The following is a 72,089-nucleotide window of genomic DNA, read 5'->3' on the forward strand; positions in this document are numbered from 1 at the left end:
GATATTCATTCACAAGTGTTTTCAATCAATTAATAGCGAAAAGAACAAGTTGCAAACATTTAGTTAAGTAATTGTTTTCAGCAGTTAAGATGCTTTTAAACTATTATTATTATACAGAACATAACATTCACTTTCTTATAGTTTCCTAGGTTATAAAACCTTAGATTGTAAATGAAAGAAGTATTAAACGTATCATTTTAACACATGGAATTGTTTTTCAAAGATATCATAAGTGCTTCAATCAATTAATAGACCTTAGATTGTAAAAGAAGTATTAAACATATCAAAATACAATTTCAACACATGAAATGGTTTTTCAAAGGTATCATCATAAGTGTTTGATTGAATCAATCAGTATAGACCTTAGATTGTAAAAAACATGTTAAACACATGAAAACACAATTGAAATTGTTTTTCAAAGATATTCATTCATAAAAGTGTTTCAATCAATTAATAGACTAAGATTGTAAAAGAGATGATATTAAACATATCAAAACACAATTTTAACACATGAAATTGGTTTTCAAAGATATTCATTCACAAGTGTTTTCAATCAATTAATAGCGAAAAGAACAAGTTGCAAACATTTAGTTAAGTAATTGTTTTCAGCAGTTAAAATGCTTTTAAACTATTATTATTATACAGAACATAACATTCACTTTCTTATAGTTTCCTAGGTTATAAAACCTTAGATTGTAAATGAAAGAAGTATTAAACGTATCATTTTAACACATGGAATTGTTTTTCAAAGATATCATAAGTGCTTCAATCAATTAATAGACCTTAGATTGTAAAAGAAGTATTAAACATATCAAAATACAATTTCAACACATGAAATGGTTTTTCAAAGGTATCATCATAAGTGTTTGATTGAATCAATCAGTATAGACCTTAGATTGTAAAAAACATGTTAAACACATGAAAACACAATTGAAATTGTTTTTCAAAGATATTCATTCATAAAAGTGTTTCAATCAATTAATAGACTAAGATTGTAAAAGAGATGATATTAAACATATCAAAACACAATTTTAACACATGAAATTGGTTTTCAAAGATATTCATTCATAATAAGTGTTCTCAATCAATTAATAGCGAAAAGAACAAGTTGCAAACATTTAGTTAAGTAATTGTTTTCTGCAGTTAAGATGCTTTTAAACTATTATTATACAGAACATTCACTTTCTTATAGTTTCCTAGGCTATAAAACCTTAGATTGTAAATGAAAGAAGTATTAAACGTATCATTTTAACACATGAAATTGTTCTTCAAAGATATCATAAGTGCTTCAATCAATTAACAGACCTTAGATTGTAAAAGAAGTATTAAACATATCAAAATACAATTTGAGCACATGAAATGGTTTTTTAAAGGTATCATCATAAGTGTTTGATTGAATCAATCAGTATAGACCTTAGATTGTAAAAAACATGTTAAACACATGAAAACACAATTGAAATTGTTTTTCAAAGATATTCATTCATAAAAGTGTTTCAATCAATTAATAGACTAAGATTGTAAAAGAGATGATATTAAACATATCAAAACACAATTTTAACACATGAAATTGGTTTTCAAAGATATTCATTCACAAGTGTTTTCAATCAATTAATAGCGAAAAGAACAAGTTGCAAACATTTAGTTAAGTAATTGTTTTCAGCAGTTAAGATGCTTTTAAACTATTATTATTATACAGAACATAACATTCACTTTCTTATAGTTTCCTAGGTTATAAAACCTTAGATTGTAAATGAAAGAAGTATTAAACGTATCATTTTAACACATGGAATTGTTTTTCAAAGATATCATAAGTGCTTCAATCAATTAATAGACCTTAGATTGTAAAAGAAGTATTAAACATATCAAAATACAATTTCAACACATGAAATGGTTTTCCAAAGGTATCATCATAAGTGTTTGATTGAATCAATCAATATAGACCTTAGATTGTAAAAAACATGTTAAACATATGAAAACACAATTGAAATTGTTTTTCAAAGATATTCATTCATAAAAGTGTTTCAATCAATTAATAGACTAAGATTGTAAAAGAGATGATATTAAACATATCAAAACACAATTTTAACACATGAAATTGGTTTTCAAAGATATTCATTCACAAGTGTTTTCAATCAATTAATAGCGAAAAGAACAAGTTGCAAACATTTAGTTAAGTAATTGTTTTCAGCAGTTAAGATGCTTTTAAACTATTATTATTATACAGAAGAACATAACATTCACTTTCTTATAGTTTCCTAGGTTATAAAACCTTAGATTGTAAATGAAAGAAGTATTAAACGTATCATTTTAACACATGGAATTGTTTTTCAAAGATATCATAAGTGCTTCAATCAATTAATAGACCTTAGATTGTAAAAGAAGTATTAAACATATCAAAATACAATTTCAACACATGAAATGGTTTTCCAAAGGTATCATCATAAGTGTTTGATTGAATCAATCAATATAGACCTTAGATTGTAAAAAACATGTTCAACATATGAAAACACAATTGAAATTGTTTTTCAAAGATATTCATTCATAAAAGTGTTTCAATCAATTAATAGACTAAGATTGTAAAAGAGATGATATTAAACATATCAAAACACAATTTTAACACATGAAATTGGTTTTCAAAGATATTCATTCACAAGTGTTTTCAATCAATTAATAGCGAAAAGAACAAGTTGCAAACATTTAGTTAAGTAATTGTTTTCAGCAGTTAAGATGCTTTTAAACTATTATTATTATACAGAACATAACATTCACTTTCTTATAGTTTCCTAGGTTATAAAACCATTCACTTTCTTATAGTTTCCTAGGTTATAAAACCTTAGATTGTAAATGAAAGAAGTATTAAACGTATCATTTTAACACATGGAATTGTTTTTCAAAGATATCATAAGTGCTTCAATCAATTAATAGACCTTAGATTGTAAAAGAAGTATTAAACATATCAAAATACAATTTCAACACATGAAATGGTTTTCCAAAGGTATCATCATAAGTGTTTGATTGAATCAATCAATATAGACCTTAGATTGTAAAAAACATGTTAAACATATGAAAACACAATTGAAATTGTTTTTCAAAGATATTCATTCATAAAAGTGTTTCAATCAATTAATAGACTAAGATTGTAAAAGAGATGATATTAAACATATCAAAACACAATTTTAACACATGAAATTGGTTTTCAAAGATATTCATTCACAAGTGTTTTCAATCAATTAATAGCGAAAAGAACAAGTTGCAAACATTTAGTTAAGTAATTGTTTTCAGCAGTTAAGATGCTTTTAAACTATTATTATTATACAGAAGAACATAACATTCACTTTCTTATAGTTTCCTAGGTTATAAAACCTTAGATTGTAAATGAAAGAAGTATTAAACGTATCATTTTAACACATGGAATTGTTTTTCAAAGATATCATAAGTGCTTCAATCAATTAATAGACCTTAGATTGTAAAAGAAGTATTAAACATATCAAAATACAATTTCAACACATGAAATGGTTTTCCAAAGGTATCATCATAAGTGTTTGATTGAATCAATCAATATAGACCTTAGATTGTAAAAAACATGTTAAACATATGAAAACACAATTGAAATTGTTTTTCAAAGATATTCATTCATAAAAGTGTTTCAATCAATTAATAGACTAAGATTGTAAAAGAGATGATATTAAACATATCAAAACACAATTTTAACACATGAAATTGGTTTTCAAAGATATTCATTCACAAGTGTTTTCAATCAATTAATAGCGAAAAGAACAAGTTGCAAACATTTAGTTAAGTAATTGTTTTCAGCAGTTAAGATGCTTTTAAACTATTATTATTATACAGAACATAACATTCACTTTCTTATAGTTTCCTAGGTTATAAAACCTTAGATTGTAAATGAAAGAAGTATTAAACGTATCATTTTAACACATGGAATTGTTTTTCAAAGATATCATAAGTGCTTCAATCAATTAATAGACCTTAGATTGTAAAAGAAGTATTAAACATATCAAAATACAATTTCAACACATGAAATGGTTTTCCAAAGGTATCATCATAAGTGTTTGATTGAATCAATCACTATAGACCTTAGATTGTAAAAAACATGTTAAACATATGAAAACACAATTGAAATTGTTTTTCAAAGATATTCATTCATAAAAGTGTTTCAATCAATTAATAGACTAAGATTGTAAAAGAGATGATATTAAACATATCAAAACACAATTTTAACACATGAAATTGGTTTTCAAAGATATTCATTCACAAGTGTTTTCAATCAATTAATAGCGAAAAGAACAAGTTGCAAACATTTAGTTAAGTAATTGTTTTCAGCAGTTAAGATGCTTTTAAACTATTATTATTATACAGAAGAACATAACATTCACTTTCTTATAGTTTCCTAGGTTATAAAACCTTAGATTGTAAATGAAAGAAGTATTAAACGTATCATTTTAACACATGGAATTGTTTTTCAAAGATATCATAAGTGCTTCAATCAATTAATAGACCTTAGATTGTAAAAGAAGTATTAAACATATCAAAATACAATTTCAACACATGAAATGGTTTTCCAAAGGTATCATCATAAGTGTTTGATTGAATCAATCAATATAGACCTTAGATTGTAAAAAACATGTTAAACATATGAAAACACAATTGAAATTGTTTTTCAAAGATATTCATTCATAAAAGTGTTTCAATCAATTAATAATAGACTAAGATTGTAAAAGAGATGATATTAAACATATCAAAACACAATTTTTAACACATGAAATTGGTTTTCAAAGATATTCATTCACAAGTGTTTTCAATCAATTAATAGCGAAAAGAACAAGTTGCAAACATTTAGTTAAGTAATTGTTTTCAGCAGTTAAGATGCTTTTAAACTATTATTATTATACAGAAGAACATAACATTCACTTTCTTATAGTTTCCTAGGTTATAAAACCTTAGATTGTAAATGAAAGAAGTATTAAACGTATCATTTTAACACATGGAATTGTTTTTCAAAGATATCATAAGTGCTTCAATCAATTAATAGACCTTAGATTGTAAAAGAAGTATTAAACATATCAAAATACAATTTCAACACATGAAATGGTTTTCCAAAGGTATCATCATAAGTGTTTGATTGAATCAATCAATATAGACCTTAGATTGTAAAAAACATGTTAAACATATGAAAACACAATTGAAATTGTTTTTCAAAGATATTCATTCATAAAAGTGTTTCAATCAATTAATAGACTAAGATTGTAAAAGAGATGATATTAAACATATCAAAACACAATTTTAACACATGAAATTGGTTTTCAAAGATATTCATTCACAAGTGTTTTCAATCAATTAATAGCGAAAAGAACAAGTTGCAAACATTTAGTTAAGTAATTGTTTTCAGCAGTTAAGATGCTTTTAAACTATTATTATTATACAGAACATAACATTCACTTTCTTATAGTTTCCTAGGTTATAAAACCTTAGATTGTAAATGAAAGAAGTATTAAACGTATCATTTTAACACATGGAATTGTTTTTCAAAGATATCATAAGTGCTTCAATCAATTAATAGACCTTAGATTGTAAAAGAAGTATTAAACATATCAAAATACAATTTCAACACATGAAATGGTTTTCCAAAGGTATCATCATAAGTGTTTGATTGAATCAATCACTATAGACCTTAGATTGTAAAAAACATGTTAAACATATGAAAACACAATTGAAATTGTTTTTCAAAGATATTCATTCATAAAAGTGTTTCAATCAATTAATAGACTAAGATTGTAAAAGAGATGATATTAAACATATCAAAACACAATTTTAACACATGAAATTGGTTTTCAAAGATATTCATTCACAAGTGTTTTCAATCAATTAATAGCGAAAAGAACAAGTTGCAAACATTTAGTTAAGTAATTGTTTTCAGCAGTTAAGATGCTTTTAAACTATTATTATTATACAGAAGAACATAACATTCACTTTCTTATAGTTTCCTAGGTTATAAAACCTTAGATTGTAAATGAAAGAAGTATTAAACGTATCATTTTAACACATGGAATTGTTTTTCAAAGATATCATAAGTGCTTCAATCAATTAATAGACCTTAGATTGTAAAAGAAGTATTAAACATATCAAAATACAATTTCAACACATGAAATGGTTTTCCAAAGGTATCATCATAAGTGTTTGATTGAATCAATCAATATAGACCTTAGATTGTAAAAAACATGTTAAACATATGAAAACACAATTGAAATTGTTTTTCAAAGATATTCATTCATAAAAGTGTTTCAATCAATTAATAGACTAAGATTGTAAAAGAGATGATATTAAACATATCAAAACACAATTTTAACACATGAAATTGGTTTTCAAAGATATTCATTCACAAGTGTTTTCAATCAATTAATAGCGAAAAGAACAAGTTGCAAACATTTAGTTAAGTAATTGTTTTCAGCAGTTAAGATGCTTTTAAACTATTATTATTATACAGAAGAAGATAACATTCACTTTCTTATAGTTTCCTAGGTTATAAAACCTTAGATTGTAAATGAAAGAAGTATTAAACGTATCATTTTAACACATGGAATTGTTTTTCAAAGATATCATAAGTGCTTCAATCAATTAATAGACCTTAGATTGTAAAAGAAGTATTAAACATATCAAAATACAATTTCAACACATGAAATGGTTTTCCAAAGGTATCATCATAAGTGTTTGATTGAATCAATCAATATAGACCTTAGATTGTAAAAAACATGTTAAACATATGAAAACACAATTGAAATTGTTTTTCAAAGATATTCATTCATAAAAGTGTTTCAATCAATTAATAGACTAAGATTGTAAAAGAGATGATATTAAACATATCAAAACACAATTTTAACACATGAAATTGGTTTTCAAAGATATTCATTCACAAGTGTTTTCAATCAATTAATAGCGAAAAGAACAAGTTGCAAACATTTAGTTAAGTAATTGTTTTCAGCAGTTAAGATGCTTTTAAACTATTATTATTATACAGAAGAACATAACATTCACTTTCTTATAGTTTCCTAGGTTATAAAACCTTAGATTGTAAATGAAAGAAGTATTAAACGTATCATTTTAACACATGGAATTGTTTTTCAAAGATATCATAAGTGCTTCAATCAATTAATAGACCTTAGATTGTAAAAGAAGTATTAAACATATCAAAATACAATTTCAACACATGAAATGGTTTTCCAAAGGTATCATCATAAGTGTTTGATTGAATCAATCAATATAGACCTTAGATTGTAAAAAACATGTTAAACATATGAAAACACAATTGAAATTGTTTTTCAAAGATATTCATTCATAAAAGTGTTTCAATCAATTAATAATAGACTAAGATTGTAAAAGAGATGATATTAAACATATCAAAACACAATTTTTAACACATGAAATTGGTTTTCAAAGATATTCATTCACAAGTGTTTTCAATCAATTAATAGCGAAAAGAACAAGTTGCAAACATTTAGTTAAGTAATTGTTTTCAGCAGTTAAGATGCTTTTAAACTATTATTATTATACAGAAGAACATAACATTCACTTTCTTATAGTTTCCTAGGTTATAAAACCTTAGATTGTAAATGAAAGAAGTATTAAACGTATCATTTTAACACATGGAATTGTTTTTCAAAGATATCATAAGTGCTTCAATCAATTAATAGACCTTAGATTGTAAAAGAAGTATTAAACATATCAAAATACAATTTCAACACATGAAATGGTTTTCCAAAGGTATCATCATAAGTGTTTGATTGAATCAATCAATATAGACCTTAGATTGTAAAAAACATGTTAAACATATGAAAACACAATTGAAATTGTTTTTCAAAGATATTCATTCATAAAAGTGTTTCAATCAATTAATAGACTAAGATTGTAAAAGAGATGATATTAAACATATCAAAACACAATTTTAACACATGAAATTGGTTTTCAAAGATATTCATTCACAAGTGTTTTCAATCAATTAATAGCGAAAAGAACAAGTTGCAAACATTTAGTTAAGTAATTGTTTTCAGCAGTTAAGATGCTTTTAAACTATTATTATTATACAGAACATAACATTCACTTTCTTATAGTTTCCTAGGTTATAAAACCTTAGATTGTAAATGAAAGAAGTATTAAACGTATCATTTTAACACATGGAATTGTTTTTCAAAGATATCATAAGTGCTTCAATCAATTAATAGACCTTAGATTGTAAAAGAAGTATTAAACATATCAAAATACAATTTCAACACATGAAATGGTTTTCCAAAGGTATCATCATAAGTGTTTGATTGAATCAATCACTATAGACCTTAGATTGTAAAAAACATGTTAAACATATGAAAACACAATTGAAATTGTTTTTCAAAGATATTCATTCATAAAAGTGTTTCAATCAATTAATAGACTAAGATTGTAAAAGAGATGATATTAAACATATCAAAACACAATTTTAACACATGAAATTGGTTTTCAAAGATATTCATTCACAAGTGTTTTCAATCAATTAATAGCGAAAAGAACAAGTTGCAAACATTTAGTTAAGTAATTGTTTTCAGCAGTTAAGATGCTTTTAAACTATTATTATTATACAGAAGAACATAACATTCACTTTCTTATAGTTTCCTAGGTTATAAAACCTTAGATTGTAAATGAAAGAAGTATTAAACGTATCATTTTAACACATGGAATTGTTTTTCAAAGATATCATAAGTGCTTCAATCAATTAATAGACCTTAGATTGTAAAAGAAGTATTAAACATATCAAAATACAATTTCAACACATGAAATGGTTTTCCAAAGGTATCATCATAAGTGTTTGATTGAATCAATCAATATAGACCTTAGATTGTAAAAAACATGTTAAACATATGAAAACACAATTGAAATTGTTTTTCAAAGATATTCATTCATAAAAGTGTTTCAATCAATTAATAGACTAAGATTGTAAAAGAGATGATATTAAACATATCAAAACACAATTTTAACACATGAAATTGGTTTTCAAAGATATTCATTCACAAGTGTTTTCAATCAATTAATAGCGAAAAGAACAAGTTGCAAACATTTAGTTAAGTAATTGTTTTCAGCAGTTAAGATGCTTTTAAACTATTATTATTATACAGAACATAACATTCACTTTCTTATAGTTTCCTAGGTTATAAAACCTTAGATTGTAAATGAAAGAAGTATTAAACGTATCATTTTAACACATGGAATTGTTTTTCAAAGATATCATAAGTGCTTCAATCAATTAATAGACCTTAGATTGTAAAAGAAGTATTAAACATATCAAAATACAATTTCAACACATGAAATGGTTTTCCAAAGGTATCATCATAAGTGTTTGATTGAATCAATCACTATAGACCTTAGATTGTAAAAAACATGTTAAACATATGAAAACACAATTGAAATTGTTTTTCAAAGATATTCATTCATAAAAGTGTTTCAATCAATTAATAGACTAAGATTGTAAAAGAGATGATATTAAACATATCAAAACACAATTTTAACACATGAAATTGGTTTTCAAAGATATTCATTCACAAGTGTTTTCAATCAATTAATAGCGAAAAGAACAAGTTGCAAACATTTAGTTAAGTAATTGTTTTCAGCAGTTAAGATGCTTTTAAACTATTATTATTATACAGAAGAACATAACATTCACTTTCTTATAGTTTCCTAGGTTATAAAACCTTAGATTGTAAATGAAAGAAGTATTAAACGTATCATTTTAACACATGGAATTGTTTTTCAAAGATATCATAAGTGCTTCAATCAATTAATAGACCTTAGATTGTAAAAGAAGTATTAAACATATCAAAATACAATTTCAACACATGAAATGGTTTTCCAAAGGTATCATCATAAGTGTTTGATTGAATCAATCAATATAGACCTTAGATTGTAAAAAACATGTTAAACATATGAAAACACAATTGAAATTGTTTTTCAAAGATATTCATTCATAAAAGTGTTTCAATCAATTAATAGACTAAGATTGTAAAAGAGATGATATTAAACATATCAAAACACAATTTTAACACATGAAATTGGTTTTCAAAGATATTCATTCACAAGTGTTTTCAATCAATTAATAGCGAAAAGAACAAGTTGCAAACATTTAGTTAAGTAATTGTTTTCAGCAGTTAAGATGCTTTTAAACTATTATTATTATACAGAACATAACATTCACTTTCTTATAGTTTCCTAGGTTATAAAACCTTAGATTGTAAATGAAAGAAGTATTAAACGTATCATTTTAACACATGGAATTGTTTTTCAAAGATATCATAAGTGCTTCAATCAATTAATAGACCTTAGATTGTAAAAGAAGTATTAAACATATCAAAATACAATTTCAACACATGAAATGGTTTTCCAAAGGTATCATCATAAGTGTTTGATTGAATCAATCACTATAGACCTTAGATTGTAAAAAACATGTTAAACATATGAAAACACAATTGAAATTGTTTTTCAAAGATATTCATTCATAAAAGTGTTTCAATCAATTAATAGACTAAGATTGTAAAAGAGATGATATTAAACATATCAAAACACAATTTTAACACATGAAATTGGTTTTCAAAGATATTCATTCACAAGTGTTTTCAATCAATTAATAGCGAAAAGAACAAGTTGCAAACATTTAGTTAAGTAATTGTTTTCAGCAGTTAAGATGCTTTTAAACTATTATTATTATACAGAAGAACATAACATTCACTTTCTTATAGTTTCCTAGGTTATAAAACCTTAGATTGTAAATGAAAGAAGTATTAAACGTATCATTTTAACACATGGAATTGTTTTTCAAAGATATCATAAGTGCTTCAATCAATTAATAGACCTTAGATTGTAAAAGAAGTATTAAACATATCAAAATACAATTTCAACACATGAAATGGTTTTCCAAAGGTATCATCATAAGTGTTTGATTGAATCAATCAATATAGACCTTAGATTGTAAAAAACATGTTAAACATATGAAAACACAATTGAAATTGTTTTTCAAAGATATTCATTCATAAAAGTGTTTCAATCAATTAATAGACTAAGATTGTAAAAGAGATGATATTAAACATATCAAAACACAATTTTAACACATGAAATTGGTTTTCAAAGATATTCATTCACAAGTGTTTTCAATCAATTAATAGCGAAAAGAACAAGTTGCAAACATTTAGTTAAGTAATTGTTTTCAGCAGTTAAGATGCTTTTAAACTATTATTATTATACAGAAGAAGATAACATTCACTTTCTTATAGTTTCCTAGGTTATAAAACCTTAGATTGTAAATGAAAGAAGTATTAAACGTATCATTTTAACACATGGAATTGTTTTTCAAAGATATCATAAGTGCTTCAATCAATTAATAGACCTTAGATTGTAAAAGAAGTATTAAACATATCAAAATACAATTTCAACACATGAAATGGTTTTCCAAAGGTATCATCATAAGTGTTTGATTGAATCAATCAATATAGACCTTAGATTGTAAAAAACATGTTAAACATATGAAAACACAATTGAAATTGTTTTTCAAAGATATTCATTCATAAAAGTGTTTCAATCAATTAATAGACTAAGATTGTAAAAGAGATGATATTAAACATATCAAAACACAATTTTAACACATGAAATTGGTTTTCAAAGATATTCATTCACAAGTGTTTTCAATCAATTAATAGCGAAAAGAACAAGTTGCAAACATTTAGTTAAGTAATTGTTTTCAGCAGTTAAGATGCTTTTAAACTATTATTATTATACAGAAGAACATAACATTCACTTTCTTATAGTTTCCTAGGTTATAAAACCTTAGATTGTAAATGAAAGAAGTATTAAACGTATCATTTTAACACATGGAATTGTTTTTCAAAGATATCATAAGTGCTTCAATCAATTAATAGACCTTAGATTGTAAAAGAAGTATTAAACATATCAAAATACAATTTCAACACATGAAATGGTTTTCCAAAGGTATCATCATAAGTGTTTGATTGAATCAATCAATATAGACCTTAGATTGTAAAAAACATGTTAAACATATGAAAACACAATTGAAATTGTTTTTCAAAGATATTCATTCATAAAAGTGTTTCAATCAATTAATAATAGACTAAGATTGTAAAAGAGATGATATTAAACATATCAAAACACAATTTTTAACACATGAAATTGGTTTTCAAAGATATTCATTCACAAGTGTTTTCAATCAATTAATAGCGAAAAGAACAAGTTGCAAACATTTAGTTAAGTAATTGTTTTCAGCAGTTAAGATGCTTTTAAACTATTATTATTATACAGAAGAACATAACATTCACTTTCTTATAGTTTCCTAGGTTATAAAACCTTAGATTGTAAATGAAAGAAGTATTAAACGTATCATTTTAACACATGGAATTGTTTTTCAAAGATATCATAAGTGCTTCAATCAATTAATAGACCTTAGATTGTAAAAGAAGTATTAAACATATCAAAATACAATTTCAACACATGAAATGGTTTTCCAAAGGTATCATCATAAGTGTTTGATTGAATCAATCAATATAGACCTTAGATTGTAAAAAACATGTTAAACATATGAAAACACAATTGAAATTGTTTTTCAAAGATATTCATTCATAAAAGTGTTTCAATCAATTAATAGACTAAGATTGTAAAAGAGATGATATTAAACATATCAAAACACAATTTTAACACATGAAATTGGTTTTCAAAGATATTCATTCACAAGTGTTTTCAATCAATTAATAGCGAAAAGAACAAGTTGCAAACATTTAGTTAAGTAATTGTTTTCAGCAGTTAAGATGCTTTTAAACTATTATTATTATACAGAAGAAGATAACATTCACTTTCTTATAGTTTCCTAGGTTATAAAACCTTAGATTGTAAATGAAAGAAGTATTAAACGTATCATTTTAACACATGGAATTGTTTTTCAAAGATATCATAAGTGCTTCAATCAATTAATAGACCTTAGATTGTAAAAGAAGTATTAAACATATCAAAATACAATTTCAACACATGAAATGGTTTTCCAAAGGTATCATCATAAGTGTTTGATTGAATCAATCAATATAGACCTTAGATTGTAAAAAACATGTTAAACATATGAAAACACAATTGAAATTGTTTTTCAAAGATATTCATTCATAAAAGTGTTTCAATCAATTAATAGACTAAGATTGTAAAAGAGATGATATTAAACATATCAAAACACAATTTTAACACATGAAATTGGTTTTCAAAGATATTCATTCACAAGTGTTTTCAATCAATTAATAGCGAAAAGAACAAGTTGCAAACATTTAGTTAAGTAATTGTTTTCAGCAGTTAAGATGCTTTTAAACTATTATTATTATACAGAAGAACATAACATTCACTTTCTTATAGTTTCCTAGGTTATAAAACCTTAGATTGTAAATGAAAGAAGTATTAAACGTATCATTTTAACACATGGAATGGTTTTTCAAAGATATCATAAGTGCTTCAATCAATTAATAGACCTTAGATTGTAAAAGAAGTATTAAACATATCAAAATACAATTTCAACACATGAAATGGTTTTCCAAAGGTATCATCATAAGTGTTTGATTGAATCAATCAATATAGACCTTAGATTGTAAAAAACATGTTAAACATATGAAAACACAATTGAAATTGTTTTTCAAAGATATTCATTCATAAAAGTGTTTCAATCAATTAATAATAGACTAAGATTGTAAAAGAGATGATATTAAACATATCAAAACACAATTTTTAACACATGAAATTGGTTTTCAAAGATATTCATTCACAAGTGTTTTCAATCAATTAATAGCGAAAAGAACAAGTTGCAAACATTTAGTTAAGTAATTGTTTTCAGCAGTTAAGATGCTTTTAAACTATTATTATTATACAGAAGAACATAACATTCACTTTCTTATAGTTTCCTAGGTTATAAAACCTTAGATTGTAAATGAAAGAAGTATTAAACGTATCATTTTAACACATGGAATTGTTTTTCAAAGATATCATAAGTGCTTCAATCAATTAATAGACCTTAGATTGTAAAAGAAGTATTAAACATATCAAAATACAATTTCAACACATGAAATGGTTTTCCAAAGGTATCATCATAAGTGTTTGATTGAATCAATCAATATAGACCTTAGATTGTAAAAAACATGTTAAACATATGAAAACACAATTGAAATTGTTTTTCAAAGATATTCATTCATAAAAGTGTTTCAATCAATTAATAATAGACTAAGATTGTAAAAGAGATGATATTAAACATATCAAAACACAATTTTTAACACATGAAATTGGTTTTCAAAGATATTCATTCACAAGTGTTTTCAATCAATTAATAGCGAAAAGAACAAGTTGCAAACATTTAGTTAAGTAATTGTTTTCAGCAGTTAAGATGCTTTTAAACTATTATTATTATACAGAAGAACATAACATTCACTTTCTTATAGTTTCCTAGGTTATAAAACCTTAGATTGTAAATGAAAGAAGTATTAAACGTATCATTTTAACACATGGAATTGTTTTTCAAAGATATCATAAGTGCTTCAATCAATTAATAGACCTTAGATTGTAAAAGAAGTATTAAACATATCAAAATACAATTTCAACACATGAAATGGTTTTCCAAAGGTATCATCATAAGTGTTTGATTGAATCAATCAATATAGACCTTAGATTGTAAAAAACATGTTAAACATATGAAAACACAATTGAAATTGTTTTTCAAAGATATTCATTCATAAAAGTGTTTCAATCAATTAATAGACTAAGATTGTAAAAGAGATGATATTAAACATATCAAAACACAATTTTAACACATGAAATTGGTTTTCAAAGATATTCATTCACAAGTGTTTTCAATCAATTAATAGCGAAAAGAACAAGTTGCAAACATTTAGTTAAGTAATTGTTTTCAGCAGTTAAGATGCTTTTAAACTATTATTATTATACAGAACATAACATTCACTTTCTTATAGTTTCCTAGGTTATAAAACCTTAGATTGTAAATGAAAGAAGTATTAAACGTATCATTTTAACACATGGAATTGTTTTTCAAAGATATCATAAGTGCTTCAATCAATTAATAGACCTTAGATTGTAAAAGAAGTATTAAACATATCAAAATACAATTTCAACACATGAAATGGTTTTCCAAAGGTATCATCATAAGTGTTTGATTGAATCAATCACTATAGACCTTAGATTGTAAAAAACATGTTAAACATATGAAAACACAATTGAAATTGTTTTTCAAAGATATTCATTCATAAAAGTGTTTCAATCAATTAATAGACTAAGATTGTAAAAGAGATGATATTAAACATATCAAAACACAATTTTAACACATGAAATTGGTTTTCAAAGATATTCATTCACAAGTGTTTTCAATCAATTAATAGCGAAAAGAACAAGTTGCAAACATTTAGTTAAGTAATTGTTTTCAGCAGTTAAGATGCTTTTAAACTATTATTATTATACAGAAGAACATAACATTCACTTTCTTATAGTTTCCTAGGTTATAAAACCTTAGATTGTAAATGAAAGAAGTATTAAACGTATCATTTTAACACATGGAATTGTTTTTCAAAGATATCATAAGTGCTTCAATCAATTAATAGACCTTAGATTGTAAAAGAAGTATTAAACATATCAAAATACAATTTCAACACATGAAATGGTTTTCCAAAGGTATCATCATAAGTGTTTGATTGAATCAATCAATATAGACCTTAGATTGTAAAAAACATGTTAAACATATGAAAACACAATTGAAATTGTTTTTCAAAGATATTCATTCATAAAAGTGTTTCAATCAATTAATAATAGACTAAGATTGTAAAAGAGATGATATTAAACATATCAAAACACAATTTTTAACACATGAAATTGGTTTTCAAAGATATTCATTCACAAGTGTTTTCAATCAATTAATAGCGAAAAGAACAAGTTGCAAACATTTAGTTAAGTAATTGTTTTCAGCAGTTAAGATGCTTTTAAACTATTATTATTATACAGAAGAACATAACATTCACTTTCTTATAGTTTCCTAGGTTATAAAACCTTAGATTGTAAATGAAAGAAGTATTAAACGTATCATTTTAACACATGGAATTGTTTTTCAAAGATATCATAAGTGCTTCAATCAATTAATAGACCTTAGATTGTAAAAGAAGTATTAAACATATCAAAATACAATTTCAACACATGAAATGGTTTTCCAAAGGTATCATCATAAGTGTTTGATTGAATCAATCAATATAGACCTTAGATTGTAAAAAACATGTTAAACATATGAAAACACAATTGAAATTGTTTTTCAAAGATATTCATTCATAAAAGTGTTTCAATCAATTAATAGACTAAGATTGTAAAAGAGATGATATTAAACATATCAAAACACAATTTTAACACATGAAATTGGTTTTCAAAGATATTCATTCACAAGTGTTTTCAATCAATTAATAGCGAAAAGAACAAGTTGCAAACATTTAGTTAAGTAATTGTTTTCAGCAGTTAAGATGCTTTTAAACTATTATTATTATACAGAACATAACATTCACTTTCTTATAGTTTCCTAGGTTATAAAACCTTAGATTGTAAATGAAAGAAGTATTAAACGTATCATTTTAACACATGGAATTGTTTTTCAAAGATATCATAAGTGCTTCAATCAATTAATAGACCTTAGATTGTAAAAGAAGTATTAAACATATCAAAATACAATTTCAACACATGAAATGGTTTTCCAAAGGTATCATCATAAGTGTTTGATTGAATCAATCAATATAGACCTTAGATTGTAAAAAACATGTTAAACATATGAAAACACAATTGAAATTGTTTTTCAAAGATATTCATTCATAAAAGTGTTTCAATCAATTAATAGACTAAGATTGTAAAAGAGATGATATTAAACATATCAAAACACAATTTTAACACATGAAATTGGTTTTCAAAGATATTCATTCACAAGTGTTTTCAATCAATTAATAGCGAAAAGAACAAGTTGCAAACATTTAGTTAAGTAATTGTTTTCAGCAGTTAAGATGCTTTTAAACTATTATTATTATACAGAAGAACATAACATTCACTTTCTTATAGTTTCCTAGGTTATAAAACCTTAGATTGTAAATGAAAGAAGTATTAAACGTATCATTTTAACACATGGAATTGTTTTTCAAAGATATCATAAGTGCTTCAATCAATTAATAGACCTTAGATTGTAAAAGAAGTATTAAACATATCAAAATACAATTTCAACACATGAAATGGTTTTCCAAAGGTATCATCATAAGTGTTTGATTGAATCAATCAATATAGACCTTAGATTGTAAAAAACATGTTAAACATATGAAAACACAATTGAAATTGTTTTTCAAAGATATTCATTCATAAAAGTGTTTCAATCAATTAATAATAGACTAAGATTGTAAAAGAGATGATATTAAACATATCAAAACACAATTTTTAACACATGAAATTGGTTTTCAAAGATATTCATTCACAAGTGTTTTCAATCAATTAATAGCGAAAAGAACAAGTTGCAAACATTTAGTTAAGTAATTGTTTTCAGCAGTTAAGATGCTTTTAAACTATTATTATTATACAGAAGAACATAACATTCACTTTCTTATAGTTTCCTAGGTTATAAAACCTTAGATTGTAAATGAAAGAAGTATTAAACGTATCATTTTAACACATGGAATTGTTTTTCAAAGATATCATAAGTGCTTCAATCAATTAATAGACCTTAGATTGTAAAAGAAGTATTAAACATATCAAAATACAATTTCAACACATGAAATGGTTTTCCAAAGGTATCATCATAAGTGTTTGATTGAATCAATCAATATAGACCTTAGATTGTAAAAAACATGTTAAACATATGAAAACACAATTGAAATTGTTTTTCAAAGATATTCATTCATAAAAGTGTTTCAATCAATTAATAGACTAAGATTGTAAAAGAGATGATATTAAACATATCAAAACACAATTTTAACACATGAAATTGGTTTTCAAAGATATTCATTCACAAGTGTTTTCAATCAATTAATAGCGAAAAGAACAAGTTGCAAACATTTAGTTAAGTAATTGTTTTCAGCAGTTAAGATGCTTTTAAACTATTATTATTATACAGAAGAACATAACATTCACTTTCTTATAGTTTCCTAGGTTATAAAACCTTAGATTGTAAATGAAAGAAGTATTAAACGTATCATTTTAACACATGGAATTGTTTTTCAAAGATATCATAAGTGCTTCAATCAATTAATAGACCTTAGATTGTAAAAGAAGTATTAAACATATCAAAATACAATTTCAACACATGAAATGGTTTTCCAAAGGTATCATCATAAGTGTTTGATTGAATCAATCAATATAGACCTTAGATTGTAAAAAACATGTTAAACATATGAAAACACAATTGAAATTGTTTTTCAAAGATATTCATTCATAAAAGTGTTTCAATCAATTAATAATAGACTAAGATTGTAAAAGAGATGATATTAAACATATCAAAACACAATTTTTAACACATGAAATTGGTTTTCAAAGATATTCATTCACAAGTGTTTTCAATCAATTAATAGCGAAAAGAACAAGTTGCAAACATTTAGTTAAGTAATTGTTTTCAGCAGTTAAGATGCTTTTAAACTATTATTATTATACAGAAGAACATAACATTCACTTTCTTATAGTTTCCTAGGTTATAAAACCTTAGATTGTAAATGAAAGAAGTATTAAACGTATCATTTTAACACATGGAATTGTTTTTCAAAGATATCATAAGTGCTTCAATCAATTAATAGACCTTAGATTGTAAAAGAAGTATTAAACATATCAAAATACAATTTCAACACATGAAATGGTTTTCCAAAGGTATCATCATAAGTGTTTGATTGAATCAATCAATATAGACCTTAGATTGTAAAAAACATGTTAAACATATGAAAACACAATTGAAATTGTTTTTCAAAGATATTCATTCATAAAAGTGTTTCAATCAATTAATAGACTAAGATTGTAAAAGAGATGATATTAAACATATCAAAACACAATTTTTAACACATGAAATTGGTTTTCAAAGATATTCATTCACAAGTGTTTTCAATCAATTAATAGCGAAAAGAACAAGTTGCAAACATTTAGTTAAGTAATTGTGTTCAGCAGTTAAGATGCTTTTAAACTATTATTATTATACAGAAGAACATAACATTCACTTTCTTATAGTTTCCTAGGTTATAAAACCTTAGATTGTAAATGAAAGAAGTATTAAACGTATCATTTTAACACATGGAATTGTTTTTCAAAGATATCATAAGTGCTTCAATCAATTAATAGACCTTAGATTGTAAAAGAAGTATTAAACATAGCAAAATACAATTTCAACACATGAAATGGTTTTCCAAAGGTATCATCATAAGTGTTTGATTGAATCAATCAATATAGACCTTAGATTGTAAAAAACATGTTAAACATATGAAAACACAATTGAAATTGTTTTTCAAAGATATTCATTCATAAAAGTGTTTCAATCAATTAATAGACTAAGATTGTAAAAGAGATGATATTAAACATATCAAAACACAATTTTTAACACATGAAATTGGTTTTCAAAGATATTCATTCACAAGTGTTTTCAATCAATTAATAGCGAAAAGAACAAGTTGCAAACATTTAGTTAAGTAATTGTTTTCAGCAGTTAAGATGCTTTTAAACTATTATTATTATACAGAAGAACATAACATTCACTTTCTTATAGTTTCCTAGGTTATAAAACCTTAGATTGTAAATGAAAGAAGTATTAAACGTATCATTTTAACACATGGAATTGTTTTTCAAAGATATCATAAGTGCTTCAATCAATTAATAGACCTTAGATTGTAAAAGAAGTATTAAACATATCAAAATACAATTTCAACACATGAAATGGTTTTCCAAAGGTATCATCATAAGTGTTTGATTGAATCAATCAATATAGACCTTAGATTGTAAAAAACATGTTAAACATATGAAAACACAATTGAAATTGTTTTTCAAAGATATTCATTCATAAAAGTGTTTCAATCAATTAATAGACTAAGATTGTAAAAGAGATGATATTAAACATATCAAAACACAATTTTAACACATGAAATTGGTTTTCAAAGATATTCATTCACAAGTGTTTTCAATCAATTAATAGCGAAAAGAACAAGTTGCAAACATTTAGTTAAGTAATTGTTTTCAGCAGTTAAGATGCTTTTAAACTATTATTATTATACAGAAGAACATAACATTCACTTTCTTATAGTTTCCTAGGTTATAAAACCTTAGATTGTAAATGAAAGAAGTATTAAACGTATCATTTTAACACATGGAATTGTTTTTCAAAGATATCATAAGTGCTTCAATCAATTAATAGACCTTAGATTGTAAAAGAAGTATTAAACATATCAAAATACAATTTCAACACATGAAATGGTTTTCCAAAGGTATCATCATAAGTGTTTGATTGAATCAATCAATATAGACCTTAGATTGTAAAAAACATGTTAAACATATGAAAACACAATTGAAATTGTTTTTCAAAGATATTCATTCATAAAAGTGTTTGAATCAATTAATAGACTAAGATTGTAAAAGAGATGATATTAAACATATCAAAACACAATTTTAACACATGAAATTGGTTTTCAAAGATATTCATTCACAAGTGTTTTCAATCAATTAATAGCGAAAAGAACAAGTTGCAAACATTTAGTTAAGTAATTGTTTTCAGCAGTTAAGATGCTTTTAAACTATTATTATTATACAGAAGAACATAACATTCACTTTCTTATAGTTTCCTAGGTTATAAAACCTTAGATTGTAAATGAAAGAAGTATTAAACGTATCATTTTAACACATGGAATTGTTTTTCAAAGATATCATAAGTGCTTCAATCAATTAATAGACCTTAGATTGTAAAAGAAGTATTAAACATATCAAAATACAATTTCAACACATGAAATGGTTTTCCAAAGGTATCATCATAAGTGTTTGATTGAATCAATCAATATAGACCTTAGATTGTAAAAAACATGTTAAACATATGAAAACACAATTGAAATTGTTTTTCAAAGATATTCATTCATAAAAGTGTTTCAATCAATTAATAGACTAAGATTGTAAAAGAGATGATATTAAACATATCAAAACACAATTTTAACACATGAAATTGGTTTTCAAAGATATTCATTCACAAGTGTTTTCAATCAATTAATAGCGAAAAGAACAAGTTGCAAACATTTAGTTAAGTAATTGTTTTCAGCAGTTAAGATGCTTTTAAACTATTATTATTATACAGAAGAACATAACATTCACTTTCTTATAGTTTCCTAGGTTATAAAACCTTAGATTGTAAATGAAAGAAGTATTAAACGTATCATTTTAACACATGGAATTGTTTTTCAAAGATATCATAAGTGCTTCAATCAATTAATAGACCTTAGATTGTAAAAGAAGTATTAAACATACCAAAATACAATTTCAACACATGAAATGGTTTTCCAAAGGTATCATCATAAGTGTTTGATTGAATCAATCAATATAGACCTTAGATTGTAAAAAACATGTTAAACATATGAAAACACAATTGAAATTGTTTTTCAAAGATATTCATTCATAAAAGTGTTTCAATCAATTAATAGACTAAGATTGTAAAAGAGATGATATTAAACATATCAAAACACAATTTTAACACATGAAATTGGTTTTCAAAGATATTCATTCACAAGTGTTTTCAATCAATTAATAGCGAAAAGAACAAGTTGCAAACATTTAGTTAAGTAATTGTTTTCAGCAGTTAAGATGCTTTTAAACTATTATTATTATACAGAAGAACATAACATTCACTTTCTTATAGTTTCCTAGGTTATAAAACCTTAGATTGTAAATGAAAGAAGTATTAAACGTATCATTTTAACACATGGAATTGTTTTTCAAAGATATCATAAGTGCTTCAATCAATTAATAGACCTTAGATTGTAAAAGAAGTATTAAACATATCAAAATACAATTTCAACACATGAAATGGTTTTCCAAAGGTATCATCATAAGTGTTTGATTGAATCAATCAATATAGACCTTAGATTGTAAAAAACATGTTAAACATATGAAAACACAATTGAAATTGTTTTTCAAAGATATTCATTCATAAAAGTGTTTCAATCAATTAATAGACTAAGATTGTAAAAGAGATGATATTAAACATATCAAAACACAATTTTAACACATGAAATTGGTTTTCAAAGATATTCATTCACAAGTGTTTTCAATCAATTAATAGCGAAAAGAACAAGTTGCAAACATTTAGTTAAGTAATTGTTTTCAGCAGTTAAGATGCTTTTAAACTATTATTATTATACAGAAGAACATAACATTCACTTTCTTATAGTTTCCTAGGTTATAAAACCTTAGATTGTAAATGAAAGAAGTATTAAACGTATCATTTTAACACATGGAATTGTTTTTCAAAGATATCATAAGTGCTTCAATCAATTAATAGACCTTAGATTGTAAAAGAAGTATTAAACATATCAAAATACAATTTCAACACATGAAATGGTTTTCCAAAGGTATCATCATAAGTGTTTGATTGAATCAATCAATATAGACCTTAGATTGTAAAAAACATGTTAAACATATGAAAACACAATTGAAATTGTTTTTCAAAGATATTCATTCATAAAAGTGTTTCAATCAATTAATAGACTAAGATTGTAAAAGAGATGATATTAAACATATCAAAACACAATTTTTAACACATGAAATTGGTTTTCAAAGATATTCATTCACAAGTGTTTTCAATCAATTAATAGCGAAAAGAACAAGTTGCAAACATTTAGTTAAGTAATTGTTTTCAGCAGTTAAGATGCTTTTAAACTATTATTATTATACAGAAGAACATAACATTCACTTTCTTATAGTTTCCTAGGTTATAAAACCTTAGATTGTAAATGAAAGAAGTATTAAACGTATGATTTTAACACATGGAATTGTTTTTCAAAGATATCATAAGTGCTTCAATCAATTAATAGACCTTAGATTGTAAAAGAAGTATTAAACATATCAAAATACAATTTCAACACATGAAATGGTTTTCCAAAGGTATCATCATAAGTGTTTGATTGAATCAATCAATATAGACCTTAGATTGTAAAAAACATGTTAAACATATGAAAACACAATTGAAATTGTTTTTCAAAGATATTCATTCATAAAAGTGTTTCAATCAATTAATAGACTAAGATTGTAAAAGAGATGATATTAAACATATCAAAACACAATTTTTAACACATGAAATTGGTTTTCAAAGATATTCATTCACAAGTGTTTTCAATCAATTAATAGCGAAAAGAACAAGTTGCAAACATTTAGTTAAGTAATTGTTTTCAGCAGTTAAGATGCTTTTAAACTATTATTATTATACAGAAGAACATAACATTCACTTTCTTATAGTTTCCTAGGTTATAAAACCTTAGATTGTAAATGAAAGAAGTATTAAACGTATCATTTTAACACATGGAATTGTTTTTCAAAGATATCATAAGTGCTTCAATCAATTAATAGACCTTAGATTGTAAAAGAAGTATTAAACATATCAAAATACAATTTCAACACATGAAATGGTTTTCCAAAGGTATCATCATAAGTGTTTGATTGAATCAATCAATATAGACCTTAGATTGTAAAAAACATGTTAAACATATGAAAACACAATTGAAATTGTTTTTCAAAGATATTCATTCATAAAAGTGTTTCAATCAATTAATAGACTAAGATTGTAAAAGAGATGATATTAAACATATCAAAACACAATTTTTAACACATGAAATTGGTTTTCAAAGATATTCATTCACAAGTGTTTTCAATCAATTAATAGCGAAAAGAACAAGTTGCAAACATTTAGTTAAGTAATTGTTTTCAGCAGTTAAGATGCTTTTAAACTATTATTATTATACAGAAGAACATAACATTCACTTTCTTATAGTTTCCTAGGTTATAAAACCTTAGATTGTAAATGAAAGAAGTATTAAACGTATGATTTTAACACATGGAATTGTTTTTCAAAGATATCATAAGTGCTTCAATCAATTAATAGACCTTAGATTGTAAAAGAAGTATTAAACATATCAAAATACAATTTCAACACATGAAATGGTTTTCCAAAGGTATCATCATAAGTGTTTGATTGAATCAATCAATATAGACCTTAGATTGTAAAAAACATGTTAAACATATGAAAACACAATTGAAATTGTTTTTCAAAGATATTCATTCATAAAAGTGTTTCAATCAATTAATAGACTAAGATTGTAAAAGAGATGATATTAAACATATCAAAACACAATTTTTAACACATGAAATTGGTTTTCAAAGATATTCATTCACAAGTGTTTTCAATCAATTAATAGCGAAAAGAACAAGTTGCAAACATTTAGTTAAGTAATTGTTTTCAGCAGTTAAGATGCTTTTAAACTATTATTATTATACAGAAGAACATAACATTCACTTTCTTATAGTTTCCTAGGTTATAAAACCTTAGATTGTAAATGAAAGAAGTATTAAACGTATGATTTTAACACATGGAATTGTTTTTCAAAGATATCATAAGTGCTTCAATCAATTAATAGACCTTAGATTGTAAAAGAAGTATTAAACATATCAAAATACAATTTCAACACATGAAATGGTTTTCCAAAGGTATCATCATAAGTGTTTGATTGAATCAATCAATATAGACCTTAGATTGTAAAAAACATGTTAAACATATGAAAACACAATTGAAATTGTTTTTCAAAGATATTCATTCATAAAAGTGTTTCAATCAATTAATAGACTAAGATTGTAAAAGAGATGATATTAAACATATCAAAACACAATTTTAACACATGAAATTGGTTTTCAAAGATATTCATTCACAAGTGTTTTCAATCAATTAATAGCGAAAAGAACAAGTTGCAAACATTTAGTTAAGTAATTGTTTTCAGCAGTTAAGATGCTTTTAAACTATTATTATTATACAGAAGAACATAACATTCACTTTCTTATAGTTTCCTAGGTTATAAAACCTTAGATTGTAAATGAAAGAAGTATTAAACGTATCATTTTAACACATGGAATTGTTTTTCAAAGATATCATAAGTGCTTCAATCAATTAATAGACCTTAGATTGTAAAAGAAGTATTAAACATATCAAAATACAATTTCAACACATGAAATGGTTTTCCAAAGGTATCATCATAAGTGTTTGATTGAATCAATCAATATAGACCTTAGATTGTAAAAAACATGTTAAACATATGAAAACACAATTGAAATTGTTTTTCAAAGATATTCATTCATAAAAGTGTTTCAATCAATTAATAGACTAAGATTGTAAAAGAGATGATATTAAACATATCAAAACACAATTTTTAACACATGAAATTGGTTTTCAAAGATATTCATTCACAAGTGTTTTCAATCAATTAATAGCGAAAAGAACAAGTTGCAAACATTTAGTTAAGTAATTGTTTTCAGCAGTTAAGATGCTTTTAAACTATTATTATTATACAGAAGAACATAACATTCACTTTCTTATAGTTTCCTAGGTTATAAAACCTTAGATTGTAAATGAAAGAAGTATTAAACGTATGATTTTAACACATGGAATTGTTTTTCAAAGATATCATAAGTGCTTCAATCAATTAATAGACCTTAGATTGTAAAAGAAGTATTAAACATATCAAAATACAATTTCAACACATGAAATGGTTTTCCAAAGGTATCATCATAAGTGTTTGATTGAATCAATCAATATAGACCTTAGATTGTAAAAAACATGTTAAACATATGAAAACACAATTGAAATTGTTTTTCAAAGATATTCATTCATAAAAGTGTTTCAATCAATTAATAGACTAAGATTGTAAAAGAGATGATATTAAACATATCAAAACACAATTTTAACACATGAAATTGGTTTTCAAAGATATTCATTCACAAGTGTTTTCAATCAATTAATAGCGAAAAGAACAAGTTGCAAACATTTAGTTAAGTAATTGTTTTCAGCAGTTAAGATGCTTTTAAACTATTATTATTATACAGAAGAACATAACATTCACTTTCTTATAGTTTCCTAGGTTATAAAACCTTAGATTGTAAATGAAAGAAGTATTAAACGTATCATTTTAACACATGGAATTGTTTTTCAAAGATATCATAAGTGCTTCAATCAATTAATAGACCTTAGATTGTAAAAGAAGTATTAAACATATCAAAATACAATTTCAACACATGAAATGGTTTTCCAAAGGTATCATCATAAGTGTTTGATTGAATCAATCAATATAGACCTTAGATTGTAAAAAACATGTTAAACATATGAAAACACAATTGAAATTGTTTTTCAAAGATATTCATTCATAAAAGTGTTTCAATCAATTAATAGACTAAGATTGTAAAAGAGATGATATTAAACATATCAAAACACAATTTTTAACACATGAAATTGGTTTTCAAAGATATTCATTCACAAGTGTTTTCAATCAATTAATAGCGAAAAGAACAAGTTGCAAACATTTAGTTAAGTAATTGTTTTCAGCAGTTAAGATGCTTTTAAACTATTATTATTATACAGAAGAACATAACATTCACTTTCTTATAGTTTCCTAGGTTATAAAACCTTAGATTGTAAATGAAAGAAGTATTAAACGTATGATTTTAACACATGGAATTGTTTTTCAAAGATATCATAAGTGCTTCAATCAATTAATAGACCTTAGATTGTAAAAGAAGTATTAAACATATCAAAATACAATTTCAACACATGAAATGGTTTTCCAAAGGTATCATCATAAGTGTTTGATTGAATCAATCAATATAGACCTTAGATTGTAAAAAACATGTTAAACATATGAAAACACAATTGAAATTGTTTTTCAAAGATATTCATTCATAAAAGTGTTTCAATCAATTAATAGACTAAGATTGTAAAAGAGATGATATTAAACATATCAAAACACAATTTTAACACATGAAATTGGTTTTCAAAGATATTCATTCACAAGTGTTTTCAATCAATTAATAGCGAAAAGAACAAGTTGCAAACATTTAGTTAAGTAATTGTTTTCAGCAGTTAAGATGCTTTTAAACTATTATTATTATACAGAAGAACATAACATTCACTTTCTTATAGTTTCCTAGGTTATAAAACCTTAGATTGTAAATGAAAGAAGTATTAAACGTATCATTTTAACACATGGAATTGTTTTTCAAAGATATCATAAGTGCTTCAATCAATTAATAGACCTTAGATTGTAAAAGAAGTATTAAACATATCAAAATACAATTTCAACACATGAAATGGTTTTCCAAAGGTATCATCATAAGTGTTTGATTGAATCAATCAATATAGACCTTAGATTGTAAAAAACATGTTAAACATATGAAAACACAATTGAAATTGTTTTTCAAAGATATTCATTCATAAAAGTGTTTCAATCAATTAATAGACTAAGATTGTAAAAGAGATGATATTAAACATATCAAAACACAATTTTAACACATGAAATTGGTTTTCAAAGATATTCATTCACAAGTGTTTTCAATCAATTAATAGCGAAAAGAACAAGTTGCAAACATTTAGTTAAGTAATTGTTTTCAGCAGTTAAGATGCTTTTAAACTATTATTATTATACAGAAGAACATAACATTCACTTTCTTATAGTTTCCTAGGTTATAAAACCTTAGATTGTAAATGAAAGAAGTATTAAACGTATCATTTTAACACATGGAATTGTTTTTCAAAGATATCATAAGTGCTTCAATCAATTAATAGACCTTAGATTGTAAAAGAAGTATTAAACATATCAAAATACAATTTCAACACATGAAATGGTTTTCCAAAGGTATCATCATAAGTGTTTGATTGAATCAATCAATATAGACCTTAGATTGTAAAAAACATGTTAAACATATGAAAACAGAATTGAAATTGTTTTTCAAAGATATTCATTCATAAAAGTGTTTCAATCAATTAATAGACTAAGATTGTAAAAGAGATGATATTAAACATATCAAAACACAATTTTTAACACATGAAATTGGTTTTCAAAGATATTCATTCACAAGTGTTTTCAATCAATTAATAGCGAAAAGAACAAGTTGCAAACATTTAGTTAAGTAATTGTTTTCAGCAGTTAAGATGCTTTTAAACTATTATTATTATACAGAAGAACATAACATTCACTTTCTTATAGTTTCCTAGGTTATAAAACCTTAGATTGTAAATGAAAGAAGTATTAAACGTATCATTTTAACACATGGAATTGTTTTTCAAAGATATCATAAGTGCTTCAATCAATTAATAGACCTTAGATTGTAAAAGAAGTATTAAACATATCAAAATACAATTTCAACACATGAAATGGTTTTCCAAAGGTATCATCATAAGTGTTTGATTGAATCAATCAATATAGACCTTAGATTGTAAAAAACATGTTAAACATATGAAAACATAATTGAAATTGTTTTTCAAAGATATTCATTCATAAAAGTGTTTCAATCAATTAATAGACTAAGATTGTAAAAGAGATGATATTAAACATATCAAAACACAATTTTAACACATGAAATTGGTTTTCAAAGATATTCATTCACAAGTGTTTTCAATCAATTAATAGCGAAAAGAACAAGTTGCAAACATTTAGTTAAGTAATTGTTTTCAGCAGTTAAGATGCTTTTAAACTATTATTATTATACAGAAGAACATAACATTCACTTTCTTATAGTTTCCTAGGTTATAAAACCTTAGATTGTAAATGAAAGAAGTATTAAACGTATCATTTTAACACATGGAATTGTTTTTCAAAGATATCATAAGTGCTTCAATCAATTAATAGACCTTAGATTGTAAAAGAAGTATTAAACATATCAAAATACAATTTCAACACATGAAATGGTTTTCCAAAGGTATCATCATAAGTGTTTGATTGAATCAATCAATATAGACCTTAGATTGTAAAAAACATGTTAAACATATGAAAACACAATTGAAATTGTTTTTCAAAGATATTCATTCATAAAAGTGTTTCAATCAATTAATAGACTAAGATTGTAAAAGAGATGATATTAAACATATCAAAACACAATTTTAACACATGAAATTGGTTTTCAAAGATATTCATTCACAAGTGTTTTCAATCAATTAATAGCGAAAAGAACAAGTTGCAAACATTTAGTTAAGTAATTGTTTTCAGCAGTTAAGATGCTTTTAAACTATTATTATTATACAGAAGAACATAACATTCACTTTCTTATAGTTTCCTAGGTTATAAAACCTTAGATTGTAAATGAAAGAAGTATTAAACGTATCATTTTAACACATGGAATTGTTTTTCAAAGATATCATAAGTGCTTCAATCAATTAATAGACCTTAGATTGTAAAAGAAGTATTAAACATACCAAAATACAATTTCAACACATGAAATGGTTTTCCAAAGGTATCATCATAAGTGTTTGATTGAATCAATCAATATAGACCTTAGATTGTAAAAAACATGTTAAACATATGAAAACACAATTGAAATTGTTTTTCAAAGATATTCATTCATAAAAGTGTTTCAATCAATTAATAGACTAAGATTGTAAAAGAGATGATATTAAACATATCAAAACACAATTTTAACACATGAAATTGGTTTTCAAAGATATTCATTCACAAGTGTTTTCAATCAATTAATAGCGAAAAGAACAAGTTGCAAACATTTAGTTAAGTAATTGTTTTCAGCAGTTAAGATGCTTTTAAACTATTATTATTATACAGAAGAAGATAACATTCACTTTCTTATAGTTTCCTAGGTTATAAAACCTTAGATTGTAAATGAAAGAAGTATTAAACGTATCATTTTAACACATGGAATTGTTTTTCAAAGATATCATAAGTGCTTCAATCAATTAATAGACCTTAGATTGTAAAAGAAGTATTAAACATATCAAAATACAATTTCAACACATGAAATGGTTTTCCAAAGGTATCATCATAAGTGTTTGATTGAATCAATCAATATAGACCTTAGATTGTAAAAAACATGTTAAACATATGAAAACACAATTGAAATTGTTTTTCAAAGATATTCATTCATAAAAGTGTTTCAATCAATTAATAGACTAAGATTGTAAAAGAGATGATATTAAACATATCAAAACACAATTTTAACACATGAAATTGGTTTTCAAAGATATTCATTCACAAGTGTTTTCAATCAATTAATAGCGAAAAGAACAAGTTGCAAACATTTAGTTAAGTAATTGTTTTCAGCAGTTAAGATGCTTTTAAACTATTATTATTATACAGAAGAAGATAACATTCACTTTCTTATAGTTTCCTAGGTTATAAAACCTTAGATTGTAAATGAAAGAAGTATTAAACGTATCATTTTAACACATGGAATTGTTTTTCAAAGATATCATAAGTGCTTCAATCAATTAATAGACCTTAGATTGTAAAAGAAGTATTAAACATATCAAAATACAATTTCAACACATGAAATGGTTTTCCAAAGGTATCATCATAAGTGTTTGATTGAATCAATCAATATAGACCTTAGATTGTAAAAAACATGTTAAACATATGAAAACACAATTGAAATTGTTTTTCAAAGATATTCATTCATAAAAGTGTTTCAATCAATTAATAGACTAAGATTGTAAAAGAGATGATATTAAACATATCAAAACACAATTTTAACACATGAAATTGGTTTTCAAAGATATTCATTCACAAGTGTTTTCAATCAATTAATAGCGAAAAGAACAAGTTGCAAACATTTAGTTAAGTAATTGTTTTCAGCAGTTAAGATGCTTTTAAACTATTATTATTATACAGAACATAACATTCACTTTCTTATAGTTTCCTAGGTTATAAAACCTTAGATTGTAAATGAAAGAAGTATTAAACGTATCATTTTAACACATGGAATTGTTTTTCAAAGATATCATAAGTGCTTCAATCAATTAAAAGACCTTAGATTGTAAAAGAAGTATTAAACATATCAAAATACAATTTCAACACATGAAATGGTTTTCCAAAGGTATCATCATAAGTGTTTGATTGAATCAATCAATATAGACCTTAGATTGTAAAAAACATGTTAAACATATGAAAACACAATTGAAATTGTTTTTCAAAGATATTCATTCATAAAAGTGTTTCAATCAATTAATAGACTAAGATTGTAAAAGAGATGATATTAAACATATCAAAACACAATTTTAACACATGAAATTGGTTTTCAAAGATATTCATTCACAAGTGTTTTCAATCAATTAATAGCGAAAAGAACAAGTTGCAAACATTTAGTTAAGTAATTGTTTTCAGCAGTTAAGATGCTTTTAAACTATTATTATTATACAGAAGAACATAACATTCACTTTCTTATAGTTTCCTAGGTTATAAAACCTTAGATTGTAAATGAAAGAAGTATTAAACGTATCATTTTAACACATGGAATTGTTTTTCAAAGATATCATAAGTGCTTCAATCAATTAATAGACCTTAGATTGTAAAAGAAGTATTAAACATATCAAAATACAATTTCAACACATGAAATGGTTTTCCAAAGGTATCATCATAAGTGTTTGATTGAATCAATCAATATAGACCTTAGATTGTAAAAAACATGTTAAACATATGAAAACACAATTGAAATTGTTTTTCAAAGATATTCATTCATAAAAGTGTTTCAATCAATTAATAGACTAAGATTGTAAAAGAGATGATATTAAACATATCAAAACACAATTTTAACACATGAAATTGGTTTTCAAAGATATTCATTCACAAGTGTTTTCAATCAATTAATAGCGAAAAGAACAAGTTGCAAACATTTAGTTAAGTAATTGTTTTCAGCAGTTAAGATGCTTTTAAACTATTATTATTATACAGAAGAACATAACATTCACTTTCTTATAGTTTCCTAGGTTATAAAACCTTAGATTGTAAATGAAAGAAGTATTAAACGTATCATTTTAACACATGGAATTGTTTTTCAAAGATATCATAAGTGCTTCAATCAATTAATAGACCTTAGATTGTAAAAGAAGTATTAAACATATCAAAATACAATTTCAACACATGAAATGGTTTTCCAAAGGTATCATCATAAGTGTTTGATTGAATCAATCAATATAGACCTTAGATTGTAAAAAACATGTTAAACATATGAAAACACAATTGAAATTGTTTTTCAAAGATATTCATTCATAAAAGTGTTTCAATCAATTAATAATAGACTAAGATTGTAAAAGAGATGATATTAAACATATCAAAACACAATTTTTAACACATGAAATTGGTTTTCAAAGATATTCATTCACAAGTGTTTTCAATCAATTAATAGCGAAAAGAACAAGTTGCAAACATTTAGTTAAGTAATTGTTTTCAGCAGTTAAGATGCTTTTAAACTATTATTATTATACAGAAGAACATAACATTCACTTTCTTATAGTTTCCTAGGTTATAAAACCTTAGATTGTAAATGAAAGAAGTATTAAACGTATCATTTTAACACATGGAATTGTTTTTCAAAGATATCATAAGTGCTTCAATCAATTAAAAGACCTTAGATTGTAAAAGAAGTATTAAACATATCAAAATACAATTTCAACACATGAAATGGTTTTCCAAAGGTATCATCATAAGTGTTTGATTGAATCAATCAATATAGACCTTAGATTGTAAAAAACATGTTAAACATATGAAAACACAATTGAAATTGTTTTTCAAAGATATTCATTCATAAAAGTGTTTCAATCAATTAATAGACTAAGATTGTAAAAGAGATGATATTAAACATATCAAAACACAATTTTAACACATGAAATTGGTTTTCAAAGATATTCATTCACAAGTGTTTTCAATCAATTAATAGCGAAAAGAACAAGTTGCAAACATTTAGTTAAGTAATTGTTTTCAGCAGTTAAGATGCTTTTAAACTATTATTATTATACAGAAGAAGATAACATTCACTTTCTTATAGTTTCCTAGGTTATAAAACCTTAGATTGTAAATGAAAGAAGTATTAAACGTATCATTTTAACACATGGAATTGTTTTTCAAAGATATCATAAGTGCTTCAATCAATTAATAGACCTTAGATTGTAAAAGAAGTATTAAACATATCAAAATACAATTTCAACACATGAAATGGTTTTCCAAAGGTATCATCATAAGTGTTTGATTGAATCAATCAATATAGACCTTAGATTGTAAAAAACATGTTAAACATATGAAAACACAATTGAAATTGTTTTTCAAAGATATTCATTCATAAAAGTGTTTCAATCAATTAATAGACTAAGATTGTAAAAGAGATGATATTAAACATATCAAAACACAATTTTAACACATGAAATTGGTTTTCAAAGATATTCATTCACAAGTGTTTTCAATCAATTAATAGCGAAAAGAACAAGTTGCAAACATTTAGTTAAGTAATTGTTTTCAGCAGTTAAGATGCTTTTAAACTATTATTATTATACAGAAGAACATAACATTCACTTTCTTATAGTTTCCTAGGTTATAAAACCTTAGATTGTAAATGAAAGAAGTATTAAACGTATCATTTTAACACATGGAATTGTTTTTCAAAGATATCATAAGTGCTTCAATCAATTAATAGACCTTAGATTGTAAAAGAAGTATTAAACATATCAAAATACAATTTCAACACATGAAATGGTTTTCCAAAGGTATCATCATAAGTGTTTGATTGAATCAATCAATATAGACCTTAGATTGTAAAAAACATGTTAAACATATGAAAACACAATTGAAATTGTTTTTCAAAGATATTCATTCATAAAAGTGTTTCAATCAATTAATAATAGACTAAGATTGTAAAAGAGATGATATTAAACATATCAAAACACAATTTTTAACACATGAAATTGGTTTTCAAAGATATTCATTCACAAGTGTTTTCAATCAATTAATAGCGAAAAGAACAAGTTGCAAACATTTAGTTAAGTAATTGTTTTCAGCAGTTAAGATGCTTTTAAACTATTATTATTATACAGAAGAACATAACATTCACTTTCTTATAGTTTCCTAGGTTATAAAACCTTAGATTGTAAATGAAAGAAGTATTAAACGTATCATTTTAACACATGGAATTGTTTTTCAAAGATATCATAAGTGCTTCAATCAATTAATAGACCTTAGATTGTAAAAGAAGTATTAAACATATCAAAATACAATTTCAACACATGAAATGGTTTTCCAAAGGTATCATCATAAGTGTTTGATTGAATCAATCAATATAGACCTTAGATTGTAAAAAACATGTTAAACATATGAAAACACAATTGAAATTGTTTTTCAAAGATATTCATTCATAAAAGTGTTTCAATCAATTAATAGACTAAGATTGTAAAAGAGATGATATTAAACATATCAAAACACAATTTTAACACATGAAATTGGTTTTCAAAGATATTCATTCACAAGTGTTTTCAATCAATTAATAGCGAAAAGAACAAGTTGCAAACATTTAGTTAAGTAATTGTTTTCAGCAGTTAAGATGCTTTTAAACTATTATTATTATACAGAAGAAGATAACATTCACTTTCTTATAGTTTCCTAGGTTATAAAACCTTAGATTGTAAATGAAAGAAGTATTAAACGTATCATTTTAACACATGGAATTGTTTTTCAAAGATATCATAAGTGCTTCAATCAATTAATAGACCTTAGATTGTAAAAGAAGTATTAAACATATCAAAATACAATTTCAACACATGAAATGGTTTTCCAAAGGTATCATCATAAGTGTTTGATTGAATCAATCAATATAGACCTTAGATTGTAAAAAACATGTTAAACATATGAAAACACAATTGAAATTGTTTTTCAAAGATATTCATTCATAAAAGTGTTTCAATCAATTAATAGACTAAGATTGTAAAAGAGATGATATTAAACATATCAAAACACAATTTTAACACATGAAATTGGTTTTCAAAGATATTCATTCACAAGTGTTTTCAATCAATTAATAGCGAAAAGAACAAGTTGCAAACATTTAGTTAAGTAATTGTTTTCAGCAGTTAAGATGCTTTTAAACTATTATTATTATACAGAAGAAGATAACATTCACTTTCTTATAGTTTCCTAGGTTATAAAACCTTAGATTGTAAATGAAAGAAGTATTAAACGTATCATTTTAACACATGGAATTGTTTTTCAAAGATATCATAAGTGCTTCAATCAATTAATAGACCTTAGATTGTAAAAGAAGTATTAAACATATCAAAATACAATTTCAACACATGAAATGGTTTTCCAAAGGTATCATCATAAGTGTTTGATTGAATCAATCAATATAGACCTTAGATTGTAAAAAACATGTTAAACATATGAAAACACAATTGAAATTGTTTTTCAAAGATATTCATTCATAAAAGTGTTTCAATCAATTAATAGACTAAGATTGTAAAAGAGATGATATTAAACATATCAAAACACAATTTTAACACATGAAATTGGTTTTCAAAGATATTCATTCACAAGTGTTTTCAATCAATTAATAGCGAAAAGAACAAGTTGCAAACATTTAGTTAAGTAATTGTTTTCAGCAGTTAAGATGCTTTTAAACTATTATTATTATACAGAAGAAGATAACATTCACTTTCTTATAGTTTCCTAGGTTATAAAACCTTAGATTGTAAATGAAAGAAGTATTAAACGTATCATTTTAACACATGGAATTGTTTTTCAAAGATATCATAAGTGCTTCAATCAATTAATAGACCTTAGATTGTAAAAGAAGTATTAAACATATCAAAATACAATTTCAACACATGAAATGGTTTTCCAAAGGTATCATCATAAGTGTTTGATTGAATCAATCAATATAGACCTTAGATTGTAAAAAACATGTTAAACATATGAAAACACAATTGAAATTGTTTTTCAAAGATATTCATTCATAAAAGTGTTTCAATCAATTAATAGACTAAGATTGTAAAAGAGATGATATTAAACATATCAAAACACAATTTTAACACATGAAATTGGTTTTCAAAGATATTCATTCACAAGTGTTTTCAATCAATTAATAGCGAAAAGAACAAGTTGCAAACATTTAGTTAAGTAATTGTTTTCAGCAGTTAAGATGCTTTTAAACTATTATTATTATACAGAAGAACATAACATTCACTTTCTTATAGTTTCCTAGGTTATAAAACCTTAGATTGTAAATGAAAGAAGTATTAAACGTATCATTTTAACACATGGAATTGTTTTTCAAAGATATCATAAGTGCTTCAATCAATTAAAAGACCTTAGATTGTAAAAGAAGTATTAAACATATCAAAATACAATTTCAACACATGAAATGGTTTTCCAAAGGTATCATCATAAGTGTTTGATTGAATCAATCAATATAGACCTTAGATTGTAAAAAACATGTTAAACATATGAAAACACAATTGAAATTGTTTTTCAAAGATATTCATTCATAAAAGTGTTTCAATCAATTAATAGACTAAGATTGTAAAAGAGATGATATTAAACATATCAAAACACAATTTTAACACATGAAATTGGTTTTCAAAGATATTCATTCACAAGTGTTTTCAATCAATTAATAGCGAAAAGAACAAGTTGCAAACATTTAGTTAAGTAATTGTTTTCAGCAGTTAAGATGCTTTTAAACTATTATTATTATACAGAAGAAGATAACATTCACTTTCTTATAGTTTCCTAGGTTATAAAACCTTAGATTGTAAATGAAAGAAGTATTAAACGTATCATTTTAACACATGGAATTGTTTTTCAAAGATATCATAAGTGCTTCAATCAATTAATAGACCTTAGATTGTAAAAGAAGTATTAAACATATCAAAATACAATTTCAACACATGAAATGGTTTTCCAAAGGTATCATCATAAGTGTTTGATTGAATCAATCAATATAGACCTTAGATTGTAAAAAACATGTTAAACATATGAAAACACAATTGAAATTGTTTTTCAAAGATATTCATTCATAAAAGTGTTTCAATCAATTAATAGACTAAGATTGTAAAAGAGATGATATTAAACATATCAAAACACAATTTTAACACATGAAATTGGTTTTCAAAGATATTCATTCACAAGTGTTTTCAATCAATTAATAGCGAAAAGAACAAGTTGCAAACATTTAGTTAAGTAATTGTTTTCAGCAGTTAAGATGCTTTTAAACTATTATTATTATACAGAAGAAGATAACATTCACTTTCTTATAGTTTCCTAGGTTATAAAACCTTAGATTGTAAATGAAAGAAGTATTAAACGTATCATTTTAACACATGGAATTGTTTTTCAAAGATATCATAAGTGCTTCAATCAATTAATAGACCTTAGATTGTAAAAGAAGTATTAAACATATCAAAATACAATTTCAACACATGAAATGGTTTTCCAAAGGTATCATCATAAGTGTTTGATTGAATCAATCAATATAGACCTTAGATTGTAAAAAACATGTTAAACATATGAAAACACAATTGAAATTGTTTTTCAAAGATATTCATTCATAAAAGTGTTTCAATCAATTAATAGACTAAGATTGTAAAAGAGATGATATTAAACATATCAAAACACAATTTTAACACATGAAATTGGTTTTCAAAGATATTCATTCACAAGTGTTTTCAATCAATTAATAGCGAAAAGAACAAGTTGCAAACATTTAGTTAAGTAATTGTTTTCAGCAGTTAAGATGCTTTTAAACTATTATTATTATACAGAAGAACATAACATTCACTTTCTTATAGTTTCCTAGGTTATAAAACCTTAGATTGTAAATGAAAGAAGTATTAAACGTATCATTTTAACACATGGAATTGTTTTTCAAAGATATCATAAGTGCTTCAATCAATTAAAAGACCTTAGATTGTAAAAGAAGTATTAAACATATCAAAATACAATTTCAACACATGAAATGGTTTTCCAAAGGTATCATCATAAGTGTTTGATTGAATCAATCAATATAGACCTTAGATTGTAAAAAACATGTTAAACATATGAAAACACAATTGAAATTGTTTTTCAAAGATATTCATTCATAAAAGTGTTTCAATCAATTAATAGACTAAGATTGTAAAAGAGATGATATTAAACATATCAAAACACAATTTTAACACATGAAATTGGTTTTCAAAGATATTCATTCACAAGTGTTTTCAATCAATTAATAGCGAAAAGAACAAGTTGCAAACATTTAGTTAAGTAATTGTTTTCAGCAGTTAAGATGCTTTTAAACTATTATTATTATACAGAAGAACATAACATTCACTTTCTTATAGTTTCCTAGGTTATAAAACCTTAGATTGTAAATGAAAGAAGTATTAAACGTATCATTTTAACACATGGAATTGTTTTTCAAAGATATCATAAGTGCTTCAATCAATTAATAGACCTTAGATTGTAAAAGAAGTATTAAACATATCAAAATACAATTTCAACACATGAAATGGTTTTCCAAAGGTATCATCATAAGTGTTTGATTGAATCAATCAATATAGACCTTAGATTGTAAAAAACATGTTAAACATATGAAAACACAATTGAAATTGTTTTTCAAAGATATTCATTCATAAAAGTGTTTCAATCAATTAATAGACTAAGATTGTAAAAGAGATGATATTAAACATATCAAAACACAATTTTAACACATGAAATTGGTTTTCAAAGATATTCATTCACAAGTGTTTTCAATCAATTAATAGCGAAAAGAACAAGTTGCAAACATTTAGTTAAGTAATTGTTTTCAGCAGTTAAGATGCTTTTAAACTATTATTATTATACAGAACATAACATTCACTTTCTTATAGTTTCCTAGGTTATAAAACCTTAGATTGTAAATGAAAGAAGTATTAAACGTATCATTTTAACACATGAAATTGTTTTTCAAAGATATCATAAGTGCTTCAATCAATTAAAAGACCTTAGATTGTAAAAGAAGTATTAAACATATCAAAATACAATTTCAACACATGAAATGGTTTTCCAAAGGTATCATCATAAGTGTTTGATTGAATCAATCAATATAGACCTTAGATTGTAAAAAACATGTTAAACATATGAAAACACAATTGAAATTGTTTTTCAAAGATATTCATTCATAAAAGTGTTTCAATCAATTAATAGACTAAGATTGTAAAAGAGATGATATTAAACATATCAAAACACAATTTTAACACATGAAATTGGTTTTCAAAGATATTCATTCACAAGTGTTTTCAATCAATTAATAGCGAAAAGAACAAGTTGCAAACATTTAGTTAAGTAATTGTTTTCAACAGTTAAGATGCTTTTAAACTATTATTATTATACAGAAGAAGATAACATTCACTTTCTTATAGTTTCCTAGGTTATAAAACCTTAGATTGTAAATGAAAGAAGTATTAAACGTATCATTTTAACACATGGAATTGTTTTTCAAAGATATCATAAGTGCTTCAATCAATTAATAGACCTTAGATTGTAAAAGAAGTATTAAACATATCAAAATACAATTTCAACACATGAAATGGTTTTCCAAAGGTATCATCATAAGTGTTTGATTGAATCAATCAATATAGACCTTAGATTGTAAAAAACATGTTAAACATATGAAAACACAATTGAAATTGTTTTTCAAAGATATTCATTCATAAAAGTGTTTCAATCAATTAATAGACTAAGATTGTAAAAGAGATGATATTAAACATATCAAAACACAATTTTAACACATGAAATTGGTTTTCAAAGATATTCATTCACAAGTGTTTTCAATCAATTAATAGCGAAAAGAACAAGTTGCAAACATTTAGTTAAGTAATTGTTTTCAGCAGTTAAGATGCTTTTAAACTATTATTATTATACAGAAGAACATAACATTCACTTTCTTATAGTTTCCTAGGTTATAAAACCTTAGATTGTAAATGAAAGAAGTATTAAACGTATCATTTTAACACATGGAATTGTTTTTCAAAGATATCATAAGTGCTTCAATCAATTAATAGACCTTAGATTGTAAAAGAAGTATTAAACATATCAAAATACAATTTCAACACATGAAATGGTTTTCCAAAGGTATCATCATAAGTGTTTGATTGAATCAATCAATATAGACCTTAGATTGTAAAAAACATGTTAAACATATGAAAACACAATTGAAATTGTTTTTCAAAGATATTCATTCATAAAAGTGTTTCAATCAATTAATAATAGACTAAGATTGTAAAAGAGATGATATTAAACATATCAAAACACAATTTTTAACACATGAAATTGGTTTTCAAAGATATTCATTCACAAGTGTTTTCAATCAATTAATAGCGAAAAGAACAAGTTGCAAACATTTAGTTAAGTAATTGTTTTCAGCAGTTAAGATGCTTTTAAACTATTATTATTATACAGAAGAACATAACATTCACTTTCTTATAGTTTCCTAGGTTATAAAACCTTAGATTGTAAATGAAAGAAGTATTAAACGTATCATTTTAACACATGGAATTGTTTTTCAAAGATATCATAAGTGCTTCAATCAATTAAAAGACCTTAGATTGTAAAAGAAGTATTAAACATATCAAAATACAATTTCAACACATGAAATGGTTTTCCAAAGGTATCATCATAAGTGTTTGATTGAATCAATCAATATAGACCTTAGATTGTAAAAAACATGTTAAACATATGAAAACACAATTGAAATTGTTTTTCAAAGATATTCATTCATAAAAGTGTTTCAATCAATTAATAGACTAAGATTGTAAAAGAGATGATATTAAACATATCAAAACACAATTTTAACACATGAAATTGGTTTTCAAAGATATTCATTCACAAGTGTTTTCAATCAATTAATAGCGAAAAGAACAAGTTGCAAACATTTAGTTAAGTAATTGTTTTCAGCAGTTAAGATGCTTTTAAACTATTATTATTATACAGAAGAAGATAACATTCACTTTCTTATAGTTTCCTAGGTTATAAAACCTTAGATTGTAAATGAAAGAAGTATTAAACGTATCATTTTAACACATGGAATTGTTTTTCAAAGATATCATAAGTGCTTCAATCAATTAATAGACCTTAGATTGTAAAAGAAGTATTAAACATATCAAAATACAATTTCAACACATGAAATGGTTTTCCAAAGGTATCATCATAAGTGTTTGATTGAATCAATCAATATAGACCTTAGATTGTAAAAAACATGTTAAACATATGAAAACACAATTGAAATTGTTTTTCAAAGATATTCATTCATAAAAGTGTTTCAATCAATTAATAGACTAAGATTGTAAAAGAGATGATATTAAACATATCAAAACACAATTTTAACACATGAAATTGGTTTTCAAAGATATTCATTCACAAGTGTTTTCAATCAATTAATAGCGAAAAGAACAAGTTGCAAACATTTAGTTAAGTAATTGTTTTCAGCAGTTAAGATGCTTTTAAACTATTATTATTATACAGAAGAACATAACATTCACTTTCTTATAGTTTCCTAGGTTATAAAACCTTAGATTGTAAATGAAAGAAGTATTAAACGTATCATTTTAACACATGGAATTGTTTTTCAAAGATATCATAAGTGCTTCAATCAATTAAAAGACCTTAGATTGTAAAAGAAGTATTAAACATATCAAAATACAATTTCAACACATGAAATGGTTTTCCAAAGGTATCATCATAAGTGTTTGATTGAATCAATCAATATAGACCTTAGATTGTAAAAAACATGTTAAACATATGAAAACACAATTGAAATTGTTTTTCAAAGATATTCATTCATAAAAGTGTTTCAATCAATTAATAGACTAAGATTGTAAAAGAGATGATATTAAACATATCAAAACACAATTTTAACACATGAAATTGGTTTTCAAAGATATTCATTCACAAGTGTTTTCAATCAATTAATAGCGAAAAGAACAAGTTGCAAACATTTAGTTAAGTAATTGTTTTCAGCAGTTAAGATGCTTTTAAACTATTATTATTATACAGAAGAACATAACATTCACTTTCTTATAGTTTCCTAGGTTATAAAACCTTAGATTGTAAATGAAAGAAGTATTAAACGTATCATTTTAACACATGGAATTGTTTTTCAAAGATATCATAAGTGCTTCAATCAATTAAAAGACCTTAGATTGTAAAAGAAGTATTAAACATATCAAAATACAATTTCAACACATGAAATGGTTTTCCAAAGGTATCATCATAAGTGTTTGATTGAATCAATCAATATAGACCTTAGATTGTAAAAAACATGTTAAACATATGAAAACACAATTGAAATTGTTTTTCAAAGATATTCATTCATAAAAGTGTTTCAATCAATTAATAGACTAAGATTGTAAAAGAGATGATATTAAACATATCAAAACACAATTTTAACACATGAAATTGGTTTTCAAAGATATTCATTCACAAGTGTTTTGAATCAATTAATAGCGAAAAGAACAAGTTGCAAACATTTAGTTAAGTAATTGTTTTCAGCAGTTAAGATGCTTTTAAACTATTATTATTATACAGAAGAACATAACATTCACTTTCTTATAGTTTCCTAGGTTATAAAACCTTAGATTGTAAATGAAAGAAGTATTAAACGTATCATTTTAACACATGGAATTGTTTTTCAAAGATATCATAAGTGCTTCAATCAATTAAAAGACCTTAGATTGTAAAAGAAGTATTAAACATATCAAAATACAATTTCAACACATGAAATGGTTTTCCAAAGGTATCATCATAAGTGTTTGATTGAATCAATCAATATAGACCTTAGATTGTAAAAAACATGTTAAACATATGAAAACACAATTGAAATTGTTTTTCAAAGATATTCATTCATAAAAGTGTTTCAATCAATTAATAGACTAAGATTGTAAAAGAGATGATATTAAACATATCAAAACACAATTTTAACACATGAAATTGGTTTTCAAAGATATTCATTCACAAGTGTTTTGAATCAATTAATAGCGAAAAGAACAAGTTGCAAACATTTAGTTAAGTAATTGTTTTCAGCAGTTAAGATGCTTTTAAACTATTATTATTATACAGAAGAACATAACATTCACTTTCTTATAGTTTCCTAGGTTATAAAACCTTAGATTGTAAATGAAAGAAGTATTAAACGTATCATTTTAACACATGGAGTTGTTTTTCAAAGATATCATAAGTGCTTCAATCAATTAAAAGACCTTAGATTGTAAAAGAAGTATTAAACATATCAAAATACAATTTCAACACATGAAATGGTTTTCCAAAGGTATCATCATAAGTGTTTGATTGAATCAATCAATATAGACCTTAGATTGTAAAAAACATGTTAAACATATGAAAACACAATTGAAATTGTTTTTCAAAGATATTCATTCATAAAAGTGTTTCAATCAATTAATAGACTAAGATTGTAAAAGATATGATATTATACATATCAAAACACAATTTTAACACATGAAATTGGTTTTCAAAGATATTCATTCACAAGTGTTTTGAATCAATTAATAGCGAAAAGAACAAGTTGCAAACATTTAGTTAAGTAATTGTTTTCAGCAGTTAAGATGCTTTTAAACTATTATTATTATACAGAAGAACATAACATTCACTTTCTTATAGTTTCCTAGGTTATAAAACCTTAGATTGTAAATGAAAGAAGTATTAAACGTATCATTTTAACACATGGAATTGTTTTTCAAAGATATCATAAGTGCTTCAATCAATTAATAGACCTTAGATTGTAAAAGAAGTATTAAACATATCAAAATACAATTTCAACACATGAAATGGTTTTCCAAAGGTATCATCATAAGTGTTTGATTGAATCAATCAATATAGACCTTAGATTGTAAAAAACATGTTAAACATATGAAAACACAATTGAAATTGTTTTTCAAAGATATTCATTCATAAAAGTGTTTCAATCAATTAATAGACTAAGATTGTAAAAGAGATGATATTAAACATATCAAAACACAATTTTAACACATGAAATTGGTTTTCAAAGATATTCATTCACAAGTGTTTTCAATCAATTAATAGCGAAAAGAACAAGTTGCAAACATTTAGTTAAGTAATTGTTTTCAGCAGTTAAGATGCTTTTAAACTATTATTATTATACAGAACATAACATTCACTTTCTTATAGTTTCCTAGGTTATAAAACCTTAGATTGTAAATGAAAGAAGTATTAAACGTATCATTTTAACACATGGAATTGTTTTTCAAAGATATCATAAGTGCTTCAATCAATTAATAGACCTTAGATTGTAAAAGAAGTATTAAACATATCAAAATACAATTTCAACACATGAAATGGTTTTCCAAAGGTATCATCATAAGTGTTTGATTGAATCAATCAATATAGACCTTAGATTGTAAAAAACATGTTAAACATATGAAAACACAATTGAAATTGTTTTTCAAAGATATTCATTCATAAAAGTGTTTCAATCAATTAATAGACTAAGATTGTAAAAGAGATGATATTAAACATATCAAAACACAATTTTAACACATGAAATTGGTTTTCAAAGATATTCATTCACAAGTGTTTTCAATCAATTAATAGCGAAAAGAACAAGTTGCAAACATTTAGTTAAGTAATTGTTTTCAGCAGTTAAGATGCTTTTAAACTATTATTATTATACAGAAGAACATAACATTCACTTTCTTATAGTTTCCTAGGTTATAAAACCTTAGATTGTAAATGAAAGAAGTATTAAACGTATCATTTTAACACATGGAATTGTTTTTCAAAGATATCATAAGTGCTTCAATCAATTAATAGACCTTAGATTGTAAAAGAAGTATTAAACATATCAAAATACAATTTCAACACATGAAATGGTTTTCCAAAGGTATCATCATAAGTGTTTGATTGAATCAATCAATATAGACCTTAGATTGTAAAAAACATGTTAAACATATGAAAACACAATTGAAATTGTTTTTCAAAGATATTCATTCATAAAAGTGTTTCAATCAATTAATAGACTAAGATTGTAAAAGAGATGATATTAAACATATCAAAACACAATTTTAACACATGAAATTGGTTTTCAAAGATATTCATTCACAAGTGTTTTCAATCAATTAATAGCGAAAAGAACAAGTTGCAAACATTTAGTTAAGTAATTGTTTTCAGCAGTTAAGATGCTTTTAAACTATTATTATTATACAGAACATAACATTCACTTTCTTATAGTTTCCTAGGTTATAAAACCTTAGATTGTAAATGAAAGAAGTATTAAACGTATCATTTTAACACATGGAATTGTTTTTCAAAGATATCATAAGTGCTTCAATCAATTAAAAGACCTTAGATTGTAAAAGAAGTATTAAACATATCAAAATACAATTTCAACACATGAAATGGTTTTCCAAAGGTATCATCATAAGTGTTTGATTGAATCAATCAATATAGACCTTAGATTGTAAAAAACATGTTAAACATATGAAAACACAATTGAAATTGTTTTTCAAAGATATTCATTCATAAAAGTGTTTCAATCAATTAATAGACTAAGATTGTAAAAGAGATGATATTAAACATATCAAAACACAATTTTAACACATGAAATTGGTTTTCAAAGATATTCATTCACAAGTGTTTTCAATCAATTAATAGCGAAAAGAACAAGTTGCAAACATTTAGTTAAGTAATTGTTTTCAGCAGTTAAGATGCTTTTAAACTATTATTATTATACAGAAGAACATAACATTCACTTTCTTATAGTTTCCTAGGTTATAAAACCTTAGATTGTAAATGAAAGAAGTATTAAACGTATCATTTTAACACATGGAATTGTTTTTCAAAGATATCATAAGTGCTTCAATCAATTAATAGACCTTAGATTGTAAAAGAAGTATTAAACATATCAAAATACAATTTCAACACATGAAATGGTTTTCCAAAGGTATCATCATAAGTGTTTGATTGAATCAATCAATATAGACCTTAGATTGTAAAAAACATGTTAAACATATGAAAACACAATTGAAATTGTTTTTCAAAGATATTCATTCATAAAAGTGTTTCAATCAATTAATAGACTAAGATTGTAAAAGAGATGATATTAAACATATCAAAACACAATTTTAACACATGAAATTGGTTTTCAAAGATATTCATTCACAAGTGTTTTCAATCAATTAATAGCGAAAAGAACAAGTTGCAAACAGTTAGTTAAGTAATTGTTTTCAGCAGTTAAGATGCTTTTAAACTATTATTATTATACAGAACATAACATTCACTTTCTTATAGTTTCCTAGGTTATAAAACCTTAGATTGTAAATGAAAGAAGTATTAAACGTATCATTTTAACACATGGAATTGTTTTTCAAAGATATCATAAGTGCTTCATTTAATTAATAGACCTTAGATTGTAAAAGAAGTATTAAACATATCAAAATACAATTTGAACACATGAAATGGTTTTTCAAAGGTATCATCATAAGTGTTTGATTGAATCAATCAATATAGACCTTAGATTGTAAAAAATATGTTAAACATATGAAAACACAATTGAAATTGTTTTTCAAAGATATTCATTCATAAAAGTGTTTCAATCAATTAATAGACTAAGATTGTAAAAGAGATGATATTAAACATATCAAAACACAATTTTAACACATGAAATTGGTTTTCAAAGATATTCATTCACAAGTGTTTTCAATCAATTAATAGCGAAAAGAACAAGTTGCAAACATTTAGTTAAGTAATTGTTTTCAGCAGTTAAGATGCTTTTAAACTATTATTATTATACAGAACATAACATTCACTTTCTTATAGTTTCCTAGGTTATAAAACCTTAGATTGTAAATGAAAGAAGTATTAAACGTATCATTTTAACACATGGAATTGTTTTTCAAAGATATCATAAGTGCTTCAATCAATTAATAGACCTTAGATTGTAAAAGAAGTATTAAACATATCAAAATACAATTTCAACACATGAAATGGTTTTTCAAAGGTATCATCATAAGTGTTTGATTGAATCAATCAAGATAGACCTTAGATTGTAAAAAACATGTTAAACATATGAAAACACAATTGAAATTGTTTTTCAAAGATATTCATTCATAAAAGTGTTTCAATCAATTAATAGACTAAGATTGTAAAAGAGATGATATTAAACATATCAAAACACAATTTTAACACATGAAATTGGTTTTCAAAGATATTCATTCACAAGTGTTTTCAATCAATTAATAGCGAAAAGAACAAGTTGCAAACATTTAGTTAAGTAATTGTTTTCAGCAGTTAAGATGCTTTTAAACTATTATTATTATACAGAACATAACATTCACTTTCTTATAGTTTCCTAGGTTATAAAACCTTAGATTGTAAATGAAAGAAGTATTAAACGTATCATTTTAACACATGGAATTGTTTTTCAAAGATATCATAAGTGCTTCAATCAATTAATAGACCTTAGATTGTAAAAGAAGTATTAAACATATCAAAATACAATTTCAACACATGAAATGGTTTTTCAAAGGTATCATCATAAGTGTTTGATTGAATCAATCAATATAGACCTTAGATTGTAAAAAACATGTTAAACATATGAAAACACAATTGAAATTGTTTTTCAAAGATATTCATTCATAAAAGTGTTTCAATCAATTAATAGACTAAGATTGTAAAAGAGATGATATTAAACATATCAAAACACAATTTTAACACATGAAATTGGTTTTCAAAGATATTCATTCACAAGTGTTTTCAATCAATTAATAGCGAAAAGAACAAGTTGCAAACATTTAGTTAAGTAATTGTTTTCAGCAGTTAAGATGCTTTTAAACTATTATTATTATACAGAACATAACATTCACTTTCTTATAGTTTCCTAGGTTATAAAACCTTAGATTTTAAATGAAAGAAGTATTAAACGTATCATTTTAACACATGGAATTGTTTTTCAAAGATATCATAAGTGCTTCATTTAATTAATAGACCTTAGATTGTAAAAGAAGTATTAAACATATCAAAATACAATTTGAATACATGAAATGGTTTTTCAAAGGTATCATCATAAGTGTTTGATTGAATCAATCAATATAGACCTTAGATTGTAAAAAATATGTTAAACATATGAAAACACAATTGAAATTGTTTTTCAAAGATATTCATTCATAAAAGTGTTTCAATCAATTAATAGACTAAGATTGTAAAAGAGAAATTAAACATATCAAAACACAATTTTAACACATGAAATTGGTTTTCAAAGATATTCATTCACAAGTGTTTTCAATCAATTAATAGCGAAAAGAACAAGTTGCAAACATTTAGTAAAGTAATTGTTTTCAGCAGTTAAGATGCTTTTAAACTATTATTATTATACAGAACATAGCATTCACTTTCTTATAGTTTCCTAGGTTATAAAACCTTAGATTGTAAATGAAAGAAGTATTAAACGTATCGTTTTAAGACATGAAATTGTTTTTCAAAGATATCATAAGTGCTTCAATCAATTAATAGACCTTAGATTGTAAAAGAAGTATTAAACATATCAAAATACAATTTGAACACATGAAATGGTTTTTCAAAGGTATCATCATAAGTGTTTGAATCAATGAATAGACCTTAGATTGTAAAAAATATGTTAAACATATGAAAACACAATTTCAACGCATGAAATTGTTTTTCAAAGATATTCATTCATAAGTGTTTCAATCAATTAATAGACTAAGATTGTAAAAGAGATATTAAACATATCAAAACACAATTTTAACACATGAAATTGGTTTTCAAAGATATTCATTCATATGTGTTTTCAATCAATTAATAGCGAAAAGAACAAGTTGCAAACATTTAGTAAAGTAATTGTTTTCAGCAGTTAAGATGCTTTTAAACTATTATTATTATACAGAACATAGCATTCACTTTCTTATAGTTTCCTAGGTTATAAAACCTTAGATTGTAAATGAAAGAAGTATTAAACGTATCATTTTAACACATGGAATTGTTTTTCAAAGATATCATAAGTGCTTCAATCAATTAATAGACCTTAGATTGTAAAAGAAGTATTAAACATATCAAAATACAATTTGAACACATGAAATGGTTTTTCAAAGGTATCATCATAAGTGTTTGAATCAATGAATAGACCTTAGATTGTAAAAAATATGTTAAACATATGAAAACACAATTTCAACGCATGAAATTGTTTTTCAAAGATATTCATTCATAAGTGTTTCAATCAATTAATAGACTAAGATTGTAAAAGAGATATTAAACATATCAAAACACAATTTTAACACATGAAATTGGTTTTCAAAGATATTCATTCATAAGTGTTTTCAATCAATTAATAGCGAAAAGAACAAGTTGCAAACATTTAGTAAAGTAATTGTTTTCAGCAGTTAAGATGCTTTTAAACTATTATTATTATACAGAACATAGCATTCACTTTCTTATAGTTTCCTAGGTTATAAAACCTTAGATTGTAAATGAAAGAAGTATTAAACGTATCATTTTAACACAAGGAATTGTTTTTCAAAGATATCATAAGTGCTTCAATCAATTAATAGACCTTAGATTGTAAAAGAAGTATTAAACATATCAAAATACAATTTGAACACATGAAATGGTTTTTCAAAGGTATCATCATAAGTGTTTGATTGAATCAATCAATATAGACCTTAGATTGTAAAAAACATGTCAAACATATGAAAACACAATTGAAATTGTTTTTCAAAGATATTCATTCATAAAAGTAAAAGAAGTATTAAACATATCAAAATACAATTTGAACACATGAAATGGTTTTTCAAAGGTATCATCATAAGTGTTTGATTGAATCAATCAATATAGACCTTAGATTGTAAAAAACATGTCAAACATATGAAAACACAATTGAAATTGTTTTTCAAAGATATTCATTCATAAAAGTGTTTCAATCAATTAATAGACTAAGATTGTAAAAGAGATGATATTAAACATATCAAAACACAATTTTAACACATGAAATTGGTTTTCAAAGATATTCATTCACAAGTGTTTTCAATCAATTAATAGCGAAAAGAACAAGTTGCAAACATTTAGTTAAGTAATTGTTTTCAGCAGTTAAGATGCTTTTAAACTATTATTATTATACAGAACATAACATTCACTTTCTTATAGTTTCCTAGGTTATAAAACCTTAGATTGTAAATGAAAGAAGTATTAAACGTATCGTTTTAACACATGAAATCGTTTTTCAAAGATATCATAAGTGCTTCAATCAATTAATAGACCTTAGATTGTAAAAGAAGTATTAAACATATCAAAATACAATTTGAACACATGAAATGGTTTTTCAATGGTATCATCATAATAAGTGTTTGAATCAATCAATAGACCTTAGATTGTAAAAAATATGTTAAACATATGAAAACACAATTTCAACGCATGAAATTGTTTTTCAAAGATATTCATTCATAAGTGTTTCAATCAATTAATAGACTAAGATTGTAAAAGAGAAATTAAACATATCAAAACACAATTTTAACACATGAAATTGGTTTTCAAAGATATTCATTCACAAGTGTTTTCAATCAATTAATAGCGAAAAGAACAAGTTGCAAACATTTAGTTAAGTAATTGTTTTCAGCAGTTAAGATGCTTTTAAACTATTATTATTATACAGAACATAACATTCACTTTCTTATAGTTTCCTAGGTTATAAAACCTTAGATTGTAAATGAAAGAAGTATTAAACGTATCATTTTAACACATGGAATTGTTTTTCAAAGATATCATAAGTGCTTCAATCAATTAATAGACCTTAGATTGTAAAAGAAGTATTAAACATATCAAAATACAATTTCAACACATGAAATGGTTTTTCAAAGGTATCATCATAAGTGTTTGATTGAATCAATCAATATAGACCTTAGATTGTAAAAAACATGTTAAACATATGAAAACACAATTGAAATTGTTTTTCAAAGATATTCATTCATAAAAGTGTTTCAATCAATTAATAGACTAAGATTGTAAAAGAGATGATATTAAACATATCAAAACACAATTTTAACACATGAAATTGGTTTTCAAAGATATTCATTCACAAGTGTTTTCAATCAATTAATAGCGAAAAGAACAAGTTGCAAACATTTAGTTAAGTAATTGTTTTCAGCAGTTAAGATGCTTTTAAACTATTATTATTATACAGAACATAACATTCACTTTCTTATAGTTTCCTAGGTTATAAAACCTTAGATTGTAAATGAAAGAAGTATTAAACGTATCATTTTAACACATGGAATTGTTTTTCAAAGATATCATAAGTGCTTCAATCAATTAATAGACCTTAGATTGTAAAAGAAGTATTAAACATATCAAAATACAATTGGAACACATGAAATGGTTTTTCAAAGGTATCATCATAAGTGTTTGATTGAATCAATCAATATAGACCTTAGATTGTAAAAAATATGTTAAACATATGAAAACACAATTGAAATTGTTTTTCAAAGATATTCATTCATAAAAGTGTTTCAATCAATTAATAGACTAAGATTGTAAAAGAGATGATATTAAACATATCAAAACACAATTTTAACACATGAAATTGGTTTTCAAAGATATTCATTCACAAGTGTTTTCAATCAATTAATAGCGAAAAGAACAAGTTGCAAACATTTAGTTAAGTAATTGTTTTCAGCAGTTAAGATGCTTTTAAACTATTATTATTATACAGAACATAACATTCACTTTCTTATAGTTTCCTAGGTTATAAAACCTTAGATTGTAAATGAAAGAAGTATTAAACGTATCGTTTTAACACATGAAATCGTTTTTCAAAGATATCATAAGTGCTTCAATCAATTAATAGACCTTAGATTGTAAAAGAAGTATTAAACATATCAAAATACAATTTGAACACATGAAATGGTTTTTCAATGGTATCATCATAATAAGTGTTTGAATCAATCAATAGACCTTATATTGTAAAAAATATGTTAAACATATGAAAACACAATTTCAACGCATGAAATTGTTTTTCAAAGATATTCATTCATAAGTGTTTCAATCAATTAATAGACTAAGATTGTAAAAGAGATATTAAACATATCAAAACACAATTTTAACACATGAAATTGGTTTTCAAAGATATTCATTCACAAGTGTTTTCAATCAATTAATAGCGAAAAGAACAAGTTGCAAACATTTAGTTAAGTAATTGTTTTCAGCAGTTAAGATGCTTTTAAACTATTATTATTATACAGAACATAACATTCACTTTCTTATAGTTTCCTAGGTTATAAAACCTTAGATTGTAAATGAAAGAAGTATTAAACGTATCGTTTTAACACATGAAATCGTTTTTCAAAGATATCATAAGTGCTTCAATCAATTAATAGACCTTAGATTGTAAAAGAAGTATTAAACATATCAAAATACAATTTGAACACATGAAATGGTTTTTCAATGGTATCATCATAATAAGTGTTTGAATCAATCAATAGACCTTATATTGTAAAAAATATGTTAAACATATGAAAACACAATTTCAACGCATGAAATTGTTTTTCAAAGATATTCATTCATAAGTGTTTCAATCAATTAATAGACTAAGATTGTAAAAGAGATATTAAACATATCAAAACACAATTTTAACACATGAAATTGGTTTTCAAAGATATTCATTCACAAGTGTTTTCAATCAATTAATAGCGAAAAGAACAAGTTGCAAACATTTAGTTAAGTAATTGTTTTCAGCAGTTAAGATGCTTTTAAACTATTATTATTATACAGAACATAACATTCACTTTCTTATAGTTTCCTAGGTTATAAAACCTTAGATTGTAAATGAAAGAAGTATTAAACGTATCATTTTAACACATGGAATTGTTTTTCAAAGATATCATAAGTGCTTCAATCAATTAATAGACCTTAGATTGTAAAAGAAGTATTAAACATATCAAAATACAATTTCAACACATGAAATGGTTTTTCAAAGGTATCATCATAAGTGTTTGATTGAATCAATCAATATAGACCTTAGATTGTAAAAAACATGTTAAACATATGAAAACACAATTGAAATTGTTTTTCAAAGATATTCATTCATAAAAGTGTTTCAATCAATTAATAGACTAAGATTGTAAAAGAGATGATATTAAACATATCAAAACACAATTTTAACACATGAAATTGGTTTTCAAAGATATTCATTCACAAGTGTTTTCAATCAATTAATAGCGAAAAGAACAAGTTGCAAACATTTAGTTAAGTAATTGTTTTCAGCAGTTAAGATGCTTTTAAACTATTATTATTATACAGAACATAACATTCACTTTCTTATAGTTTCCTAGGTTATAAAACCTTAGATTGTAAATGAAAGAAGTATTAAACGTATCATTTTAACACATGGAATTGTTTTTCAAAGATATCATAAGTGCTTCAATCAATTAATAGACCTTAGATTGTAAAAGAAGTATTAAACATATCAAAATACAATTGGAACACATGAAATGGTTTTTCAAAGGTATCATCATAAGTGTTTGATTGAATCAATCAATATAGACCTTAGATTGTAAAAAATATGTTAAACATATGAAAACACAATTGAAATTGTTTTTCAAAGATATTCATTCATAAAAGTGTTTCAATCAATTAATAGACTAAGATTGTAAAAGAGATGATATTAAACATATCAAAACACAATTTTAACACATGAAATTGGTTTTCAAAGATATTCATTCACAAGTGTTTTCAATCAATTAATAGCGAAAAGAACAAGTTGCAAACATTTAGTTAAGTAATTGTTTTCAGCAGTTAAGATGCTTTTAAACTATTATTATTATACAGAACATAACATTCACTTTCTTATAGTTTCCTAGGTTATAAAACCTTAGATTGTAAATGAAAGAAGTATTAAACGTATCGTTTTAACACATGGAATTGTTTTTCAAAGATATCATAAGTGCTTCAATCAATTAATAGACCTTAGATTGTAAAAGAAGTATTAAACATATCAAAATACAATTTCAACACATGAAATGGTTTTTCAAAGGTATCATCATAAGTGTTTGATTGAATCAATCAATATAGACCTTAGATTGTAAAAAACATGTTAAACATATGAAAACACAATTGAAATTGTTTTTCAAAGATATTCATTCATAAAAGTGTTTCAATCAATTAATAGACTAAGATTGTAAAAGAGATGATATTAAACATATCAAAACACAATTTTAACACATGAAATTGGTTTTCAAAGATATTCATTCACAAGTGTTTTCAATCAATTAATAGCGAAAAGAACAAGTTGCAAACATTTAGTTAAGTAATTGTTTTCAGCAGTTAAGATGCTTTTAAACTATTATTATTATACAGAACATAACATTCACTTTCTTATAGTTTCCTAGGTTATAAAACCTTAGATTGTAAATGAAAGAAGTATTAAACGTATCATTTTAACACATGGAATTGTTTTTCAAAGATATCATAAGTGCTTCAATCAATTAATAGACCTTAGATTGTAAAAGAAGTATTAAACATATCAAAATACAATTGGAACACATGAAATGGTTTTTCAAAGGTATCATCATAAGTGTTTGATTGAATCAATCAATATAGACCTTAGATTGTAAAAAATATGTTAAACATATGAAAACACAATTGAAATTGTTTTTCAAAGATATTCATTCATAAAAGTGTTTCAATCAATTAATAGACTAAGATTGTAAAAGAGATGATATTAAACATATCAAAACACAATTTTAACACATGAAATTGGTTTTCAAAGATATTCATTCACAAGTGTTTTCAATCAATTAATAGCGAAAAGAACAAGTTGCAAACATTTAGTTAAGTAATTGTTTTCAGCAGTTAAGATGCTTTTAAACTATTATTATTATACAGAACATAACATTCACTTTCTTATAGTTTCCTAGGTTATAAAACCTTAGATTGTAAATGAAAGAAGTATTAAACGTATCGTTTTAACACATGAAATCGTTTTTCAAAGATATCATAAGTGCTTCAATCAATTAATAGACCTTAGATTGTAAAAGAAGTATTAAACATATCAAAATACAATTTGAACACATGAAATGGTTTTTCAATGGTATCATCATAATAAGTGTTTGAATCAATCAATAGACCTTATATTGTAAAAAATATGTTAAACATATGAAAACACAATTTCAACGCATGAAATTGTTTTTCAAAGATATTCATTCATAAGTGTTTCAATCAATTAATAGACTAAGATTGTAAAAGAGATATTAAACATATCAAAACACAATTTTAACACATGAAATTGGTTTTCAAAGATATTCATTCACAAGTGTTTTCAATCAATTAATAGCGAAAAGAACAAGTTGCAAACATTTAGTTAAGTAATTGTTTTCAGCAGTTAAGATGCTTTTAAACTATTATTATACAGAACATAACATTCACTTTCTTATAGTTTCCTAGGTTATAAAACCTTAGATTGTAAATGAAAGAAGTATTAAACGTATCATTTTAACACATGGAATTGTTTTTCAAAGATATCATAAGTGCTTCAATCAATTAATAGACCTTAGATTGTAAAAGAAGTATTAAACATATCAAAATACAATTTCAACACATGAAATGGTTTTTCAAAGGTATCATCATAAGTGTTTGATTGAATCAATCAATATAGACCTTAGATTGTAAAAAATATGTTAAACATATGAAAACACAATTGAAATTGTTTTTCAAAGATATTCATTCATAAAAGTGTTTCAATCAATTAATAGACTAAGATTGTAAAAGAGATGATATTAAACATATCAAAACACAATTTTAACACATGAAATTGGTTTTCAAAGATATTCATTCACAAGTGTTTTCAATCAATTAATAGCGAAAAGAACAAGTTGCAAACATTTAATTAAGTAATTGTTTTCAGCAGTTAAGATGCTTTTAAACTATTATTATTATACAGAACATAACATTCACTTTCTTATAGTTTCCTAGGTTATAAAACCTTAGATTGTAAATGAAAAAGAAGTATTAAACGTATCATTTTAACACATGGAATTGTTTTTCAAAGATATCATAAGTGCTTCAATCAATTAACAGACCTTAGATTGTAAAAGAAATATTAAACATATCAAAATACAATTTGAACACATGAAATGGTTTTTCAAAGGTATCATCATAAGTGTTTGATTGAATCAATCAATAGACCTTAGATTGTAAAAAATATGTTAAACATATGAAAACACAATTGAAATTGTTTTTCAAAGATATTCGTTCATAAAAGTGTTTGAATCAATTAATAGACTAAGATTGTAAAAGAGATATTAAACATATCAAAACACAATTTTAACACATGAAATTGGTTTTCAAAGATATTCATTCACAAGTGTTTTCAATCAATTAATAGCGAAAAGAACAAGTTGCAAACATTTAGTTAAATAATTGTTTTCAGCAATTAAGATGCTTTTAAACTATTATTATTATACAGAACATAACATTCACTTTCTTATAGTTTCCTAGGTTATAAAACCTTAGCTTGTAAATGAAAGAAGTATTAAACGTATCATTTTAACACATGAAATATTTTTTCAAAGATATCATAAGTGCTTCAATCAATTAATAGACCTTAGATTGTAAAAGAAGTATTAAACATATCAAAATACAATTTGAACACATGAAATGGTTTTTCAAAGGTATCATCATAAGTGTTTGAATCAATCAATAGACCTTAGATTGTAAAAAATATGTTAAACATATGAAAACACAATTGAAATTGTTTTTCAAAGATATTCGTTCATAAAAGTGTTTGAATCAATTAATAGACTAAGATTGTAAAAGAGATATTAAACATATCAAAACACAATTTTAACACATGAAATTGGTTTTCAAAGATATTCATTCACAAGTGTTTTCAATCAATTAATAGCGAAAAGAACAAGTTGCAAACATTTAGTTAAATAATTGTTTTCAGCAATTAAGATGCTTTTAAACTATTATTATTATACAGAACATAACATTCACTTTCTTATAGTTTCCTAGGTTATAAAACCTTAGCTTGTAAATGAAAGAAGTATTAAACATATCATTTTAACACATGAAATATTTTTTCAAAGATATCATAAGTGCTTCAATCAATTAATAGACCTTAGATTGTAAAAGAAGTATTAAACATATCAAAATACAATTTGAACACATGAAATGGTTTTTCAAAGGTATCATCATAAGTGTTTGAATCAATCAATAGACCTTAGATTGTAAAAAATATGTTAAACATATGAAAACACAATTGAAATTGTTTTTCAAAGATATTCATTCATAAAAGTGTTTCAATCAATTAATAGACTAAGATTGTAAAAGAGATATTAAACATATCAAAACACAATTTTAACACATGAAATTGGTTTTCAAAGATATTCATTCACAAGTGTTTTCAATCAATTAATAGCGAAAAGAACAAGTTGCAAACATTTAGTTAAGTAATTGTTTTCAGCAGTTAAGATGCTTTTAAACTATTATTATTATACAGAACATAACATTCACTTTCTTATAGTTTCCTAGGTTATAAAACCTTAGATTGTAAATGAAAGAAGTATTAAACGTATCATTTTAACACATGGAATTGTTTTTCAAAGATATCATAAGTGCTTCAATCAATTAATAGACCTTAGATTGTAAAAGAAGTATTAAACATATCAAAATACAATTGGAACACATGAAATGGTTTTTCAAAGGTATCATCATAAGTGTTTGATTGCATCAATCAATATAGACCTTAGATTGTAAAAAATATGTTAAACATATGAAAACACAATTGAAATTGTTTTTCAAAGATATTCATTCATAAAAGTGTTTCAATCAATTAATAGACTAAGATTGTAAAAGAGATGATATTAAACATATCAAAACACAATTTTAACACATGAAATTGGTTTTCAAAGATATTCATTCACTAGTGTTTTCAATCAATTAATAGCGAAAAGAACAAGTTGCAAACATTTAGTTAAGTAATTGTTTTCAGCAGTTAAGATGCTTTTAAACTATTATTATTATACAGAACATAACATTCACTTTCTTATAGTTTCCTATGTTATAAAACCTTAGATTGTAAATGAAAGAAGTATTAAACGTATCGTTTTAACACATGAAATCGTTTTTCAAAGATATCATAAGTGCTTCAATCAATTAATAGACCTTAGATTGTAAAAGAAGTATTAAACATATCAAAATACAATTTGAACACATGAAATGGTTTTTCAATGGTATCATCATAATAAGTGTTTGAATCAATCAATAGACCTTAGATTGTAAAAAATATGTTAAACATATGAAAACACAATTTCAACGCATGAAATTGTTTTTCAAAGATATTCATTCATAAGTGTTTCAATCAATTAATAGACTAAGATTGTAAAAGAGATATTAAACATATCAAAACACAATTTTAACACATGAAATTGGTTTTCAAAGATATTCATTCACAAGTGTTTTCAATCAATTAATAGCGAAAAGAACAAGTTGCAAACATTTAGTTAAGTAATTGTTTTCAGCAGTTAAGATGCTTTTAAACTATTATTATTATACAGAACATAACATTCACTTTCTTATAGTTTCCTAGGTTATAAAACCTTAGATTGTAAATGAAAGAAGTATTAAACGTATCGTTTTAACACATGAAATCGTTTTTCAAAGATATCATAAGTGCTTCAATCAATTAATAGACCTTAGATTGTAAAGGAAGTATTAAACATATCAAAATACAATTTGAACACATGAAATGGTTTTTCAATGGTATCATCATAATAAGTGTTTGAATCAATCAATAGACCTTATATTGTAAAAAATATGTTAAACATATGAAAACACAATTTCAACGCATGAAATTGTTTTTCAAAGATATTCATTCATAAGTGTTTCAATCAATTAATAGACTAAGATTGTAAAAGAGATATTAAACATATCAAAACACAATTTTAACACATGAAATTGGTTTTCAAAGATATTCATTCACAAGTGTTTTCAATCAATTAATAGCGAAAAGAACAAGTTGCAAACATTTAGTTAAGTAATTGTTTTCAGCAGTTAAGATGCTTTTAAACTATTATTATTATACAGAACATAACATTCACTTTCTTATAGTTTCCTAGGTTATAAAACCTTAGATTGTAAATGAAAGAAGTATTAAACGTATCATTTTAACACATGGAATTGTTTTTCAAAGATATCATAAGTGCTTCAATCAATTAATAGACCTTAGATTGTAAAAGAAGTATTAAACATATCAAAATACAATTTCAACACATGAAATGGTTTTTCAAAGGTATCATCATAAGTGTTTGATTGAATCAATCAATATAGACCTTAGATTGTAAAAAACATGTTAAACATATGAAAACACAATTGAAATTGTTTTTCAAAGATATTCATTCATAAAAGTGTTTCAATCAATTAATAGACTAAGATTGTAAAAGAGATGATATTAAACATATCAAAACACAATTTTAACACATGAAATTGGTTTTCAAAGATATTCATTCACAAGTGTTTTCAATCAATTAATAGCGAAAAGAACAAGTTGCAAACATTTAGTTAAGTAATTGTTTTCAGCAGTTAAGATGCTTTTAAACTATTATTATTATACAGAACATAACATTCACTTTCTTATAGTTTCCTAGGTTATAAAACCTTAGATTGTAAATGAAAGAAGTATTAAACGTATCATTTTAACACATGGAATTGTTTTTCAAAGATATCATAAGTGCTTCAATCAATTAATAGACCTTAGATTGTAAAAGAAGTATTAAACATATCAAAATACAATTGGAACACATGAAATGGTTTTTCAAAGGTATCATCATAAGTGTTTGATTGCATCAATCAATATAGACCTTAGATTGTAAAAAATATGTTAAACATATGAAAACACAATTGAAATTGTTTTTCAAAGATATTCATTCATAAAAGTGTTTCAATCAATTAATAGACTAAGATTGTAAAAGAGATGATATTAAACATATCAAAACACAATTTTAACACATGAAATTGGTTTTCAAAGATATTCATTCACTAGTGTTTTCAATCAATTAATAGCGAAAAGAACAAGTTGCAAACATTTAGTTAAGTAATTGTTTTCAGCAGTTAAGATGCTTTTAAACTATTATTATTATACAGAACATAACATTCACTTTCTTATAGTTTCCTATGTTATAAAACCTTAGATTGTAAATGAAAGAAGTATTAAACGTATCGTTTTAACACATGAAATCGTTTTTCAAAGATATCATAAGTGCTTCAATCAATTAATAGACCTTAGATTGTAAAAGAAGTATTAAACATATCAAAATACAATTTGAACACATGAAATGGTTTTTCAATGGTATCATCATAATAAGTGTTTGAATCAATCAATAGACCTTAGATTGTAAAAAATATGTTAAACATATGAAAACACAATTTCAACGCATGAAATTGTTTTTCAAAGATATTCATTCATAAGTGTTTCAATCAATTAATAGACTAAGATTGTAAAAGAGATATTAAACATATCAAAACACAATTTTAACACATGAAATTGGTTTTCAAAGATATTCATTCACAAGTGTTTTCAATCAATTAATAGCGAAAAGAACAAGTTGCAAACATTTAGTTAAGTAATTGTTTTCAGCAGTTAAGATGCTTTTAAACTATTATTATTATACAGAACATAACATTCACTTTCTTATAGTTTCCTAGGTTATAAAACCTTAGATTGTAAATGAAAGAAGTATTAAACGTATCGTTTTAACACATGAAATCGTTTTTCAAAGATATCATAAGTGCTTCAATCAATTAATAGACCTTAGATTGTAAAAGAAGTATTAAACATATCAAAATACAATTTGAACACATGAAATGGTTTTTCAATGGTATCATCATAATAAGTGTTTGAATCAATCAATAGACCTTATATTGTAAAAAATATGTTAAACATATGAAAACACAATTTCAACGCATGAAATTGTTTTTCAAAGATATTCATTCATAAGTGTTTCAATCAATTAATAGACTAAGATTGTAAAAGAGATATTAAACATATCAAAACACAATTTTAACACATGAAATTGGTTTTCAAAGATATTCATTCACAAGTGTTTTCAATCAATTAATAGCGAAAAGAACAAGTTGCAAACATTTAGTTAAGTAATTGTTTTCAGCAGTTAAGATGCTTTTAAACTATTATTATTATACAGAACATAACATTCACTTTCTTATAGTTTCCTAGGTTATAAAACCTTAGATTGTAAATGAAAGAAGTATTAAACGTATCATTTTAACACATGGAATTGTTTTTCAAAGATATCATAAGTGCTTCAATCAATTAATAGACCTTAGATTGTAAAAGAAGTATTAAACATATCAAAATACAATTTCAACACATGAAATGGTTTTTCAAAGGTATCATCATAAGTGTTTGATTGAATCAATCAATATAGACCTTAGATTGTAAAAAACATGTTAAACATATGAAAACACAATTGAAATTGTTTTTCAAAGATATTCATTCATAAAAGTGTTTCAATCAATTAATAGACTAAGATTGTAAAAGAGATGATATTAAACATATCAAAACACAATTTTAACACATGAAATTGGTTTTCAAAGATATTCATTCACAAGTGTTTTCAATCAATTAATAGCGAAAAGAACAAGTTGCAAACATTTAGTTAAGTAATTGTTTTCAGCAGTTAAGATGCTTTTAAACTATTATTATTATACAGAACATAACATTCACTTTCTTATAGTTTCCTAGGTTATAAAACCTTAGATTGTAAATGAAAGAAGTATTAAACGTATCATTTTAACACATGGAATTGTTTTTCAAAGATATCATAAGTGCTTCAATCAATTAATAGACCTTAGATTGTAAAAGAAGTATTAAACATATCAAAATACAATTGGAACACATGAAATGGTTTTTCAAAGGTATCATCATAAGTGTTTGATTGCATCAATCAATATAGACCTTAGATTGTAAAAAATATGTTAAACATATGAAAACACAATTGAAATTGTTTTTCAAAGATATTCATTCATAAAAGTGTTTCAATCAATTAATAGACTAAGATTGTAAAAGAGATGATATTAAACATATCAAAACACAATTTTAACACATGAAATTGGTTTTCAAAGATATTCATTCACTAGTGTTTTCAATCAATTAATAGCGAAAAGAACAAGTTGCAAACATTTAGTTAAGTAATTGTTTTCAGCAGTTAAGATGCTTTTAAACTATTATTATTATACAGAACATAACATTCACTTTCTTATAGTTTCCTAGGTTATAAAACCTTAGATTGTAAATGAAAGAAGTATTAAACGTATCGTTTTAACACATGAAATTGTTTTTCAAAGATATCATAAGTGCTTCAATCAATTAATAGACCTTAGATTGTAAAAGAAGTATTAAACATATGAAAATACAATTTCAAAACATGAAATGGTTTTTCAAAGGTATCATCATAAGTGTTTGATTGAATCAATCAGTATAGACCTTAGATTGTAAAAAACATGTTAAACACATGAAAACACAATTGAAATTGTTTTTTAAAGATATTCATTCATAAAAGTGTTTCAATCAATTAATAGACTAAGATCGTAAAAGAGATGATATTAAACATATCAAAACACAATTTTAACACATGAAATTGGTTTTAAAAGATATTCATTCACAAGTGTTTTCAATCAATTAATAGCGAAAAGAACAAGTTGCAAACATTTAGTTAAGTAATTGTTTTCAGCAGTTAAGATACTTTTAAACTATTATTATTATACAGAACATAACATTCACATTCTTATAGTTTCCTAGGTTATAAAACCTTAGATTGTAAATGAAAGAAGTATTAAACGTATCATTTTAACACATGGAATTGTTTTTCAAAGATATCATAAGTGCTTCAATCAATTAATAGACCTTAGATTGTAAAAGAAGTATTAAACATATCAAAATACAATTTGAACACATGAAAGGGTTTTTCAAAGGTATCATCATAATAAGTGTTTGAATTAATCAATAGACCTTAGATTGTAAAAAATATGTTAAACATATGAAAACACAATTTCAACGCATGAAATTGGTTTTCAAAGATATTCATTCATAAGTGTTTCAATCAATTAATAGACTAAGATTGTAAAAGAGATATTAAACATATCAAAACACAATTTTAACACATGAAATTGGTTTTCAAAGATATTCATTCATAAGTGTTTTCAATCAATTAATTGCGAAAAGAACAAGTTGCAAACATTTAGTAAAGTAATTGTTTTCAGCAGTGAAGATGCTTTTAAACTATTATTATTATACAGAACATAGCATTCACTTTCTTATAGTTTCCTAGGTTATAAAACCTTAGATTGTAAATGAAAGAAGTATTAAACGTATCGTTTTAACACATGAAATTGTTTTTCAAAGATATCATAAGTGCTTCAATCAATTAATAGACCTTAGGTTGTAAAAGAAGTATTATACATATCAAAATACAATTTGAACACATGAAATGGTTTTTCAAAGGTATCATCATAAGTGTTTGAATCAATCAATAGACCTTAGATTGTAAAAAATATGTTAAACATATGAAAACACAATTTCAACGCATGAAATTGTTTTTCAAAGATATTCATTCATAAGTGTTTCAATCAATTAATAGACTGAGATTGTAAAAGAGATATTAAACATATCAAAACACAATTTTAACACATGAAATTGGTTTTCAAATATATTCATTCATAAGTGTTTTCAATCAATTAATAGCGAAAAGAACAAGTTGCAAACATTTAGTAAAGTAATTGTTTTCAGCAGTTAAGATGCTTTTAAACTATTATTATTATACAGAACATAGCATTCACTTTCTTATAGTTTCCTAGGTTATAAAACCTTAGATTGTAAATGAAAGAAGTATTAAACGTATCGTTTTAACACATGAAATTGTTTTTCAAAGATATCATAAGTGCTTCAATCAATTAATAGACCTTAGATTGTAAAAGAAGTATTAAACATATCAAAATACAATTTGAACACATGAAATGGTTTTTCAAAGGTATCATCATAAGTGTTTGATTCAATCAATAGACCTTAGATTGTAAAAAATATGTTAAACATATGAAAACACAATTTCAACGCATGAAATTGTTTTTCAAAGATATTCATTCATAAGTGTTTCAATCAATTAATAGACTAAGATTGTAAAAGAGATATTAAACATATCAAAACACAATTTTAACTCATGAAATTGGTTTTCAAAGATATTCATTCATAAGTGTTTTCAATCAATTAATAGCAAAAAGAACAAGTTGCAAACATTTAGTAAAGTAATTGTTTTCAGCAGTTAAGATGCTTTTAAACTATTATTATTATACAGAACATAGCATTCACTTTCTTATAGTTTCCTAGGTTATAAAACCTTAGATTGTAAATGAAAGAAGTATTAAACGTATCGTTTTAACACATGAAATTGTTTTTCAAAGATATCATAAGTGCTTCAATCAATTAATAGACCTTAGATTGTAAAAGAAGTATTAAACATATCAAAATACAATTTGAACACATGAAATGGTTTTTCAAAGGTATCATCATAAGTGTTTGAATCAATCAATAGACCTTAGATTGTAAAAAATATGTTAAACATATGAAAACACAATTTCAACGCATGAAATTGTTTTTCAAAGATATTCATTCATAAGTGTTTCAATCAATTAATAGACTAAGATTGTAAAAGAGATATTAAACATATCAAAACACAATTTTAACACATGAAATTGGATTTCAAAGATATTCATTCATAAGTGTTTTCAATCAATTAATAGCGAAAAGAACAAGTTGCAAACATTTAGTAAAGTAATTGTTTTCAGTAGTTAAGATGCTTTTAAACTATTATTATTATACAGAACATAGCATTCACTTTCTTATAGTTTCCTAGGTTATAAAACCTTAGATTGTAAATGAAAGAAGTATTAAACGTATCGTTTTAAGACATGAAATTGTTTTTCAAAGATATCATAAGTGCTTCAATCAATTAATAGACCTTAGATTGTAAAAGAAGTATTAAACATATCAAAATACAATTTGAACACATGAAATGGTTTTTCAAAGGTATCATCATAAGTGTTTGAATCAATCAATAGACCTTAGATTGTAAAAAATATGTTAAACATATGAAAACACAATTTCAACGCATGAAATTGTTTTTCAAAGATATTCATTCATAAGTGTTTCAATCAATTAATAGACTAAGATTGTAAAAGAGATATTAAACATATCAAAACACAATTTTAACACATGAAATTGGTTTTCAAAGATATTCATTCATAAGTGTTTTCAATCAATTAATAGCGAAAAGAACAAGTTGCAAACATTTAGTAAAGTAATTGTTTTCAGCAGTTAAGATGCTTTTAAACTATTATTATTATACAGAACATAGCATTCACTTTCTTATAGTTTCCTAGGTTATAAAACCTTAGATTGTAAATGAAAGAAGTATTAAACGTATCATTTTAACACATGGAATTGTTTTTCAAAGATATCATAAGTGCTTCAATCAATTAATAGACCTTAGATTGTAAAAGAAGTATTAAACATATCAAAATACAATTTCAACACATGAAATGGTTTTTCAAAGGTATCATCATAAGTGTTTGATTGAATCAATCAATATAGACCTTAGATTGTAAAAAACATGTCAAACATATGAAAACACAATTGAAATTGTTTTTCAAAGATATTCATTCATAAAAGTGTTTCAATCAATTAATAGACTAAGATTGTAAAAGAGATGATATTAAACATATCAAAACACAATTTTAACACATGAAATTGGTTTTCAAAGATATTCATTCACAAGTGTTTTCAATCAATTAATAGCGAAAAGAACAAGTTGCAAACATTTAGTTAAGTAATTGTTTTCAGCAGTTAAGATGCTTTTAAACTATTATTATTATACAGAACATAACATTCACTTTCTTATAGTTTCCTAGGTTATAAAACCTTAGATTGTAAATGAAAGAAGTATTAAACGTATCGTTTTAACACATGAAATCGTTTTTCAAAGATATCATAAGTGCTTCAATCAATTAATAGACCTTAGATTGTAAAAGAAGTATTAAACATATCAAAATACAATTTGAACACATGAAATGGTTTTTCAATGGTATCATCATAATAAGTGTTTGAATCAATCAATAGACCTTAGATTGTAAAAAATATGTTAAACATATGAAAACACAATTTCAACGCATGAAATTGTTTTTCAAAGATATTCATTCATAAGTGTTTCAATCAATTAATAGACTAAGATTGTAAAAGAGAAATTAAACATATCAAAACACAATTTTAACACATGAAATTGGTTTTCAAAGATATTCATTCACAAGTGTTTTCAATCAATTAATAGCGAAAAGAACAAGTTGCAAACATTTAGTTAAGTAATTGTTTTCAGCAGTTAAGATGCTTTTAAACTATTATTATTATACAGAACATAACATTCACTTTCTTATAGTTTCCTAGGTTATAAAACCTTAGATTGTAAATGAAAGAAGTATTAAACGTATCATTTTAACACATGGAATTGTTTTTCAAAGATATCATAAGTGCTTCAATCAATTAATAGACCTTAGATTGTAAAAGAAGTATTAAACATAACAAAATACAATTTCAACACATGAAATGGTTTTTCAAAGGTATCATCATAAGTGTTTGATTGAATCAATCAGTATAGACCTTAGATTGTAAAAAACATGTTAAACACATGAAAACACAATTGAAATTGTTTTTTAAAGATATTCATTCATAAAAGTGTTTCAATCAATTAATAGACTAAGATTGTAAAAGAGATGATATTAAACATATCAAAACACAATTTTAACACATGAAATTGGTTTTCAAAGATATTCATTCACAAGTGTTTTCAATCAATTAATAGCGAAAAGAACAAGTTGCAAACATTTAGTTAAGTAATTGTTTTCAGAAGTTAAGATGCTTTTAAACTATTATTATTATACAGAACATAACATTCACTTTCTTATAGTTTCCTAGGTTATAAAACCTTAGATTGTAAATGAAAGAAGTATTAAACGTATCATTTTAACACATGGAATTGTTTTTCAAAGATATCATAAGTGCTTCAATCAATTAATAGACCTTAGATTGTAAAAGAAGTATTAAACATATCAAAATACAATTTGAACACATGAAATGGTTTTTCAAAGGTATCATCATAAGTGTTTGATTGAATCAATCAGTATAGACCTTAGATTGTAAAAAACATGTTAAACACATGAAAACACAATTGAAATTGTTTTTCAAAGATATTCATTCATAAAAGTGTTTCAATCAATTAATAGACTAAGATTGTAAAAGAGATGATATTAAACATATCAAAACACAATTTTAACACATGAAATTGGTTTTCAAAGATATTCATTCACAAGTGTTTTCAATCAATTAATAGCGAAAAGAACAAGTTGCAAACATTTAGTTAAGTAATTGATTTCAGCAGTTAAAATGCTTTTAAACTATTATTATTATACAGAACATAACATTCACTTTCTTATAGTTTCCTAGGTTATAAAACCTTAGATTGTAAATGAAAGAAGTATTAAACGTATCATTTTAACACATGGAATTGTTTTTCAAAGATATCATAAGTGCTTCAATCAATTAATAGACCTTAGATTCTAAAAGAAGTATTAAACATATCAAAATACAATTTCAACACATGAAATGGTTTTTCAAAGGTATCATCATAAGTGTTTGATTGAATCAATCAGTATAGACCTTAGATTGTAAAAAACATGTTAAACACATGAAAACACAATTGAAATTGTTTTTTAAAGATATTCATTCATAAAAGTGTTTCAATCAATTAATAGACTAAGATTGTAAAAGAGATGATATTAAACATATCAAAACACAATTTTAACACATGAAATTGGTTTTCAAAGATATTCATTCACAAGTGTTTTCAATCAATTAATAGCGAAAAGAACAAGTTGCAAACATTTAGTTAAGTAATTGTTTTCAGCAGTTAAGATGCTTTTAAACTATTATTATTATACAGAACATAACATTCACTTTCTTATAGTTTCCTAGGTTATAAAACCTTAGATTGTAAATGAAAGAAGTATTAAACGTATCATTTTAACACATGGAATTGTTTTTCAAAGATATCATAAGTGCTTCAATCAATTAATAGACCTTAGATTGTAAAAGAAGTATTAAACATATCAAAATACAATTTGAACACATGAAATGGTTTTTCAAAGGTATCATCATAAGTGTTTGATTGAATCAATCAATATAAACCTTATATTGTAAAAAACATGTTAAACATATGAAAACACAATTGAAATTGTTTTTCAAAGATATTCATTCATAAAAGTGTTTCAATCAATTAATAGACTAAGATTGTAAAAGAGATGATATTAAACATATCAAAACACAATTTTAACACATGAAATTGGTTTTCAAAGATATTCATTCACAAGTGTTTTCAATCAATTAATAGCGAAAAGAACAAGTTGCAAACATTTAGTTAAGTAATTGTTTTCAGCAGTTAAGATGCTTTTAAACTATTATTATTATACAGAACATAACATTCACTTTCTTATAGTTTCCTAGGTTATAAAACCTTAGATTGTAAATGAAAGAAGTATTAAACGTATCATTTTAACACATGGAATTGTTTTTCAAAGATATCATAAGTGCTTCAATCAATTAATAGACCTTAGATTGTAAAAGAAGTATTAAACATATCAAAATACAATTTCAACACATGAAATGGTTTTTCAAAGGTATCATCATAAGTGTTTGATTGAATCAATCAGTATAGACCTTAGATTGTAAAAAACATGTTAAACACATGAAAACACAATTGAAATTGTTTTTGAAAGATATTCATTCATAAAAGTGTTTCAATCAATTAATAGACTAAGATTGTAAAAGAGATGATATTAAACATATCAAAACACAATTTTAACACATGAAATTGGTTTTCAAAGATATTCGTTCACAAGTGTTTTCAATCAATTAATAGCGAAAAGAACAAGTTGCAAACATTTAGTTAAGTAATTGTTTTCAGCAGTTAAGATGCTTTTAAACTATTATTATTATACAGAACATAACATTCACTTTCTTATAGTTTCCTAGGTTATAAAACCTTAGATTGTAAATGAAAGAAGTATTAAACGTATCATTTTAACACATGGAATTGTTTTTCAAAGATATCATAAGTGCTTCAATCAATTAATAGACCTTAGATTGTAAAAGAAGTATTAAACATATCAAAATACAATTTGAACACATGAAATGGTTTTTCAAAGGTATCATCATAAGTGTTTGATTGAATCAATCAGTATAGACCTTAGATTGTAAAAAACATGTTAAACACATGAAAACACAATTGAAATTGTTTTTCAAAGATATTCATTCATAAAAGTGTTTCAATCAATTAATAGACTAAGATTGTAAAAGAGATGATATTAAACATATCAAAACACAATTTTAACACATGAAATTGGTTTTCAAAGATATTCATTCACAAGTGTTTTCAATCAATTAATAGCGAAAAGAACAAGTTGCAAACATTTAGTTAAGTAATTGTTTTCAGAAGTTAAGATGCTTTTAAACTATTATTATTATACAGAACATAACATTCACTTTCTTATAGTTTCCTAGGTTATAAAACCTTAGATTGTAAATGAAAGAAGTATTAAACGTATCATTTTAACACATGGAATTGTTTTTCAAAGATATCATAAGTGCTTCAATCAATTAATAGACCTTAGATTGTAAAAGAAGTATTAAACATATCAAAATACAATTTGAACACATGAAATGGTTTTTCAAAGGTATCATCATAAGTGTTTGATTGAATCAATCAGTATAGACCTTAGATTGTAAAAAACATGTTAAACACATGAAAACACAATTGAAATTGTTTTTCAAAGATATTCATTCATAAAAGTGTTTCAATCAATTAATAGACTAAGATTGTAAAAGAGATGATATTAAACATATCAAAACACAATTTTAACACATGAAATTGGTTTTCAAAGATATTCATTCACAAGTGTTTTCAATCAATTAATAGCGAAAAGAACAAGTTGCAAACATTTAGTTAAGTAATTGATTTCAGCAGTTAAAATGCTTTTAAACTATTATTATTATACAGAACATAACATTCACTTTCTTATAGTTTCCTAGGTTATAAAACCTTAGATTGTAAATGAAAGAAGTATTAAACGTATCATTTTAACACATGGAATTGTTTTTCAAAGATATCATAAGTGCTTCAATCAATTAATAGACCTTAGATTCTAAAAGAAGTATTAAACATATCAAAATACAATTTCAACACATGAAATGGTTTTTCAAAGGTATCATCATAAGTGTTTGATTGAATCAATCAGTATAGACCTTAGATTGTAAAAAACATGTTAAACACATGAAAACACAATTGAAATTGTTTTTTAAAGATATTCATTCATAAAAGTGTTTCAATCAATTAATAGACTAAGATTGTAAAAGAGATGATATTAAACATATCAAAACACAATTTTAACACATGAAATTGGTTTTCAAAGATATTCATTCACAAGTGTTTTCAATCAATTAATAGCGAAAAGAACAAGTTGCAAACATTTAGTTAAGTAATTGTTTTCAGCAGTTAAGATGCTTTTAAACTATTATTATTATACAGAACATAACATTCACTTTCTTATAGTTTCCTAGGTTATAAAACCTTAGATTGTAAATGAAAGAAGTATTAAACGTATCATTTTAACACATGGAATTGTTTTTCAAAGATATCATAAGTGCTTCAATCAATTAATAGACCTTAGATTGTAAAAGAAGTATTAAACATATCAAAATACAATTTGAACACATGAAATGGTTTTTCAAAGGTATCATCATAAGTGTTTGATTGAATCAATCAATATAAACCTTATATTGTAAAAAACATGTTAAACATATGAAAACACAATTGAAATTGTTTTTCAAAGATATTCATTCATAAAAGTGTTTCAATCAATTAATAGACTAAGATTGTAAAAGAGATGATATTAAACATATCAAAACACAATTTTAACACATGAAATTGGTTTTCAAAGATATTCATTCACAAGTGTTTTCAATCAATTAATAGCGAAAAGAACAAGTTGCAAACATTTAGTTAAGTAATTGTTTTCAGCAGTTAAGATGCTTTTAAACTATTATTATTATACAGAACATAACATTCACTTTCTTATAGTTTCCTAGGTTATAAAACCTTAGATTGTAAATGAAAGAAGTATTAAACGTATCATTTTAACACATGGAATTGTTTTTCAAAGATCTTATAAGTGCTTCAATCAATTAATAGACCTTAGATTGTAAAAGAAGTATTAAACATATCAAAATACAATTTCAACACATGAAATGGTTTTTCAAAGGTATCATCATAAGTGTTTGATTGAATCAATCAGTATAGACCTTAGATTGTAAAAAACATGTTAAACACATGAAAACACAATTGAAATTGTTTTTGAAAGATATTCATTCATAAAAGTGTTTCAATCAATTAATAGACTAAGATTGTAAAAGAGATGATATTAAACATATCAAAACACAATTTTAACACATGAAATTGGTTTTCAAAGATATTCGTTCACAAGTGTTTTCAATCAATTAATAGCGAAAAGAACAAGTTGCAAACATTTAGTTAAGTAATTGTTTTCAGCAGTTAAGATGCTTTTAAACTATTATTATTATACAGAACATAACATTCACTTTCTTATAGTTTCCTAGGTTATAAAACCTTAGATTGTAAATGAAAGAAGTATTAAACGTATCATTTTAACACATGGAATTGTTTTTCAAAGATATCATAAGTGCTTCAATCAATTAATAGACCTTAGATTGTAAAAGAAGTATTAAACATATCAAAATACAATTTGAACACATGAAATGGTTTTTCAAAGGTATCATCATAAGTGTTTGATTGAATCAATCAGTATAGACCTTAG

This window comes from Phaseolus vulgaris, chromosome 1, assembly GCF_051622355.1.
Source record: "Phaseolus vulgaris cultivar YP4 chromosome 1, ASM5162235v1, whole genome shotgun sequence".
NCBI classification, from domain to species: Eukaryota; Viridiplantae; Streptophyta; class Magnoliopsida; order Fabales; family Fabaceae; genus Phaseolus; species Phaseolus vulgaris.